This window comes from Mercenaria mercenaria, chromosome 9, assembly GCF_021730395.1.
Source record: "Mercenaria mercenaria strain notata chromosome 9, MADL_Memer_1, whole genome shotgun sequence".
Lineage (NCBI taxonomy): Eukaryota > Metazoa > Mollusca > Bivalvia > Venerida > Veneridae > Mercenaria > Mercenaria mercenaria.
The window spans coordinates 38809770-38881858 of NC_069369.1; the positions used below are offsets into that span (position 1 = coordinate 38809770).

The 72089-nt window shown below is 33.9% G+C and overlaps 2 protein-coding genes across 3 annotated transcripts; both read right to left on the reverse strand.

Annotated features, from left to right (window-relative positions):
* Positions 1-1332: 1332 nt before the first annotated feature.
* On the reverse strand, positions 1333-3959 carry LOC128559491 (alpha-2A adrenergic receptor-like). The gene is made up of 2 exons (XM_053551261.1): positions 3854-3959; positions 1333-3413 (listed from the first exon to the last, which is right to left on the reverse strand). Exon 2 carries the CDS (start codon positions 2800-2802, stop codon positions 1549-1551), a length of 1254 nt encoding a protein of 417 aa, XP_053407236.1. The 5' UTR covers positions 2803-3413; positions 3854-3959; the 3' UTR covers positions 1333-1548.
* Positions 3960-7993: 4034 nt separating this feature from the next.
* LOC123546934 (alpha-2A adrenergic receptor-like) lies at positions 7994-15324 on the reverse strand. 2 transcript variants are annotated; one of them, XM_045333601.2, is made up of 3 exons: positions 15308-15324; positions 10567-10615; positions 7994-10125 (listed from the first exon to the last, which is right to left on the reverse strand). In XM_045333601.2, the coding sequence occupies exon 3, from the start codon at positions 9515-9517 to the stop codon at positions 8264-8266; it is 1254 nt and encodes a 417-aa protein (XP_045189536.2). In that variant the 5' UTR covers positions 9518-10125; positions 10567-10615; positions 15308-15324; the 3' UTR covers positions 7994-8263. The 2 variants fall into 2 exon arrangements, with proteins under 2 accessions (XP_045189536.2, XP_045189537.2); XM_045333602.2 differs by lacking the exon at positions 15308-15324 and adding an exon at positions 11442-11459.
* Between the last annotated feature and the right edge of the window lie 56765 nt (positions 15325-72089).

Consider the following 72089-nt stretch of genomic DNA (forward strand, 5'->3'; position numbering starts at 1 on the left):
ACGGACACCTCGAGTCGTCCTCTACAATCAAAGCTCGAAAGTCGCCATCTGGCCTTAATTGTGTCGGGGCAACATACTTTCCTATCTAAATATTACCATTATTTTCTTTTTTCTTTTTGAAAAAAAAACAACTCATTGTCAACGTGTTAACAGTTTATACTGTCAGAGATTGCTTCGTAACGATGCATATGCCATTACATGTAGTTGATGTTTTCTGAAACATTTCTTAGATAATTTGTGAAATGCTGGCGTTAACCACTTTTTCATTTTTTTTCAAATGAAATAAAACAAATATTACATTGTTTTATTTTGAAACGAACATTGTCAACATTCGGAGTGATTCTGTCTCCACCTAGATTGACAGTAATTTCATGTGAACAACATGTACTGTCTCAGTAAAGCAATGCGATATTCTTATGAGACGAACCATGAGAAAACCAACATAGTGCGTTCGCGACCAGCCGATGATGGATCCAGACCAGTCTGTTCAGCCGCGCAGTCTGGTCAGGATCCATGCTGTTTGCTAACGATTTCTCTAATTGCAATAGGCTTTGAAAGCGAACAGCATGGATCCTGACCAGACTGAGCAGATGAACAAACGCACTATGTTGGTTTTCTCATGGTGCTGCTCATATAATATGTATATTCAAACAACACAATTACGATAAATGCATTACTAATAAAATTGATATTTCACATAAAGGACCTAATACATTTTCGCCCAATTGCCTTCTGTCTAAGGCTTTTAATACATTAACGTATTTTCCCTCGATAATAGAAAAAATATTAATAGATAAAGTGGTAAATACCTAAGTAGGGTTATGTAGTGGTGCTGAGCATATTATTTTAATCCACTGACATAACATTCAAGTATTTATTAACATTATGCGCCGGCTTTGGTAAATCTGACAAACACCTTACTTGACCTATTTTATTTGTCATTTTCAGGATGTTTAAAAGAACATTTAACGTACGGGTTTATATACTTAAAAAAAAAAACGTTAAAAGCATACAAGAAAATAGAACAATTTTAACATATTAAACGAGAACTGACATCCATAGTTCAGTTCGCTGCATCAGATGTTCCACACTCTTAGGAGTTTTTTCTATGAAGCTTTCCATCACCGAGTTCGAATATTTGCCAGTTTTTCCTATGTATCGACCCATGCAATTTATATAGCTGTCTAGGGTCTTCCGCCATCATTAAAGCTTCAAAGTTGACATATGCCGTACGGTGTATAAACAATTAAACAAGGTAAATCATACACAATACTGCTTGTAACACCTTTTCTTCCATGGAAAACAGTACATATGTATCATACAAAACTGAAATAGCGTAAACATTTCTTTATTTTGATATAGCACAGAATATCGTAAAACTGAAATATCATAAACCATTTTCTTTATTTTGATATAACACATAATACCGTTTTACAATAATGGAATAACGGAAACGAATGTTGCTCTTTGGGCGACAAAACTGGCGGAACTTTATAATTCAAACGTGCTGATGTAAGGTACTGTCAGCTTAATCTCTCACAAATGGTATTAATGACATATACAAACGTTACGAATTCTGTCTATCAATGTTGGTAATAATATCCTACAGGAATCTCGGAATTTCTTTACGAATACTGCGTATACTATAGGATTTATCATGTGGTTGAAGAAATAAAATCTGAAGAAAAATGAAAACCATGAGAATTCACTGGGACTCATGTAAACGATGTCCGACACTTTAAGCGCGAGGACCAGATGTGTCATGTACGTTATTATAAATACAATAGTTAGTACGAACCAAACTAATGTCTTTGTGGGAAATCTTTGGGTTCGTAACATTTGAGCTTGACTGCGCATGCTCCTTAAGCTCAGTTGTTTGGAAACTTTCTTCTTCTTGGCGTCCTTTAGATTCAACGAGCCGTTTTCAAGGGAAATTGAGCGCTTTTGGAATGCAACTTTTTCGTCTTGTTCTTCGTCGTTTTCTTCAAGTGACTGGGTGCCGTTGATTTTTGGATTTATAGCATTTGGATCATATATGTCAGAACTATACGTCACTTCGTACGTCGAATTTTTCCGTAATTGGGCAATTGCTCTAATTTGTTTTGTTGCCTCTTTCATTACAAATGCATACAATATTACATAAGTGCATGAAATACCTATTAGCAAAATTATGAACACAATTTTATATAGTTTCCTCCATATTGAATCTCTGTATTTATCCTCAGTTTCGCATAAATTTATTTCCGTTTCACCTCCGTAGATATTGGTCATAGTCGCACGTTTTATTCCACACATCATTGTTCCGGGAATGGCCAAAAAAAGTGGAAAAATAAACGCCACTAGAAATAGTAATCGGATAGCTAGTTTCGGATTTAATTGTTTCTTGAATGGCTGAACCACTTTTCGATACCTGTCCACTGAAATTACTAACAAAGCAAGACATGATGCAGTTGAAACAAAAACATTAAAGAAACATTTCACTTTACAGGAAACTTCATCCCCAAATGCAAAATACTTTCCTTGTTTTACCATTTCCGCCGGTATTAGGGTACAGCACGTGATTATATCAATCACCCCTAACGTTAGTACAAACACCTTAAAGTTATTTCGCTTGTAGTCTCGACTGAGCGTAAACACCAAAAGGATGATAAGATTACCAAAAATTCCAAAAAGCGTAAAGAAACCGAATGTAACGGTAAGAGGCAATAATGCCTCAGCATACCGGTCGTTCAGCTGCTCTAGTGTCTCTGTCCGATTGTTAATTATCGTATCAGCGTTACTACTATTCGAAGTATCATTCATCTTGGGCAATGTTTCATCTATACGTCAAGTTCATAAAAAAATATTTATTTTCGATATTGCCTTTAAGTCTTATATATCACCCTTGCTGTACTGCATCCTTTAGTGATGCTTTGTACAAATTACACAGTTTCTTATAAATCCATTTATATAATAAGACTATCGATTAGGACTTATGACTATGGTGAATCTGCTAATTGCCAGACAATCAGTATTACGATTGTTGTTCCGTTCCTTTTTATCTTGTCTAAATCTAGTCGCTGCTCTTCATTTAAAAACCTGATTAATGCGGTTAATTTTATATATTGCAGTCTCGTTGCACTGCTACCACTTATATTTTAATAACTATATCCTTTTCTAAACTTCTTCTTGAAACAATTGATAAGTCTGTAGTATGAACATCCGTTGTGATTCTCTGCAGCCGTAAATAGATAAGGATGTGAAACCAAATGTAGACTTTGTTACCTCAAACTTTTAACAGAAGCCACTCGATCCGCACTTAACGTTGTCAGCCTACTGTGCGTCGTGTTGTTATTTCTAATCGAAAGAAACTGCTGATGTACAAATATTATTGAGTTATTTGCCACTTCCTTAAGTCCACACTCCCCCATTATCTAAAAGATAAATGAAATGTTATATCTACCGCGTTAACAATCTTTAGATGTAGAAATTGCTTCACCTAAACCTACAGTGAAATGTTGCCACTATAAAAAATCTGAAAAAAAAGATTAGTAGTGAAATGTCTATAAAGGACGGAAAGCAACTAACAGAGAACATAATTTCAGAAACAGCTTTGTATCAATGAAAGCGAAAATGGCGTCTACATGAACGTCGAATCTAATTTGCTTCAGAGACAAATAGCACAACGCAAAAAAGCAACACTTAACGTACTTTTAAAAAATGAACAAACTTTAAAAGCATACAAAACATAAATATGTTTGATTTTTCATTACATTTCCGTATATCATCGTTTTAAACTACAATAGGAAGAATACAAAATAAACGTTAAACTTCACTTAAATTTCAATTCGTTACAAAAAATAAATACCCTTACCTCTTAAATCGTGAATTTCAAAATCATTTTGGTCATCATCAAACCAGTCCTGAAAAAAATAAACACAGCATTCATCCGACAAAATGTCAATTGAAATGAACTTCCGTAACTAAAAAAGGACACTTCAGTGTGAAGATGCCCTATAATGTACACTGGCGTGTGGACGATACTGATAACATATTGAAAGAAAAAGATCGCAATCATGTTAGATTTTTTTTACTTTTCTCCCCGGTGTAATTGTAAGGTTATACAAATATTTAGATGTTTGCTTTTAATAACGTTCTGACACTTACATTGATATCTGTGATCTAAATGAAGACGATCGTCTACTTGATAGTTTTAATGTTTTTGTGTGAGACACCTTTCAAAAATAAATGATTAATTTTAGGTTATGATAAAACAGAGTTTCACACAAATGTACATCAACGTAATTAGATAACTGTTATTTTTACATGGTCTTAGTTTGTGCTATGTGACCGATCTAAATTCAATTAATGTTTACTTGGCTGAGAAAAATTAAGTTTTGATGTCATTAATGTAATGAAACACTTATTTTATGGCTTGTCAGTCAACAGTCAAAACTATTGACCCTCCCCTCGTGACAGAGCTCGGGCAATAGTTTTGACTATTTACCGGCAAGTCATTCAGTAAGTGTGTAATATATATATTTGTCGCAATGACAAAGTATAATGTTTCTACAATTATCTTGGACAGAAGAGCGCCTCTAGTGAATAACTTCCTATTAAATCTTGCCTGATAGTTTTCAGATACTAAAAATTAATTAGCAGTTGTACGGGAAATATAAAAATACATGGCCTCATTATAAAACAAAACAAACCGCTGATTAAAATAGTGCACAAAAACGCCTTATATTAACTTAATAAAATGATGTTCTTACCGAGGGTAACAGAAAGGCTAGTCCCTCTACTTGAACAAAGGAATTCAAATACGTGTCATTTACGAGTGATTAAATAGTTGTCAAAGTAGTGATAAATGATCTATTAATTGAACATCCCACGAAAACTTAATCCGGATATCAACCCTTGATTGTGTGAGAGCTCCTCAATACGTTGTGTAGTAGCTTTTGTTTATACATAGATAAAGGCCAGGTCATAAAAATCTAAAAAATATTTGTTTCTAATGTATGACGAATAGTTAAACCTTAATTATATTATGCTTACAAATATATATTTGTCAGGAAAAAAAACTGAGAGCGTGTTACTTTGAATAACAAATTTGTGTAAATGAACACAGCTTAAAATTAAATTACTGCAAACTAGAGCCGCTTTTGAGAAAAGCGCATGTCTCCCACAACTGCTTAATTATCTAAATAGTAATTCAGTCTTTATATACTGTTTACTCACTACAAATATACCTTTGAAGAGTGAAAAAGCTGATTTTGGGTAATTCAAGGGCCATAATTCTGAAGTGCCTGCGGCGATTTGGCAAGTTAATGAAATTTACCGAGGAGTTATGGTTATGGCCTTGTGCGGATTTGTGACAGACAGACACACAGACTGACACACACACACACAGACTGGAAGAAATCAATATGTCTCCAACACCACTTTGTGGTAGGAGACACAATAATTAGCTTATATGACATCATAATTTTATTACTAGAGTGTTCATGTTTTTATACTGAGAATTATTTGGAGATGTCCCATTGATTATCGCGAACACTTTAGAGATATTCAAAGGCGGTATTGTTTTTAAAAGTACACTAGACCCAAAACATGAACAGATACTACATATAGTTTATGTTAACATAAACAACAAGTTTACGTGTATTGGGTTAAAAACAGTACACGCTGTCTACATTTACAGCTGAAAACAGTAAAAATGCGTACAACCACTTAAACTCACCCGCTTAGCTCAGTAGGGAGAGCGTTGGTCTACGGATCGCGAGTTCGATCCCCGGGCGGGGCATATGTTCTCCGTGACGATTTGATAAAAGACATTGTGTCTGAAATCATTCGTCCTCCACCTCTGATCATTCATGTGGGGAAGTTGGCAGTTACTTGCGGAGAACAGGTTTGTACTGGTACAGAATCTAGGAACACTGGTTAGGCTAACTGCCCGCCGTTACATTACTGACTACTGTTGAAAAAAAACGGCGTTAAACCCAAAACAAACAAACAAACAATAAACCCGGGAGCCCGCCCGTATAGCTTAATAGGGAGAGCGCAGATCTACGGATCTCGGGGTCGTGAGTTCGAGCCCTGGGCGAGGCGTATGTTCTCCGTGACGATTTAATAAAAGATATTGTGTCTCAAATCATTCGTCCTCCACCGCTGATTCTTGTGGGGAAGTTGGCAGTTACTTGCGGAGAACAGGTACAGAACTGGTTAGGTTAGGTTAGGTTAATTGCCCGCCTTTAGATAACTGAAATACTTTTGAAAAAAAAACGGCGTTAAACCAAAACCAAATAAACCCGGAAGTATTTAAACAATCGATGGTTAAACATGAATGTATCTCTTTATTATACACAATTAATGCATATGTTAGTAAAGTTGAATATATTTAATGAAAATTTTCTACATCTTAAGTAAATATGAGATATTTTAGTGAAAGTTAGCCCTTGAATATCTTTAATGAAGACACGCAAATATATGATTACTGAAATATATAAAAAATATCACAAAATATAATCTATAAAATGTAAACTGATATCAATTTAAAACTCAAATACATTTTACATTTAACGAAGTTTCTAACCAACGTTCGGGTCAATTTATTGTCTACAATGTTGAATTTTTTCTAGACTTTAGATTTTAATGAAAACTTATCGCAGCCGTAAATAAACATATGGTCTATAATATTGTGAAATAAAATGTAAAGGCCCGTTCTTGTTTTCAAAACATTCGCTAATGATGGAATTTTCTATGTTTTAGTATAATATTCAAACTTCAAAACGATAGAAAAATTGCCGTTGTTGTAAAAAAGTACTCGCCTCTATATTGCCATCAGTTCATGAAATGATTTTATTCTACCTTTTCCGGAAAAATGACGTTACGCCATCGTTTACGGTTTATCAAACGTGACTCAAACTTTTTTATTTAAGAGTAATATTTTTTATTCAGTGTAACATTTGTTTTCATAAAAGGAAAGTGTTGAGCATGTGCCTGTGTATTCGTTAACTTTTATAAAGACCAATAAACAAAACTTTACCTTTAATATATTTCCAGCAAAAAATTCAATAACATCTTTTCTCACGGTAGTATTTAGAATTTAACAAAAACAATCTTATCATTTTCAACATAGAGTTAACAAATCACCAATGTATACACAAAACAACCTTAAGCTAAGGATATTGCATTTATTATGATAATAAATTCAAACCGTTTCACGGAGTGACAATTTTATTTTGGTTAAAAATATCAAATATACTGTATTTTAATTTACTATCGATTTAAACAATCAAATTTGATACTGGAATTTATAAGCATACAAAAGTAGGTTTTATAAATTAGATACTTTAATATTTAAAGAGGGTCGTTGGATATAATTCCAGTGTGTTTTTGTTTTAAAAGCTCACGCGTTTTTTTTAGAATGAATCCAAATTAGGCAAAACAAATACAACCCACGTCATTGTTGAAATAAACCCAAATTATAAATAAAAAGCCTTTAATTTTTCACAGGATAATATTTTCTCTAAAACTAGTACTGTTCAATTATAAACTGATCAACATATTCAGATTGTAACGAAACTCGCCGCCTCTCGAACGCTTTTTCATTATACTTTTTTCTTCTAGTCGACTATTTTTTTCATTGATATGTATTTCGTATTTCCTGAACGAAACATGTATAGTTTAGTAATCATATACACAGTGTAGTTCCCCTAATATTATTGTATTAATGCATCCAAGTTTAGTAGAAGTCAAATTCATTTGTATAAACTGAACGTCACAACATGATGTAAATTGACTCGAAGAATGATTGTAAACTGTAGTCCAATTAACGTCCCATCTACCTTATACAGTATCTGATCGCAGTTTAATACAATTCACAGTGCCAAGAACTGGGCTAAGAATGGATGTATTACTGATGGCCGCAACAATTCCATCTTAGAACATATTGGACAAGATTTCGATAAGCAATACATGAAACGTAAATCATTAAAGCTTCAAAGTTGACATATGCCGTACGGTGTATAAACAATTAAACAAGTTAAATCATACACAATACTGCTTGTAACACTTTTTCTCCCATGGAAAACAGTACATATGTATCATACAAAACTGAAATAACGTAAACAATTTTCTTTATTTTGATATAACACATAATACCGTTTTACAATAATGGAATAACGGAAACGAATCTTGCTCTTTGGCCGACAAAACTGGCGGAACATTATAATTCAAACGTGCTGATGTAACGTACTGTCAGCTTAATCTCTCACAAATGGTATTAATGACATATACAAACGTTACGAATTCTGTCTATCAATGTTGGTAATAATATCCGACAGGATTCTCTGAATTTCTTTACAAATACTGCGTATACTATAGGATTTATCATGTGGTTGAAGAAATAAAATCTGAAGAAAAATGAAAACCATGAGAATTCACTGGGACTCATGTAAACGATGTCCGACACTTTAAGCGCGAGGACCAGATGTGTCATGTACGTTATTATAAATACAATAGTTAGTACGAACCAAACTAATGTCTTTGTGGGAAATCTTTGGGTTCGTAACATTTGAGCTTGACTCCGCATGCTCCTTAAGCTCAGTTGTTTGGAAACTTTCTTCTTCTTGGCGTCCTTTAGATTCAACGAGCCGTTTTCAAAGGAAATTGAGCGCTTTTGGAATGCAACTTTTTCGTCTTGTTCTTCGTCGTTTTCTTCAAATGACCGGCTGCCGTTGATTTTTGGATTTATAGCGTTTGGATCATATATGTCAGAACTATACGTCACCTCGTACGTCGAATTTTTCCGTAATTGGGCAATTGCTCTAATTTGTTTTGTTGCCTCTTTCATTACAAACGCATACAATATTACATAAGTGCATGAAATACCTATAAGCAAGATTATGAACACAATTTTATATAGTTTCCTCCATATTGAATCTCTGTATTTATCCTCAGTTTCGCATAAATTTATTTCCGTTTCACCTCCGTAGATATTGGTCATAGTCGCACGTTTTATTCCACACATCATTGTTCCAGGAATGGCCAAGAAAAGTGGAAAAATAAACGCCACTAGAAATAGTAATCGGACAGCTAGTTTCGGATTTAATTGTTTCTTGAATGGCTGAACCACTTTTCGATACCTGTCCACTGAAATTACTAACAAAGCAAGACATGATGCAGTTGAAACAAAAACATTAAAGAAACATTTTACTTTACAGGAAACTTCATCCCCAAATGCAAAATACTTTCTTTGTTTTACCATTTCCGCCGGTATTAGGGTACAGCACGTGATTATATCAATCACCCCTAACGTTAGTACAAACACCTTAAAGTTATTTCGCTTGTAGTCTCGACTGAGCGTAAACACCAAAAGGATGATAAGATTACCGAAAATTCCAAACAGCGTAAAGAAACCGAATGTAACGGTAAGTGGCAATAGTGCCTCGGCATACCGGTCGTTCAGCTGCTCTAGTGTCTCTGTCCGATTGTTAATTATCGTATCAGCGTTACTACTATTCAAAGTATCATTCATCTTTGGCAATGTCTCATCTATGTGTCAAGTCAATAAAAATTATTTATGTTCGATATTGCCTATAAGTCTTATATATCACCCTTGTTTTACTGTATCCTTTAGTGGCGCTTTGCGCAAATTACACAGTTTCTTATTAATCCGTAATAAGACTATCGATTAGGACTGATGACTATCGGTGAATCTGCTAATTGCCAGACAATCAGTATAAATGATTATGATTGTTGTTTCGTTCCTTTTTATCTTGTCTAAATTTAGTCGCTGCTCTTCATTTAAAAACCTGATTAATGCGGTTAATTTTATATATTGCAGTCTCGTTGCATTGCTACCACTTATAATTTAATAACTATATCCTTTTCTAAACTTCTTCTTGAAACAATTGATAAGTCTGTAGTATGAACATCCGTTGTGTTTCTCTGCGGCCGTAAATAGATAAGGATGTGAAACCAAATGTAGACTTTGTTACTTCTAACTTTTAACAGAAGTCACTCTGCACTTAACGTTGTCAGCCTACTGTGCGTCGTGTTGTTATTTCTAATCGAAAGATACTGCTGATGTACAAATATTATTGAGTTATTTGCCACTTCCTTAAGTCCACACTCCCCCATTATCTAAAAGATAAATGAAATGTTATATCTACCGCGTTAACAATCTTTAGATGTAGAAATTGCTTCACCTAAACCTACAGTGAAATGTTGCCACTATAAAAAATCTGAAAAAAAAAGATTAGTAGTGAAATGTCTATAAAGGACGGAAAGCAACTAACAGAGAACATAATTTCAGAAACAGCTTTGTATCAATGAAAGCGAAAATGGCGTCTACATGAACGTCGAATCTAATTTGCTTCAGAGACAAATAGCACAACGCAAAAAAGCAACACTTAACGTACTTTTAAAAAATGAACAAACTTTAAAAGCATACAAAACATGAATATGTTTGATTTTTCATTACATTTCCGTATATCATCGTTTTAAACTACAATAGGAAGAATACAAAATAAACGTTAAACTTCACTTAAATTTCAATTCGTTACAAAAAATAAATACCCTTACCTCTTAAATCGTGAATTCCAAAATCATTTTGGTCATCATCAAACCAGTCCTGAAAAAAATAAACACAGCATTCATCCGACAAAATGTCAATTGAAATGAACTTCCGTAACTAAATAAGGACACTTCAGTGTGAAGATGCCCTATAATGTACACTGGCGTGTGGACGATACTGATAACATATAGAAAGAAAAAGATCGCAATCATATTAGAATTTTTTACTTTTCTCCCCGGTGTAGGTTAAACAAATATTTAGATGTTTACTTTTAATAATGTTCTGACACTTACATTGATATCTGTGATCTAAATGAAGCCGATCGTCTACTTGACAGTTTTTATGTGAGACACCTTTCAAAAATAAATGATTTTAGGTTATGATAAAACAGAGTTTTACACAAATGTGCATCAACGTAATTAGATAACTGTTATTTTTACATGGTCTTAGTTTGTGCTATGTGACCGATCTAAATTCAACTAATGTTTACTTGGCTGAGAAAAATTAAGTTTTGATGTCATTAGTGTAATGAAACACTTATTTTATGGCTTGCCAGTCAACAGTCAAAACTACTGACCCTCATCTCGTGACAGAGCTCGGGCAATAGTTCTGACTATTTACCGACAAGTCATTCAGTAAGTGTGTAATATATATATTTGTCGCAATGACAAAGTATAATGTTTCTACAATTATCTTGGGCAGAATAGCACCTCTAGTGAATAACTTCCTATTAAATCTTGTCTGATAGTTTTCAGATACTACAAATTAATCAGCAGTTGTACGGAAAATATAAAAATACATGGTCTCATAAAAAAAAACAAATCGCTGATTAAAATAGTGCACAAAAAAGCCTTATATTAACTAAATAAAATGATGTTCTTACCGAGGGTAACAGAAAGGCTAGTCCCTCTACTTGAACAAAGGAATTCAAATACGTGTCATTTACGAGTGGTTAAATAGTTGTCAAAGTAGTGATAAATGATCTATTAATTGAACATCCCACGAAAACTTAATCCGGATATCAACCATACATTGTGTAGTAGCTTGTGTTTATATATAGATAAAGGCCGGGCCATAAAAATCTAAAAAATATTTGTTTCTAATGTATGACAAATAGTTAAACCTTAGTTATATTATGCTTACAAATATATATTTGTCAGGAAAAACCTGAGAGCGTGTTACTTTGAATAACAAATTTGTGTAAATGAACATAGATTAAAATTAAATTACTGCAAACTACAGCTGCTTTTGAGAGAAGCGCATGTCTCCCACAACTTCCTAATCTAAATAGTAATTCAGTCTTTATATACTGTTTACTCACTACAAATATTCCTTTGAAGAGTGAAAAAGCTGATTTTGGGTAATTCAAGGGCCATAATTCTGAAGTGCATGGGGCGATTCGGCTAGTTAATGAAATTTACCGAGGAGTTATGGTCAAACACATTTTGTTCAAATTTGGTGAAGATCGGATGAGAAATGTTCGACTTATGCGGATTTGTGACAGACACACAAAGACAGGAAGAAATCAACATGTCTCCAACACCACTGTGTGGTAGGAGACACAATTGTCTCCAACACCACTTTGTGGTAGGAGACACAATGATTAGCTTATATGACATCATAATTTTATTACTACAGTGTTCATGTTTTTATACTGAGAATTATTTGGAGATGTCCTGTTGATTATCGCGGAAACTTTAGTGATATTCAAAGGCGGTATAGTTCTTTTTGAAAAGTACACTAGACCCAAATCATGAACAGATGCTACATATAGTTTATGTTAACACAGACAACAAGTTTACGTGTATAAGGTTAAAAACAGTACACGCTGTTTACATTTACAGCTGAAAACAGTATAAATGCGTACAACCACTTAAACCCGCCCGCTTAGCTCAGTAGGGAGAGTGTTGGTCTACGGACCGCGGGGTCGCGAGTTCGATCCTCGGGCGGGGCATATGTTCTCCGTGACGATTTGATAAAAGACATTGTGTCTGAAATCATTCGTCCTCCACCTCTGATAATTCATGTGGGGAAGTTGGCAGTTACTTGCGGAGAACAGGTTTGTACTGGTACAGAATCCAGGTACACTGGTTAGGATAACTGCCCGCCGTTACACAACTGAAATACTGTTGAAAAAAACGGCGTTAAACCCAAAACAAACAAACAAACGATAAACCCAGGAGCCCGCCCGCATAGCTTAATAGGGAGAGCGCAGATCTACGGATCACGGGGTCGTGAGTTCGAGCCCTGGGCGAGGCGTATGTTCTCCGTGACAATTTAATAAAAGACATTGTGTCTCGTCCTCCACCTCTGATTCATGTGGGGGAAGTTGGCAGTTACTTGTGGAGAACAGGTTTATACTGGTACAGAACTGGTTAGGTTAGGTTAATTGCCCGCCTTTAAATAACTGAAATACTTTTGAAACAAGAAATATCTTTAAAAATGATGGTCGGCGAATTGTAATAAGGAAAGAAGTTTATGAGTTTTTCATCTAACATTCATCTTTCATCTAACATTTTTCAAATTGCTAAACTAAACACCGCACTTTTAACAATTTAAATGGTTCTCTTTTAATTTTTCGCAAAGGTTTCGTAGGGTTGCAATTTTGTTTCGTTTATCCTTAGACGAATAATAACAGCAGTAGTTTGATGAAGATTCATGAAGCGGTTCATGAAAAGAAGTCATTAAACGTGTTTATATTTTTAGCTAAATTGGTCCCTATCCCCATTTGTAACAAAATAGCAGGAGACTTTACGATATTGTTACACATCGAGTTTGATAAAAAGTACATTACATTTTAGTGGTTAATGCGAAGAAAGGCATATCTACTTTTAGCTATAGCGGTCCCTAATAGGGCCCAAGTTCCTATATAAATAAATTTGGAAGAAGACCTTATAATGATGCTCCAGACCAAGTTTGAAAAAGATCTACCAAGCTGTTCATGAGACGCCGTATAAAGGCATTTCTACTTTTAGCTCTAGCAGCCCCTAAAAGGGGTTAAATGTCCCAGCTGAACAAAGTTGGCTGCGGGCCTAATAAAGATGCTTCGAATCAAGTTTGATTAGAATACATGAGAAAAAATCAATTAAAGGATTTTTTTTATTATTTTTATTTCTAAAATAGGCCAACTGATCCCGCTTTAACAAATGCATATTCGCTATTCATGAATCTTTGGACAATGACGTCACACCTATAAAAAAGTGAATGTCAAGCAAAACATACAATTGTAATTATTTCAATATTTCTGTTTCATAAGCAAAGTTTGACCGTAGTCATATCACATAGATAAACTGTATGCAGCGTACCTTCATTTCAGTGTAATGAGATTCAGTCAATATATAGCATATATATAATAAAACAGATTTCAACTGAGTTCAATATTTGCATACCATACTAAAGAAAAATATTCATAGTTGATAAATCAGTTAAATAATTTATAACAAATATATCAAAGCAAACAAGTACTCATTTTAATATGCAATCTGAATAAGTCACAAAAGCAAGAAACCTTTTCATATACAGACGACAATTGTAACAAGGAAAATCTTTTAAAAAGCACTTCTCTACATGGAAGACTCTTATAACACCCTTATTCATGTGATACGCAGACAGTATTCAGCTCTTTTTTTAATTTGATATATGTTGGTATTTGAACAGGTTTTTATCATATTTATTAAACTTACTTATCATTTTGAGATATATCAATATTCTTGCTAAATATACTGAGCCAAAGTTAGCTTTAAAACTGTGAACAGCGTCGTTTAGGATAAACGTTTTGTCTACATTTCACTCAGCGTAGCACAATCAACAGAGTGAAAGAAATTGACACTCTCGTCCAATCAGGCAGTGTGTTGCACAAATCTCCCATTTTGATAAATCTTCTATAATGCGTTATCAAGTAGTTTGATTTGCAAACTGAAGTCACGTGGCATAGGTAACGAAAACGAATTTAGACGGCATCGCCGAAAAATACGGCGTTAAACCAAAACCAAATAAACCCGGAAGTATTTAAACAATCGATGGTTAAACATGAATGTATCTCTTTATACACAATTAATTCATATGTTAGTAAAGTTGAATATATTTCATGAAGATTTTCTACATCTTAAGTAAATATGAGATATTTTAGTGAAAGTTAGCCCTTGAATATCTTTAATGAAGACACGCAAATATATGATTACTGGAATATATAAAAATATCACAAAATATAATCTATAAAATGTAAACTGATATCAATTTAAAACTCAAACACATTAATTTTTACATTTAACGAAGTTTCTAAACAACGTTCGGGTTAATTTATTTTCTACTATGTTGAATTTTTTCTAGACTGTAGATTTTAATGAAAACATATCGCAGCCGTTAATAAACATATGGTCTATAATATGGTGAAATAAAATTTAAAGGCCCGTTCTTGTTTTCCAAACATTCGCCAATGATGGAATTTTCTATTTTTTAGTATAATATTCAAACTTCAAAATGATAGAAAAGTTGCCGTTGTTGTAAAAAAGTACTTGCCTATTGCAATCAGTTCATGAAATGATTTCTTGCCGCACTTTATTCTACCTTTTCCGGAAAAATGACTTTACGCCATCGCTTAGTTTACGGCTTATCAAACGTGCCCCTAACATTTTCATTTAAGAGTAATATTTTTTATTCAGTGTAACATTTGTTTTCATAAAAAAAAAGTGTTGAGCATGTGCCTGTGTTTTCGTTAACTTTTATAAAGACCAATAAACAAAACTTTACCTTTAATATATTTCCAGCAAAAACTCAATAACATCTTTTCAACATATAGTTAACAAACCACCAATGTAACACAAAACAACCTTAAGCTAAGGATATTGTATTTATTATGATAATAAATTCAAAACGTTTCACGGAGTGACAAATTTATTTTGGTTATAAATATCAAATATACTGTATATTAATTAACTATCGATTTAAACAGCCAGATTTGATACTGGGATTTATAAGCATACAAGGGTAGGTTTTATAAATTAGATACTTTAATATTTAAAGAGGATCGTTGAATATAATTCCAGTGTATTTTTGTTTTAAAATCTCCCACGTCTTTTTAGAATGAATCCAAATTAGGCAAAACAAATACAACCCGCGTCATTTCTTTAAATCAATCCAAATTATACATAAAAGGCCTTTAATTTTTCACAGGATAAAATTTTCTTTAAAACTAGTACTGTTCAATTATAAACTGATCGACACATTCAGTTTGTAACGAAACACAAAGAACTTACCGCCTCTCGAACGCTTTTTCATTATGCTACATTTTTTTTTCTAGTCGACTATTTTTTTCATTGATATGTATTTCGTATTTCCTTAACGATACATGTAATAGTATATTTTAGTAATCATATACACAGTGTAGTTCCTCTAATATTATTGTATTAATGCATCCAAGTTTAGTAGAAGTTAAATACATTTGTATAAACTGAATGTCTCGTCAATTGACTACTCCAAGTCATGATGGAAATTGTCTCGAAGAATGATTGTAAACTGTAGTCCAATTAACGTCCCATCTATCTTTTATACAGTATCTGATCGCAGTTTAATACAGTTCACAGTGCCAAGAACTGGGCTAAGAACGGGCATATTATTGATGGCCACAACAATTCCATCTTAGACATATTGGACAAGATTTCGATAAGCAATATATGAAACGTATTACAAGGAATAATTTTCAAGAGTGACCTAGTTTGCTTAATTAGCTGATGCAGTGCCGTCGATTTGGTAACTTTAATGTGTTGGCTTACACATTTCTGTACACATAGTAAAAACTCATATATTTGTACTTTAAACAGTAGGTAGTTCTTCAATCAGAGATGTTATATTTCGATCTCTTCAGATCGTTCATCACGACGTTTATGTTGTGTTAGTGTATTGTTTAATTTTTCAGCTTGAACATTTCGGCCTGTGTGGTTCCAATACTCCCGCTTTAAAAGCGTTGGGTATTGTTTAATCACCCCATGGATATAGTGCCTGCTTTTTAATTTTGTCTTATGGCAGTTTCTGTGATATGCAGGCTCCACAGCCATAGACCCCTCTCAAAATTTGAGTTTGTTTAGTTCTGCCCGTTGTTTTCTCGTTTAGGGCACATCCATTATTTTATCTGGGGACCATACGCCGCTTTTAATGGAATTGCACTCTGTGCATCATTGAAGGTTCCATGTGCACCGCCGTATGAAAACATCTGCCGATGTCTCTAAATTACATTCTGGTACTTATAACATGTGTAAATGTTGAGTTCTGCTCAAGCCGGGGTTTGAGGGCGTGGACGGTAGCTTGCACTCCCACTACCGTCCATGAACAGGCTCAATCAAACCTAGCCTGCAACATTTTCGTTTATGTCGTGTTGGGCGATGCAATGTCCATAGGAAGCTTTTATTCTTGAGAAATGATGTCAGTGTAATAAATGCATTTAATTCCATTAGCATTTCTAAGGGAGGGGTTCTTCTATACTAATATCTGATTCAATTAAAAAGACATAATAAATAAAAAGCGTTCACAAAAAGAGAAATATATCTTAGAAAAAATGTTTTAATAATTATATACATGTAAAGTGATTGATTATTTATTAAAATGAGTTAGTTGTCTTCTGTCATTTTATGGAATTAAAATTTTGTAGTAATTTTTGTCTTACTTTCATTTAATGTTATCGGAAAATATATCACAGGGAAACTTTTAGATTTAAAGGCAAAGACACAATTATCTGATAATTGAAAAAAAGTATCCTTTTACATCTTAAATACTAGTAGCAAGTGATACATCAAGTTAGCGTTGCGCATTATCAATTTTAGCTCATTCAAGCATGTCAGATATTCAAATGCCTTTAATTAGTACGAACCCAACAATCCAATATCTTGTGCTGACCCGAGCACAAATTGCTTATGGCAAGATTATATGGTCGTTGGACGAGTCCGTCGATTTTCCGTAGGTCTTTCACAACTTCTTAATAGAGTATCTCCAACTAAATCACAGAGCCAAATTTAACCAGATTGCACCGGAATTTTTTTTTGGGTTGTCTCTTTTCCAGATTCTTTAAAATCTTTGTGGTCTGTGCAGACATACTTTGCGATCGTTACCCAAAGGGAAAACTTTACAAAAATATCAAAGAAAAATATTTGAAAGCGCTGGCCATATTCTTAAATAATTTCACAGTACTTTGTTTCATGAACCTCTACCAAACTGATTCAAAACATTTTATTTCGTAATACAACATGGTCATTTTCCCAATATGCCTACGAGAAAAACTTTGAAAACCTTTTCTGAAACTGTTAACTTCAATTACAAAATAGTTAAGACACTAATGAACGTAAACATTTATAAAACCTTTTAGAAACGAAATAAAATCTTTGTAGCTCGTGACCTTATTATCATACAATATGTACTTGAATGTAAACTAGATAAAATTATTATTTATATGTTGATCGAAATTTCAAAATCGTTGAATGACGTCAAGGTGATGATATCTACATTCATTTTCAATACATCAGAAATGAAATGAAACATGTGTCCCCGAATACCAATGTAGTTGACATTTCAAATATTGATACATTTAAATATGGTAAATAAAATATATGAGTCGCGCCATGAGAAAATCAACATAGTGCGTTTGCGACAAGCATGGATCCAGACAAGCATGCGCATCCGCGCAGTCTGGTCAGGATCCATGCTGTTCGCTTTCAAAGCTTATTGCAATTAGAGAAACCATTAGCGAACAGCATGGATTTTGACCAGACTGCGCGGATGCTTGTTGCAAACGCACAATGTTGGTTTTCTCATGGCGCGGCTCATATACGGTTTGAAAGCTTTAGTAGATCCAACAACTTGGAATTTTAACGTTTTTTGAAGTAAGTCGTGTAAGAATCGAAAAATAAGTATTTAAATAATGTTTATCGTAGAATAACCCGAGTTTGGAGTTCTTACGCGTAGAAATATATCACTCAGGCCGAACCTTATTTTGATACTGTTCAGTTGTAAGTAACATATTGTATCTGTCACGTGTATAAGCAAGACTGTTATGACGTACCATTTGGGTCAAAAGTCTGAAATCGCTCGAGCGGTACCATAATACACGGTAAGCGTGTAAATTTACACGCTCACCGTGTAAATTTATACGTTAAGCGTGTTTTTTACACGGTTAGCGTATAAAATACATGATAAGCGCGTAAATTTACACGCTCAACGTGTATTTTCGTTGACCCGATTCCTAATTTAGAATTCGAGCGAATAGACCAATCAAAATTTAGTTTAGAACTGCAAAAATGACTGCATTCACAGCGGACAAGTAGCATGGTCGTCTTCTGTATCAATATGAAAAGAATGCATACAGCAGTAGTTTCTTAAACGAGTGTATATTATTAAATGGGAAATAATTTACAACTAAAACAAATGGAGAATAATTTCATAGAAGAAATTGATAATATTTATTTCCGGGTAGCCAACGACCGGCTGCGCGAAGTCCCAGTTATTTATATGATGCGTACCTGTAACTAACAAACTTACACTGAAATGGATAATAATTTATAACTACAGCGAAATGGAGAATTATTTCATTGGCGAAATGGATAATATTTATTTCTGGGTAGCCAACGACTGGCTACGCGAAGTCCCGGTTATTTATTTGATGCGTAACTGTTACTAACAAACTTAAATAAAATTGATAATAATTTATAACTACAACGAAATAGAGAATAATTTCATTGACGAAATGGATAATATTTATTTCTGGGTAGCCGACGACCGGCCGCGCGAACATCCTGTAATATTTATCATGCGTACCTGTAACTAACAAAGTTATTACTGAAATGAATAATAATTTATAACTAAAACGAAATAGAGAATAACTTCATTCATGAAATGGATCATATTTATTTCTGGGTAGCCGGCAACCGGCCGCGCGACGCCTAGAAAATGTATATTATGCGTTTAGTTTTGTTTTTGTTTTTTTCCCCCCGAGTTAAATCATATTTTATTGCTTATTACTTTTTACATTTATACTAACAAACATCAAAAATGTACATGTACAGCCAAGAAAATAAACAAATAGGTCGGGCCACAAGTACATGTAACTAACAAACTTATTACTAAAATGGATAATAAATACAACGAAATGGAGAATATTATTTCATAGCCGAAATGGCTAAAATTACCTAAATGGAAAATAATTATATATGGAACATTTAAAGATCAATTATTTATACCAAAGTATTTGTCTTATTTCCTTGCTCGACCTCGCAGAACTTACAACCTGCCGCAATAAGCTTGCATGATACTTGTAATATAATTAAAAGGTTGAAAACGAAATATTCAGTTAAGTCCAGCCTTTCATATTGTATCCACTTATACTAAAGTGAGGATGAATTCATTCCGTATTCAAAAATAGTAATCATCTTAAAATTGTTATCATTTCTATTGATTCTTCGAATTGAAAGTTTTTATTTGAAAATATGAAATGGCAGCGGTCAGATTTAAGAGAGAGAGAGAGAGAGAGAGAGAGAGAGAGAGAGAGAGAGAGAGAGAGAGAGAGAGAGAGAGAGAGAGAGAGAGAGAGAGAGGAGGGGGTGGGGGGCGTGTAGCAGCAGGGAAGAGTGTTCTAGACTTGAAATCTTGTTCTATTTTTTGCGAATTCAGCTTCATCATAATTATTCTATTAAATTACGGATAATGACTTTGCGCACGATACAGTTTCAATATGAAAATGATCCAGCATGTAAATTAAAAAATAGAAAATTATAGATTTATATTAGCAGGAAGGTCTAATACGTATCAGTTGTTCCAGATATTAGGTATTTCTCATCAGTAGTAGTTTAAGTCCTTGATTCATATCTAACGAATTTTCATTTTTAGTTACTACACGTTCATCGTTTTAAAAATAAATGTCCATTAAATTTCCAAATATATTCTTACAGATTTTAGAATACTAGATATCCTGTGAAATTTTTATTTTCGTTTCACAAGACAGCTCCGCCACGTGATAATATAATCCGTGTTCGTTCATATATAGTGGCATTGATGACCGAAGGCATTAAATTGTATCATATCAAAGCCATCTTATATGCTTCAGTAAATTTTATGATCCGCTCTAATTAGGGAACCTCCAAAGGATTTCCTGTTCTGATAACCTAGGTGACATATGTTTTATCATGTCATTTTGCATAAAAGTTACGTAATGATTTCCGGTAGATCACTTAAAACAGCAACTTCAGTGACATGGAGCCGCTCGATTCCCCCACCCTCCCCAATTATGTACATGTCATTAAAGTCGGAGAAAAATAAATACTATTATTATTTATATATATATTATTTGAAGTTGTAGAAAAATAGATATATGATAACAAATGACATTTTAAAAAGTAAAGTACAAGTTTTATATGTGTATGATGTTTGGAATTAGACTTGAAATGCTTGTTCTTTTCTGACGAAAATAAGAATAAAGCAGGCTTTTCAGGTAAGATATAATAAAAAATATACATGTCTTTAATCAAAGCATATATACAGTAGAATAAATTACTTGACTGAAATCATCTTTACAGTTGCAAAACATTTCGTAATATAATGAAAATATTATGTATGTTTCCTTAAAAGTAATAATTCAATCATAAGCTTTATAAATATCTTCCTTTGTAACATGTATTTTGATTGGCTAATTTATTTAAAAGTGTAACTCAAGCGAGTGATACGCGCTAAGCGTATTCATAACTTTATCATGACATCACAGTACATTAGGGGTTCTAATTGACCAATCAGACAGCTGCATTTTCGAGTACCTGCCAGTTTCCACTTGGGTATAACAAAGTATATTTACAATGAACATATAGTGACTTTAGAAATAAATATCACACTATTTTAGAAATCAAATTAAGATTTCTCACTGCACATGCCCCAGATGATGCTACAAACAACAAAACTTTGAAGTTTCATTGAAATATTATATCAATTTAATACTTTTATTTTAGTTGAAAGTTTGGGATTTTACACAGGGAGTCTATGATAAAGTCCGAGTAAAATGTAATCATTACCCAAGTGAAATTAGTATCATTCCGCAATGTTTTGGACATGTTAAAATTATGAATAAATTTGTACGCTAAGCGTATATTTTACCCGGTAAACGCGTAAAAATACACGGTGAGCGTGTACTTTTATAGATCCACCGATTGAAATACACGGTAAGCGTGTAAATTTACACGGTAAGCGTGTAAATTTACACGGTAAGCGTGTAAATTTACACGCTAACCGTGTATTATGGTATCGCTCGAGCGATTTCAGACTTTTGACCCAAACGGTACGTCATAGACTGTAATGCGTCTGATTGTTGCATATTACATTAACAGGTTCCTGATGAACAGAGTCTGCTAATATTTTGCTTGGTTGCGTTCTATGCTTCCAGAGGGAGTGTATATCAAAATCCCCTTGATCAAAATCCCCTCCACTGAAAAATGACTGGGTGTTACAAAATCCCCTTCATACTTTTGCATGGGGTATCATAATCCCCTCTGTGATTTTCATTATAGATATATAGATATCAGTGCTCCAAATTAAATTATGTTTGCTAAAGGCATTGTATTTATGTGCTTTATGCAATAGACTTTTAAATTGTGTATAATTGTATTTGAACTTGATGAAATAAGTAAAAATCACAGAGGGGATTATGATAGCCCCTGCAAAAATATGAAGGGGATTTTGTAACACCCTGTCATTTTTCAGTCTAGGGGATTTTGATCAAGGGGATTTTGATTGTCTCCCTTTCAGAGGATCTCCTTAGAGATTCATTAACTATCACAACATCAGTTTATGAGTGCAATGTCACAGCTGTAAAAAGACTCCCCGTTCTTTGACTCAGTGTTGTTATATGTTCTGGTCAGTACATTTAATTTTACTTCGTCAGAGTTCCGCTTAAGTCCGTGCTAGGGGGCTAGAGGTATGTTGCACGTACAGTTACCTTTCACGAAAAGACTCAGTTAAACAAAATCTCTGCTGTTACAGTGCTTGGTAGCGTTATATACTTCCCAAGGATATTCTAATAGATTTTATATTCAGTTTCTAAACAATATAAATGATATCTATCTAAAACTGAAGCACTCCTCCAAAACCTATTATTTATTTATTTATTGGATTGGCATATGCATATTTAATACGATCTCCTGAAAAATATTTGATTGTTACATGCGATAACCATCATGGCTTTATTTAACCGTGAAGTATTGGAAGGCTTGGTTTTCGGAGCGCGACATCTAAACTCTGCTTCTCTGTGCATTCATTGCTAGGATTTTTCTGGACTATACTGAAGGAAACGTTGGATGATAATATTAGGTATGACAATATTGCAACATTTCTAAAATGGTTTTACTTATTAATACTTCTTTTTAATCGTATTTACGTTCATAAACTATTTTCGAGAGTAAGTGAAGTAGTATATTTTATGTCTTTTTACTTGTATATCAAAATCATTTTTCGTATATTCTTAGTCTATTATTTTTATATAAAAAATAAATAATTACTCTAAAATAATAAAATTATAAAATATAATATATAAACAATAATACAATAATAGATAAATAACTATTACATAAAATTAATAATAAATAGTGCAATGTATAAGCTTAATTTTAAATTGGCGAAACATCTTCAGTATTTTTAACATTCAGCATTTCAAAGAGGCGGACAAATAAAATGACTTTTCATTGGCTTGTTGTAAACGCTCTATTAATCATTATATGTTATCACAGAGCTTTAGAATTGAAAAGAGGCTCTTAAATTTCCAGATTAAATCACATTTTTGGCGACAATTTATGTTTGAATTAATTTTATATAATATACATCAGTCGCGAACAATGTGTGTAGGAGCACGGGATTATAGTGCAATGCAGTAATTTCCTGGCCGATAGAAAACCCGTATGGTTATCTTCTTTCCAAAGAGAGGATGTATCAGATAGTATGAAGACATAAAAGTCAGTTAATTTTGTAATCACAAGGGTACTGAGTGTTTCCACATCTGCAGGAACAACAAACAAGAAGTAGCTAAATTTGTGATACATTTTTGCTATTTTTACGCCTTAAGTAAACATTTAATGTAAAGTTTCCATTGACCAAGAGGGACTTATTTTTTAAAACTACATTTCGAGCAAAATTAATATGTAATAATTATTAAGAATATCACCAGATCAGGTGCTATTCATTTCCAAAACATCGTACGAACCAGTGCTCCAGTGGTTTGATTAAGCGATTTAGAAAGCGCTTAGAAGGCTATTTTTTATAACAAGCTGAGTGTTATTTAGTTCCAGACCAGAACCATGTACATTATATCCATTTTATCAACACGCGTTCAGTTGAGTTACTAAGACGCTTATAAATGTTTTTTTTTAAACAAAGAGCGAAACCAAACACGCAAAGGTCCTTCATATTATACTCAAAGACGTTTCTATGGAAGATTCATAATGATATTATTCGCATGCTGGATATCTCCGAGCATGATTTTCGTTATGATAATAAAACTGACACATGCTTGCTCGGGTGATATAGTATAATTTCAACCAAAGAAATGTGAAAACCCTACTGGCCTATTTAGATAATAGTAAGGGATCATTTTTTATGGGCTACTGTAGTCTTAAATATCTTTTAAGGTAGCTGTGTTTGAGGACAAATAAAATACGTAGAAAAGATGAGCACGATTAAAGAATATAAGAATGTCTTTTCTTGTTGATATATTTCCTGTATAGCTACCATTAATATCCATGATATGTAGTAATAAGGAATTCATATAAAGCACCAGATTACAATACACACGGGAATTGTTTAATGTAAACGTATGAGTTTCTGCAGCTAAACTCCAGCATTTCCATTTACGCAAACTATCACTTGGTGTGATAAATATAAGTGAGCTGAATGTTCCGTTGAAACTGCTAATAAAACGCGGTGTTTACTGGCGGAAATGAGGCTATAAATATACTATACATAATATTCAATCATGCCAGGGTAATTTAACATGGAACATGGTGCATGTATTTCATATTTATCGTTATGCTATGGCAATATTATGGTAATGATGTTCCCAGTGTGATGCTAATTGTTTCTTCTTCATATATTTATCGGCATGCGTCAATACTGGTTCACAAAAACAAACAACAAGGTACATTGTATAGAGACGTACCCTAAAACCTCTTTAAAAAGTCAAGAGAAACAATATGTTAGTAGAGTAATAGAGTCAACCCTTGTCCTGTCCATGTTATATCAGTTCATTGGAAATGTAATCAATCTACTAGTATGTTACCTGCTATACAGAATTACGCAGTCATGTGTCTGACAGTCCTGAAATTGTTTTCTTTTCTAGATATTTTCCCATACTTTTACGCATACATTTAGGTACTATTAAAAAACGTCTTTTTGCTGACAAACTTCGCTACAGATATATCAGACTTTCCTCGGTACTTTTCTTTATTTGATCTTTACATATTTTCATACCCAGAGATAAAAAGGTGCATAGTTTACAAGAGATATTAGATACCAAGTCATCTATGCCTACAGCCAAATTTTAGCAATGTTGTCTCCATTTTTGCAAATATTTTACCCAGGATCATTTTTATTTTCGGCCCAGAAAATGATACTTAGATTATTCAGAGTGTGTACTTTGATGGAAATAATATATCTAAAATAGGTAATGCCTACTAGAAGTGAATTTTCAGTTCCATTGCATACAATGTACCGTTATGATATTACCTGCTAGTACATTCATTAAAATGAGACCTTCAGATATTATACTTTACCAGATTGATATGGAGTGAGAAATACTATTATAGCATTTCATTTGTGTTTACTTCCCTTTAAAGCTCGTAATGTGGACAACGAAGTGTTGTTTTTCCCATAACAAATTATGCGTACACGCTTATTTATCTCCTGTAATACTGATACTGATCTAAAATCATATTCAAATTAGCTTCAAGTTTTACAATATTTTCCATACATTTGTAATGCTGCCACAGGCCCGTGCTTATCACGCATTTTACAACTGTTCGCAGTATTTATGCATATGTTGCAGCACTGATCTTGTTTGATATTGTCTAGCTTAATCTGGCCTTTATTTAGGGGCCGCTGAACGAAAGCGACTTTTGCTGCTTTTAAGATTGCATTTTATGTCTGTTTTTATTTGTGACTATTTTAGCTAAATATATTATGTCAAGGAAGCTAATACTCTGTATGCATACACCCTGACATTATTACTGTTATCCGGCCTAACAAAACCTAATCCCCATATTCTAGATACTATAAGGAAGAAAGGTCTCCTCTCTACAATGTAAACAAGTAACAATGGATAACAAACCTTTTCGTATAATTTTGAATCACGCACTTGCGGAAGACTCACACAGCAGGTCCGTATTATATACCTTCGCTTTCATCCCTTTTTCGGTAGGAATACATAATATAATGTAGATCAGTAATGAGGTATCCTGATCTTCGCTCTGCCTATTAGTCTAGCTTGATTCGAACTCGATATGTAAAAAATGCAAACCTTTATGAAGAACCTAAATTTGAGTGAACATTTTACATCTTATCCTTCAAAGCTATCTAAAATTGCAAAGTTTAATTCCGTTAGCAGCTACTTAAATCGACGTGCTAATGCAACTTCAGTTCCGTTAGCACGTCCTTTAATTGACGTAGTTGTCATTTTAGGGATTTTAAAAATAAAATACTCTTTTATCGTTAATGGTCTGATAGTGTGCTATATTTATATTTCGCAATATGATTCATACTGACAATTACAAGTACGAATGACATCTCTATCTGTTTCCTGAGATACTAAACAATATTCCTCAGGGCGTTGATTTTTCTGTTTTTCACTTCATGCAGTTGTAATGTCGCACTATCGATTTACTAATAAAACAAATTATCCTTAATCAATTTCAATCAATATCTGCAAAATCAGATATGTTTGACTGAACTGTTATGGAGTATAAAATAAATATACACTGGCTTAAAAAATGAAAGAAAGTGTTCTACAAATGTAAGTAATTTATCAAAATAAGATATTATACGACATTTTATTCTATACCTATTTTATCTATCCAATCGCGAACGTTCATTTGCAACACGTGACCGTACAATATATTACTGTATTTGGATGCACGTGCGTACAAAAATCCTGTATTTTCTGTATTTGGACGCACGCGCGTACAAAAAATCATGTATTTTCTGTATTAGGACGGTTCAACAGTCCCATGTTAAACATACGATAAAGCCCGAAACGCGTGAAAATGTTCCGAATGTAATCGGATGAAGTATGCGCTCTATGTGCGTCTTGAAATCTGGATTTACTTTGAGTTTTTTTGTTTGTTTACAACACAAAAAAAAACGATTCAAGGGATAACAGTGGTATTTGATTTAGATATTAAAACGTTCGTTAATAATTAAAAACTTAAAAATACTGTAAAAAGGATCATCAGATGTTGGAATACTTGAAAAGTCGCTAAAAGAAGCCGTTCCGGACGAAACCCAGAAATTGGTTTCAGCCCTGACTGTCTGAATAGCTACCTCAGCAGTTTTTATTTAATGGTTAAGAAACAAAATGGAGAAGATTATGAATGGCAGCGGACGGGCGGTCAGCATCCAAAACATGTCTGCTCTATAATTCAGTTTTCGTCGGATCTTCACCAAACTTGCTGACAATGTTTGTGGGCATTACATCTCGGCCATTTCGATAACCAGCCAAATTGTGCCAGGCACTCTTTGATTATAGTGCGCGTCCCAAAATAACAAGGTTAAAAAATAATGACAATATGTTTAATTTTCTGTCCAGACCATAGAACACTATTAGTGTAAGACGTGTCTTGCCCCATGTGGGTTCTGGGACGATCTATGTATGAAAAGAATTGGAACCACTGCCTTACCATTGCATGATCGTAAGAGGCGACTAATAGGGTCCTAACACGTGGTTTTGCAGTAACACTGTGATTCCAGCAGGTATACAAATTTTGATTCCATACCTCATGTTTTGATTTCGATGTAATTGAGATGTGGAACCAAAATTTGTAGTCCTGTTTGGCACCATATAACCTAATTATACTGTGTTGGTGCGCCGTAAAACCCAAATAAATAAATAAATAAAGACGTGTCTTCTTTACCCTCAGATGCCATCTGCTTCTTACGTTTTACAGCCGCGGGATAAACTGTAAGTAAAATTACTAACAAAATATTCCCTAATTCATAAGTCTTATGCAGTGGCGTCTGCAGTATGAGGAAAACATAAACTTTTAATTCTTAATATTCCATACTTACAGGTAGCTTTAGCATTCAGGAAAATAATAAGAAACATTGTCGTTTAGAAAGAAATTAGGAGGAATGCCCTTGATACCTCCTTAGATTTTGTCTATATATTGATTTAATTCTCTTTTCCTAGATACATTCCTATCTTACATATCATCTGATATACCCAAGCAATTTGAGAAGGAATTAAGAAATTAAGGTCTTAATGATCTCCGAGCATATTGTAAATAGGCATTTGGGATATATAATTCACTGGACCGGCGAAAAACACTTCTTTTGAGTGGTAAATGTAAGTAAACGTGGCTCATATTCAACAGACAACATGAACTGTTAAAGCCTTTGCGCTACAAACGTATTAATTCAGTTTCATACAATAGTTCAAACAATTGTCATATGGAGAACTGAAAGTGCCTTGATAGAATAAACAGATATACTCATGTGATACATTATTTGTTCTAGTTAAACACATTTCTATTTTTATTTACAATCTTTACACCCCTTAATATGATATGAAATTATGAAATATATCTCTTGATGTTTTCCCACATTTAATTGTTCCTTTGTATTCTTATAGGAATTGTTTTTGTAATTTTAGTGTGCAATCAGTTTCAAAAATATTAACAAGATAATAGGGTTTCTTTGTCGATATTCCAATTGATATTTACCTAGCTTACAAATAGTGTAATTCTTCTAAATCCGTTGCGTGATGCTTGTCTCAGTCGAAAGGTTGGCATGTCAATATTTAATATGATCTGTTGACAGCTGTAACCGCCGCAGATTGCTTCGTATGATTGCAATAGATTTAGTATTGCACTATAAGAAAGTTTTCCCGATACGCGGCAACTAGCCACATTGCATAGGCAATGTAACCCTGCTTCTGTAATTTGTGTGATAAACCTCAGCTGAGATTATTATAACTTGCAGAAAAATGAGTATTTTATTTAGATTTGGATTATGAATCAAGGTATACATTTTTTGACATTTCATTTACAGTATGCTACTTTCAAAAGTATCAAATATTCTTAGATAAAGCCACGGTATGAAATTATTATATCATTATTCAAATTATTGAATATATTGATTTAGCTGTCATGCGATAAATTTATTTACTTCAGACGCACATTTTCTCTATTTCTTAATTGAAAGATATTTCTTAGGGCTTTGTTTTATATTGTCACGTTGTTGATTTTTTTTTAACTGTAATTAATATACAGTTTTAGAGAATAGACACCTTTAAATAAAAATTAAAATGTAATTTAAAAGAAGTTTAATATGAATTTTAAGCCGCTGAAGCTCTCTCCAATATTTCTTCTTATGTTTATGAGATGTTATATTTTACCAGCCGTTATTCACTATGGGACTGTGTTGTTAATGTCGCTGACTTCGAATCACTTGCTACTCGTTGTATTCTAAATGTGAGGAAGCCATCCAGCTGGCTTACGGAAGGTCTGTGGCTCTATCCAGGTGCCTGCTCGTGATGAAATAATGCACGGTGGGACACCTTGGGTCTTCCTCCACCACGAAAAACTGGAAAGTCGCCATCTGACCTGTAACTACATGTGTCAGCGTGACTTTAAACCCAACAAAAACAAAACAAAACAAAACAAAACAAAAATTTATTCACTATAATTAAACTACTCACTATCTCATGTTATTAACTTTAACACATCCAGTTGCCCTGTCGTCATATTAAAATGTTGTTTCATTGCTTATCCCTGTTTGTCACAACATAACCTTTTCCACGCCTGGCATATGTATGTTTTTAGCTTATAAATAAGTTACAGGACGCGGAAGCGTAACGAACTTTTTCTCATGAGAATAATCTATATAAAGTGTAAATAGCTGCGAGAGAAATATTTACATATCTTTTCCCTAACACAGAATGTCACGTTATAATTATAGTTTTGTAAGAAGACATTTTGTACGTCATCTATAAAGAACTTGTTTTTCAATTTGATGGAATGAATTCATATGTTTAAATTCATGCATGATACAACAGAATAAAGATTTGTGAGAAGAAAGCAATCATTGATCAAAGTAAATTAAAGGATCTGTTACAAGTTATCTTAGTTTTAAATCCGTAGGGACATGTCAAGGATCAACAAGTATAAACCCCATATGACACTGTCAGTAATTAGAGGCTCTACGTTTTAAACAGGTAGTAAAAAGGCAATATACGTGGAAAACATGTAAGATACGATTATACACGTAACGGTGATTTTTCCGGACGTGTTTGTCTTGAACTGTTAAAGGAACGTAGAGTTACGAAATATGAAGCATATACCTACTATTATCCAAAGGTAAATGTATTAAAACATACTTAGAACGTACGATGGTATCACTTCATATTTAGTATGTATTACTGTGAGTAGTTCTATTACGTCTTTGGTTATTGACTCTACCTGGTAATTCCTGGTAAAGGCGTTTTGAATCGTAGTAAAACTTATCAAATCATGGAATCGTTGAAGACACCTAGCAAAATGTAGCATTGACACTGAGTCTCTTTGTTAAACGGTCACAGTTGCATGTCAGATTAGCGGAAACTTACCAGAAAACTATGTTAAATTATTCACGTTTTTCATCGTCTGCTAACTATTTTTGTCTCCAGTTCCCGGTAGTTATTTTACCGCGTTTTCTGCTTGCAATTCACGATTTTCTCATGTTTTCAGTGCACTATATAAGTGATTGTTAACTGATATTCTTCACTCGAGGTTGAATATTTGACAGCATAACAAGTATTTTGATTTTTTGTTTATTCTCGTAAGAAAACTTGACAAACCCTTCTGAGACGAATATTCAGTTTTTGGACATCATTTGCATCTGGAAATGAACACTCAACGTATTACTCAGTGAAAAAGGTAGCAATTTCGGAAAGGTAAAGATTTATTACTTTTTTCTATGTTCCGTAGTGTTTTGTCAAAATGAATATTTTTAGTTTGAAATTTTGACACGTGTAACGGGAATGTCCTAGAATTTCTCAACATACTGTTTCCACAAAATGAGACATTTCATATTGCTTAAAGTTTTGATTTTGGCTAGAATATCTTTTACAAAGATTATTGACATGTAAGGTTCATCAACGCTAAGGGATATATGCTAATCACAGGCACTTGGTTGCACTGATAGTATTTTTCTTATATTGGCCTGTACCTACTGTTTGTTGGTTTTAATACGTGCACCAGTGCTCCCTGTATTCAAAAACATTATTTACTGTAAGTGAATCCCTTTTATTAAAAAAGTTAAAATTTTAGGTTTTGGTATATTATTACATATAAGGTATATATCTGACGAGGCAACGGAAGTGTATGACCGGTGTATGACGGGTAATGAAAAGGTTTTGAACCACTAAATTATTTCCGGCTTTTGAGAGTTGATCAAGACTGTTGTCTTTTTTTTTAAACTATGTAATAAAAATGTTACACAAGGTCAAAAACAAGCTCACAACATTAAATTATAGAAAAAGAACTTATTCACAATGCACATGTCAGATATTTAATTTATAAAAATTGAAAATGTATTTCTGTATGAAAGGTAGGTATATACTTCATAAGTGGCTGCAGGCAGGTATTAAAAATCTCTCTCTCTCTCTCTCCCCCTCCCTCCCTCCCTCTCTCTCTCTCTCTCTCTCTCTCATAATGTCAAGTCATCTCTCGACTGATAGAGACATGGGATACACGTCGACTTGCTAGTTATGTTGAAAAAGAGTTCTAAAAGACTGTTGGGTCCGACATCAGCTAAAATGAAAAGGCTAAAGGAATGTTAGCATGGTAAGTGTGATTAAAAAAGAATAAGCATTAAAAGATAAAAAACCCATAGCACTCTGGTCTAGTACATATACTTTATGGTTGCTACAACCACTTTGAAAGCTGCAAGGTCAGGGTGGTCAAGATTATTCCACAGTACATCTGAAACTTTGTGGTCAGGTTATTCTACAAGGTCAAGGTTATTCCATAGTATTACTTAGGGACAAGATGGTATATGCATATTCTAGCTGTGGACGGACAAGTATTTGTATGCTTATGTTTTGACATTTTCGTTTGTTGTTGCGATGGTTATGAAATTAAGCGTTTATTAGCATTTAAAGATATTTAAGTGATATTTTACATCTGTCACTCTATTTTGCACTGACAATTAACTATAAAATATAGCCATGGAGTAAATATTTGGTTTTGATGACAGCTTTGATTTTTGTGACATGTAGTGCCTAATTTAGAAGGATTAAACTCCATGTCCCACTTATTTTCCCATTGTTCTAGCTTGTTAAGATTTTCCTGGAGGATTTTGTTTCCATCCACAGAATTGATATCATAATAAGGTATATGTATACTACATTATCGTCGGCAAAATGTCGGATTTGAGACTTGATTGAAAATGGGAGATCGCTAATATAAAATAGAAAATACTGAGGTGTAAGGATGGAACCTTGTGGAAACCCAGATGCCATTGGTACTTCTTTGGAATTTCGCCCTCAAAAACTACAAATTGACTTTCTATCAAGTAGAAATGCATAATACCGCTTGATGACTCGTGGACAGACACCATGATCTTAACAAAAGTCTTACTGAAGTCGAGTAAAATTAAGTCAATTTGTTTACGACTAGAAGTGCTGTTAATCAGCTCACCTATTAACTCAGTTGGTTGAGTTTTACAATATCTCCTTCAGAAACGCCATGTTGGAGGTCATAAAGAATGTTACGTTTAGAAAGATGGACAGAGACATCGGATGCATAGATGTGTTCTAGTGTTTTACACAGTGAATGATATAACAGATAATTTGCCAAGTCATGTGGGTCCCCCTTCTTGAATAGAGGACAAACAAAATCTTATCTCTATTTTGTGGGAACAGTGCCTGAGAAGAAAAAATGTGGAAGATTACCAGTAGAACATCAACAATTTCATCATTAAGTTCCTGGGGGCAACTGGACAAAAATGGTCTGGTCCTGCAGCTTTGTCTGGTTTTAGGTTAGCTAGCAATTTGAGAATATCCATTTTATCGATGGAAATTTCAGATATTATGGAGGCAATGTTCAGAAGGCTATAGAATTTTAAGTTTTTGAAGTCAGTTTTTTTTAAGATAAAGTGCTGATTTGTTTAAATACGGATTTATAATTTTAAATTTGAAAATGAAATAGATTATTATAGTGTTTGTGGTCTTAAACCAGTGAAATGTCAAAAAGGTTATTCCATAACCCTACATATTGCTGGTAAGTAAATATTTACACAGACTATCATCATAACTGAGGAGTTACATTTACATGCTCTTCACCAGTGTGGATTATAAGTCCTGCTTTGGTGTAGAAATCTTTCGCTTGAAAAATTTATCCTGGTACATGGAAGGTTGGTGGTTCTACCCAGGTGTCTAATGAAGTTATACCTGCAGGCACACCTTATGTATTCCTCCAACAACATCAGAGGTTTGAAAAATACCATGTCAAGAGACAGGAAAAAATAACTGTACAGCAATAGACCAAATCAGTTATTACCATTCATAATTTTATCATGTCCAAAACATTGCGCAATGATAATTATTTCCACTTTGGTGATTATTACATTTCACTCGGACTTTATCGTAGACCCCTTTGTAAAATCTCAAACTTTAAACTAAAATAAAGGTATTAAATCCATATAATATTTGAACAAAATTTCAAAGTTTTGTTGTTTGTAGCATCGTCTGAAGCATGTGCATTGAAAAATCTTAATTTGATATCTAAAATAGTGTGATATTTATTTCTAGTCACTTTATTTTCATTGTAAATATACTTCGTTATACCCAAGTAGAAACTGGCATGTAGTCGAAAATGCAGCTCTCTGATTGGTCAGTTAGAATCCCTAACGTACGGTGATGTCATGTTAAAATTATAAATTTCTGGAGGTCCATCATGAATTCTGTGAAAAATTGTAATGATAATTCTTGTACAATCTTTGTCGACGTGTCTGTGTTATGGTTCTGGCTCTGTAGGCAAAAATCGACATGTACTCCAGTTCGTTTTACAGTCTTTTCCATTGATCTGTTTTAGTAATACAGAGTTAATATGTAATATTAACGCATGAAATAAGTTAGGTAGTTCTAGTTACCACGCCACGATAAATTAGTGGCTTACTACCGTTTGCAAAACCAGTCAACCGTAGTTCCGTTGCCGATAATGGCCGATAATGGCGGAGTGCAATACCTTATCTTTATATCTATCCTGAGACCAAATTTTTAAGATTCTTTAAAAAGCGAATTTTCAACATACCATCAGTGCAACCAAGTGCCTGTGATGCTAATACGGATTTACAAAATATCTTGTTTTAATTTCGGCCTGCTGTGTACTTGAATTAGTGGTAATGTTGGCTGTAGAAATTTGAAACAGTTTATCTGTAAACATTGTGAATATTTTAAGCGGCGGATATGTTACTTATATAGCAAAATTGTAAGTGACGAACTTCATAATCCTTTGTGAATCGGTTTTTATAACCGCAGAGAATGTTTTGGTAGTGTCGGGTCACGAAGTTTTCGTGCAAATGGTGCAACAAATTACTCCGTCTGGTCAGGATGTTCAAATAAAGAAAACGTGCCTATTAAAATCTGTTATCTGTTTTGTATATTTTCAGTTAGTTTTATGGTACATGTGCACAAGGTTTGTATAACACATATTGATGCGTTTATTTGTTTTTTCTCTGTGACTTTGCAGATGTTTTCTTGCTTAATGTGTTAATTTATTGTCAATGTTATTTTATATAAATTCATGATGAAAAAACCTGCTATTGAAGGAAAGTAAATATTACATGTATATACTTCTGGGACGAGTTTTGTGAACTAGTAAATAAAAGGTGTGCATATTGTATCAGTCAGTAGAAGCGAAGCATACGTTTTCGTACTTTAATTTATCGGGCGTAAATGATTCAGTGGTTACAGCTCGGTCGTATTTAAAGCGTTTACAATTCGATTTAATATAAGATATGTTAATTATTCTTTTTTCAGATGATGCTATTAGCTTTTAGCATACTCAGAAAAAACAACAATAAAAGATGCTGATTGATTTTGAATCGTGTGATGTTGTGATTAGCACAGAAGCTTTGACTTGCTTAATGTAGACCATGTTGCGGATATGTTTTAAAGAATGAAATTGCATTGAAAAGATAAGTATATGTTTAGATAAATTTGGTTTTTAAAGCTACTTGCCCATAGTTTAGATGAAAATTTTCAATGTTAATCTCCGCCATGTTTGGCATAGAATGTATATATGACACTGAAAAAATGATGAAGTCGGTGAAAATAAAGTTAGATATTGGAAAAAATGCAAGAATAATGTAAATTGGCTGAATTACTTCAAAGCGTTGAAACGGTTTGTTCCTTCTGCACAATTCTTCGAATAGTCGAGCGCGCTGTCATCAGACAGCTCTTGTTATATTTCGAGTCCGTGATGCGAAACCATTAGCCGTTTCATTTTTGCTAAACTTCGAAATGTTGTCTGTAATTTATTTTTGCCGAGTTCTTTCCAAATGAAATGTTTAATATGTGAATTAATATTTTTGGATGGTGTGCAAGTTGTAGCTTAATGTAGATAGTAAGATGGATATGAAAGTCATATAAAACTTGGTGAGAACTGCAATGAAAGATAAGTATACTTTTCGAGTATCGTGCTTGTGTCTATTTTACTTCAGCTGTGCTGTGAAAGCGGTGGGTGTTTGGAAAAAATGAACGTTTTACTTTGGTAGTGCTGTTAAAGTGTACGCTGAATCGAAAAAGTGACCCTATTTGGTCGTGCTGTGAAAGCGTTTGCTGTAAAGTGATATTTTGCTTTGGCTGTGCTGAGAAAGCATGGGCTGTTAATTTTAGTCGTGCATTATTGCGTTGACTGTCTTTTGAATGCGTTGTCTATGTTACATTAATATTAGGCTGTGCTGCGTTTACTTTGGCTAACGTTCTGAAAACTTTGGATATTTCTAAAAGAATTTTTTGAATTTATTACACTACAATTACCTTCTTTGTTTAGCTCGGTTGGAATGCTGTCAAATACTAAGACCTGTATCTTATATTTCGTTTGTTGTTTTTGTAGTTAGGAACATGAAATTAGTGAATAATTGATTTACTCACGACAAAGAGTGAGTAAATTAAATTATTCACGTTTTTCATCGTCTGCTAACTATTTTTGTCTCCAGTTCCCGGTAGTTATTTTACCGCGTTTTCTGCTTGCAATTCACGATTTTCTCATGTTTTCAGTGCACTATATAAGTGATTGTTAACTGATATTCTTCACTCGAGGTTGAATATTTGACAGCATAACAAGTATTTTGATTTTTTGTTTATTCCCTCCCACCCACCCTTACAGACATTTAAAGTTTCTTAATAGTTATTGCTGATGGCTTGTAGCAGTATTCGAATATTAAAAGCAGATTTGACTTTTTGATTGTGATTTAAACAAGAGTATTCATTTAGTTCTAGAGAGATTCCTCAGGCCAGACATTACATCTCCTTTATGTTCTGATGGAAAATAGGGTTCACAGTTACGTACCTTATATTTCAAGGGTCTTTAGACATGAACATTCCTTGATAATTACTGTTGAGTATTCATGTATTATTAGAACTTTAAAGGCAGATATACATTTAACATTATATGAGAACATTTGAATTTTTCATGCCAGACTCGGTATCTACATTTAGAAAAGTGGCATTCACAAGTAGGCATTTAATTCTATATCAATATATTTTATGCTGTTTTTCCCCATGCAATGTTATTCTTTCGTTATCAAATGTAAATTGCCGTTATCCTCTTTTGAGCTAGCTTTCATTTTATTTTGATTTTACCTTGAAAGAATGTTATGTTTTACACACTGTACATTTTTTCTTATTTTGTGGTTGTTCAACGAAGCTGAGAGAGACCAGAATGGCCATCTTATATGCTGTTTAACTATTCCAGATTAGATGAGTTCAAGTTATTACATTTGGTTCATTCGGGACCTAATAGAAAACACATTTTACAGTTTAGATTTTCATGTACATCTGATTATATGTTTGCCTTAAATGTTGATAGTATGTTTTCAGGTTGAGTGGTGTACAAAGATAAAGATAATCACATTTACCCCACTTCTACTGGTCGATCATCACCACATCGCACAACATCGTACCATCTGACATTTGCAAGACAAATATATTCGTATTTTTTGTACATTGGAATGCTGTCAAATACTAAGACCTGTATCCTATATTTCGTTTGTTGTTTTTGTAGTTAGGAACATGAAATTAGTGAATAATTGATTTACTCACGACAAAGAGTGAGTAAGTTAAATCTATTGTCCCAAAACATGGCACACTTTTGCAGTTCATAGAGGTGGGAAAGTAAAAATACTTGGTAATGTGACTGGGGCTTAAACAACCAAAGATTCATTCAATTTGAAGCGAAACCAAGTTTGACATTTGACACAATAAATGAGTTTTAACTACAACGAGTATATTAGTAGCTGAGGCAAGTCCCTATAACAACCTCACTCTACTTTTGCTAACCTAAATGATGTTTTATATGCATATATATTTGTCCATATTATGTACGCAAGATTATTTTAGGCTTCCTTTATTATTTGAGAAAAAGATTTTTGTCTTAGAAAAATGTTAAAGAGTTGCTCTTTTATACCGTGTTCACACTAGCCGAACGGTTTTATTTTTATTAGGCACTAATTGGCTATAATTGGTATTTGACATTCAAAACCCATCAAAATATAATCCAGTTTGCGTCCACACTAGGCAAAGAAATGTGGTTTAAATATATACATGCAATGTTGGAAGTTAACAGATATCTTGCAATAAGCAAAAAAGGTTACAAAGAATTGAAGCTAACAGAAACAAGAAGGGGTCATCAATATTAAACTTCTGTGTTCATCTAAGAATTTCTGTTCATTCCATCTATTGTCCATTTTGAGCGTCAGCATGACTCCATATCGCAATTTAATGTTTTTGTTTCAACAACAGTCCAATTAATTTTGCCAGCCACAGCATCAATTGTTTGATACAAAAGAGAAACACATGGTATTCTTCCTCCGAAAGGTAAGATCTGTGGATTTGGGATTGTAAAACCAGTTATAACCCACATTTGCGTTCACATTTGTAAAATAATGTAGCATTACTTTTTAATGTAGTATTAAAACCACCTCCTGAGGTAGTTTTAATGCTACATTACAGAAACCACTTGACCTTTACAAAATTCACGTTTTACACCACATATAGTGTGGACGCAAACTAGTAGTTTAAAAAATAAACCCAAGTTAATGTAGGATTAAAAACGTAGTCTGAACACGGTATTAGAGCGAAACATTGAATCATAAAGAAGAACTAAGTTTTTGATAATCCAATAAAAGGTTACAAAACAAAAGTCAGTTATTCGATTGAAACTGTAGTGTACATATACTTACGTTTGATAATTGCACAATTTAAAAGTTTTTATGCCCCCGAAGGTGGGCATATTAAAATCGCACTCCGTCCGTCCGTGCGTCTGTGCGTGCGTCCAGTAAATTCTTGTCCGGGCTGTAACTCTTCCATCCATAAAGGGATTTTGAAATAACTTGGCATAAATTTTCACCATAATGAGACAAAGTGCCTTGCACAAGACCCAGGCCCATAGCTCAAAGGTTAAGGTCACACTTAGAGGTCAAAAGTTAACATGGTCTGTTTCGTGTCCGGTCCATAACTCTGCCATCCATGAAGGGATTTTGAAAGAACTTGGCATAATTGTTCACCATAATGAGACGACGTGTCATGAGCAAGACCAAGACCCCTAGCTCCAAGGTCAAGGTCACACTTAGAGGTCAAAGGTTAACATGGTCTGTTTCTTGTCCGATTCATAACTCTGTCATTGATGAAGGGATTTTGAAATTACTTGGCATAAATGTTCCCTATAATGAGATGAGGTGCCATGTGCAAGACCCAGACCCCTAGCTCCAAGGTCAAGGTTACACTTAGAAATCAAATGTGTTTTTTGTCTGGTCCATAACTCTGCCATTTATTAAGGGGTTTGAAAATAATTTGACACAAATGTTAACCATATTGAGAAGATGTGTCACACTTATGACCGAGGCCTTTTAGGTCAAGGTCACAAAATGATGTGATTTTTTGCGAATACAACTGTGGCATTCTTGGGCCTACTTCGGGGGCATTTGTCAGCAATAGTGACAGCTCTTGTTATATTTATTTTGAAACATATTAAAACATCACTGTTCAAATACGTGGTCAATAAATTCTACATAATGGCCCGTTTGTCCTGAAACATGGTCCTGACCGTCGATATTTGATCAGGATTGCGAAGTGTGTCGTTCTTTTGTCCCAAGTTGTCCTTGCTTATGATTTCGAAGGGACCGTTTATTGATATATGAAAGATTTAATAAAATATCAAGCAACTTCTTTTGTATTGTGCTAATAGTGCATGATAAAACACACTTGTAAAGAACCATAATAATCGCTGTAATTCAATGGATTGAATTTGTCATTATCTTAACTTTCTGCGACAACCAACCAAGCCTCACATTGCACATTAGATATGACATAACAGTTATCTTCCATTGACTGAAATTGCCTCATAAAGTGTTATTTAAGTGTTCAGACGGGAAAAGCTTGAAAACATTGAGTACTAGAGTTAAGCCGTTATTAATTCAAACGATCTGATCACATATTATCTTCTCTGCTGCATCTTTGTCCTGGTATTTTGCTTTATTGCTTGGCCATTGTTAAAGCTGTATTCACCGAATTGATTTGAAATTCGTATTCCAGCCATTACGTTCTCGGATTAAAGTGGAATAAACAGTCCATAAAAAAGCAGGAATTCTATGGTTTTCGTACCATTTTTGTCTTAATATCCAGGGTAGACTACCTTTTTCTAGCGATCTTCATAACAAATCATTCTCATGATACTACTTAGTTACAGAAGTATCACGAGATGAAAAGTGTACAATTCAACAATTTAAAGACATTCCTTAGTTACGTGATCTTATCAATTAAGAGAAAATTACTTTTATTTCTCGGGAAAATAGTGGCATATATAGTTCAAAAAGTGCAAAAGTTTCATTTGTTCACAAAAATTCTAATATGCCTGTCTCTGTTAAAACACACTTACGCCAGAATGACGTCACGTTAACGTGCGGTGACGTCAAAGTTTTTGTTGCGACCAAGAAAGAGCGCTACTGTATTTTATCTACTGTTTTAGATTAAGGGCAAATTAGAATTGAAATAATTCATAGCAAAAACGTGTTTTAACACTATTTATACACTCGGGCGGTAATACGTCGTACAAATAATTTCATTCGGGCTGCGCCCTCGTGAAATTATTACGCCCGACGTATTACCGCCCATCGTGCATAAATAGTGTTAAAACACTCTTTTGCTATAAATTATTTCTTAAATAAATTAAAAGTGTTAAGGTAGTGGACCAGTAATGACAATCGACAATTTCCGTTTACATATTCTCAGTATGCAATGTCGGTATTTTGTACCGCCGAAGAATGCCGAAGCAGGATACGGAGAATACGTTTGCATACGGGATTTGCCGAGCATCATTACCGGCCCTCTACATTAAGAGCTGCATTTAACATCGTTTAGAAATGAACGTTAGACAAACTAAATACATCTGCTCTTTTTTAATTTCTTCTTTTTTCAGAACATCTATATATTTGAAAGAAGACAGTAATAATGAAACATTTTTCTTTGTGAATGATCAGTTCTTGCTGGGCAATATTTACATTCTGATATCTTAAAGAATTCAAAGCTATCGCGAAATGTAATAATTTGATTCAGTCAGCATTTTTTTAGAATTCAGTAAATTGTCTTCGACAGATCTTAAGAATGATTAACGAGAGAAAAACGTCGTTCTTTGCATTAAAAAGACATTTAGTTCGAAAGCACTACAGAAATTGAAACATTATATCAGAAAATGTATCTTTATACAATTAAGGCAATTGATATCCGATTTCAATGTATTGGTTAACCACTTTTCCGAGTGCGTACTGAGCACTGATTTTTGTCTGGATAAATAGACTCACATGTATTCAAACTATTTAATCTTTCAAGTGAAAGCTAAAACTATCCACTTTTTGGTTTTTGGTTCATGACCACCTAATAAAACGTGCTAAATGCTGACACAGTCAGAATGTAATTGACATTGCTGTTGCCTGATAATTGACATCCACAAGAGATATTAATATGAATTAGACAAAAACCAATAAATATTGATCAGATTTTATCTGAAGTTAAAGTTACTCATAGTTATTCTTTATGTTCGTAATCTTGCGTACCATTTGGATATGCCCAAAAGACACATATTTCTTACATGAACCATTAATTGAATTAACACCAGATTTAAATCTCCAGATATAGAAGATATTACATGGGTGCGTTTTCATATTGAATTTATTTAACGAGTTGAATAAAATGATAAAATGCGAGGCTCTGCCGAGCAATTTTATCAGTTTTATTCAACAAGTTTAATTAATTCAATCTGGAAAGTCACAGATGTAATATTCTTTTTATCACATGTTATCGTTTCCTGTCGAAACATCATCAAATCTACTTTCTTTTACTATATAAACAAGCCGATTTGACCAACGTCTCCTATACTGTAAATGACGTCGACGTCAAAACATTATTACACTAGTGTATTATCATTTTATTTAATGGCTTTATTACACTCCCGCGACGTCAAACATGTGATAAAATGATGTTATTGTTCAAATTTCTGTAATATTTTTCAAACACCTAGCATTTGCCAAATACCTACATGTATGCATCTAAATTATATATCAATTTACATATCCACTCCTTAATAAAACCAACAAACGCTATAGTTTTAAATCTTCTAAATGGTGTGCAACTGAAACAGACAAAACTCAATTAAAAATTACAGCTGCTTATTTAATACCATACAGAAAACATACTGTTTCAAAAGACTGATGTGTGGCATTTAAAAAAGTAAGATCGGTTGGAAAGATACGTTAAGTTAGTGCCAGAATATTAGATGACAGCTACAGCTAGGCATGAGGAATGTTTCCTCAAGTATAAAGCTTCTGTGAAAGTCAGTATATTTGAATGAAAAGTATTTAACATATACCTGAGGCATTTGGTATCTTGTTATCATTTGTTTTGCATGTATAATATTATACAAGAGAGTTTATCTATCGTAATTGTTTTTATAAATTTGATTAGATATCTTTTTGCAATCTTCAAAATTTGTTTACTGGTTTGAATGAATTGATAAACGTCTATTTTCAGGACTTATTTAAAACTGTTATTTTTTTCTTGGACAAATCTATAAAAATCCTTTGATATAAGCTGTGCTTATGTTGGAGATGTATTTTGTTTGACTTGCTAGGACATTGATAATATAAAAACACATTTCCATTTTACTGGCCTAGAACTAACAGTTGTTTAGTCATTAAAGATAGTAGCCTGGAGCTTTAGACAACGGGTTAACACTTTACATAGAGCACAGCTACTGCCTTATTTGTTAGAATCTGTCATTTTCCAACCAAATAAAACGATATATTTCTGTTCTTATATATTAGCCTTTGTTCTCGTAAAATAACTTGATGTCTTTTTCCAGACTTTATGCGTTCAACAATACTGCATAAATTTTTGTCTGAATGTGTCGGGAAAGACATAATTGTTCTGATGAATAAAAAAGAAATTGTTATATAAATTCTGATTGAATTCGCGTAGCATTTTCTACGTAACGTGTATCTGTACATTAAAAACATCATTTTGACCAGCTCACGAACAAAAAGCTAAATTCGATGTTTACTAATGCGCGTTGTAGCTGATAGTTTCACTAAAACAACACGTATCAACGTACGCATCACAGTAAAAATACAGATTCGTGTTCTCTTAATCCTGCCTAGTTCACATAGATTTAGTCACAGACTAAAGTACTTTCGAATTGTCAAAATAAGAAGAACATGCGCCTTTAGGGAACAGAAAAGCCTTTTGATATGATATAATTAAAGGTTATTGACATTTCTAATCGGATCAGTACTGCTGTTTTTTTTTAATGCATTAAGGTAAGGTATCTTGAGATCTTTCTCATTACATTTTTAAATTGTGACGTCATAATAAACGAAAAAGTGTTGCATGATGACACCAGTGTTCCCATACCACGTGACTTTAACGTCATTTTATGGCTAAGACGGCAAGCCAAATTCCGTCGATTCGATTCTTCAAAGTGGCGTAAGTTCTTTATTTCTTGATCAAATATGACCAAATCAAGCGCAGGCTAAGGAAAAAATTGAGTACTTCACTCACAAGTAAACGGTTTTATCAACAGATGAACAGTTTTGGCCTGAAAACGGGAAAACTGTTTTGTTTAGAGAAAATGAGCATGGTAAGACGGCAAGCAAGGGCCCTTTTTGGCAGAAAAACGGATGATTGTACACATCAGAGGTGTCGCACGTATTACCGATTCACAGGAATTTAATGCCGGCTCTGTTGGAGGCCTTAATTGACAAAAATGTAGCCGAATTATTTAAAAACTTTTTAAAAATCCAAAATATGCTAAGACGGCAAGTCCGCTAAGACGGTAAGTCATTTTTTATAGTAATATCGTCTATAGAATCGCACTTCTCTATAAGCGGTCACTGGATGTTTACCAATAGTAGATCATTCTACTTCTTGTCAAAACTATAGGTAAACATCAAAGAACCGTTATATAAGTGAAGCCATATGATGTTTTGAACTACCTTATATGCCTTTTTTTTTTTTCTTTTTTTTTTTTGTACAGTTGCTAAATTGTGAGGCTTAATAGATAAATGAAACGAGAATTATGATTTGCTCTAGCAGGACTGGCATATAAGTGAGAACTATTCTAGAAAGGTTAAGAATTCAAAAGCTACACATGTATACCATCTTGGATGTACCTCTGCGTGTCGGTATTTAAGATTAAAGTATGTTAAAGCGGTTCGAAAACTAAAGAACAAATATACAGTATGCAGCAGGCAACAACAAATAATACACATTTTTGACCTAATCAATACTACTTTATATGTTCAATAGTCTGTTGTACATATGTTTGAGTGAATGTTTTCTTGACAAATCGTTACGTATTAAAAATAAGGCTACTTATTAAGAACAGCCATTCTGTCGACTTCCACAAATCAAAAACACAATTTTCAGATATATAGAATAATGTTTTGACAAATAAGAATCTTATGCTTAACTCAGTCTATAAGCTAGAAGACATGCTTTAAAAAGTATTTCTATGTAGCTGTGTTCAAAGTATTGAGTAGAATAGAAAAATCTTATTTTTTCCCCAAAATTTAACACGATATCACATATTAAAATAGAAATGGAAACTCCACAGGTCGCTCAACACAACAAAAACGAAAATGTTGCAGGCTAGGTTTGATTGAGCCTGTTCGTGGATGGTAGTGGAAATGCATGCTACCGTCCAAGTCCTCTAGCCCCGGCTTGACCAGAGCTCAACATTTACACATGCTCAAAGTACAAAAAGCAATTTAGAGATATCCGCAGATGTATTCAAACGATGATGAACATGGAACCTTCACGTGATACACGTGTTGAGGCGTGTAATTCATGAAGAATGGCGTTTGGTCCCCAGATAAAATAAAGGGTTTGCACCAAACGAGAAAACAATGGGCAGAACTAAACATACTGGAATTTAGGAAGGGGATCTGAGGTTATGGAGCCTGCGTATCACAGGAACAGTCAAAAGACAAAATTAAAAAGCAGGCATCATATCCAAGGGGTGATTAAACAAAAATATAATGAGTCGTCAGCTCGGTTCGAACTCGCAATATATAGCGTACAAGGCGAGCATTGCATCCACTACACCATGATGTAAAAGCTATTTATAGATCGCGAAATAAAGATATATAACATGATTAACAATTTAAAGGGCGGCTTTCAATGATGAAAAAAAAGTTGATGGATCTGTTATAGCTTTTAATTCTACTTTTAGAGAACGGTATAAGACTTATAACATACAAGAATCTTTATTTTATGCAATAAAATAACATGTGTACAGGCTTGATGATACACCGAACTTTTCAAACTTGATTAATGGACGCCTCGACAAATCAAACAGGTTTAAAGGTCCGGTTATCGGACACGTAGCCACGATACGCAGTGTCGTATTTTTCCGTGGTTTAGCGGAAGCTCCCGAGCACGAAGCGCCCTCTGGTGCGAGAACGTGACATGCTACATTGCATGCTGCGTTATGCTATGTTGTATTCGGCTTAGTGACATGTGAAGTGCAAAGGTAGAAAAAATCGCAATACGTAAGCGCATCCGCCAAAGTTAAAATGTTTCATCCGCACAATGCAGGAACCAATTTATTTCTTATCGTTTGCAAATATACAACACAAATGCATGCATAATGCACGATGTAAGTTTACCACCTGCCAATGCATCGAATGCTGCATGTCACATTACATCATGTCCAAAAACAAGATAAATATTGTAGACTTATGCAGAAGGTCACATGTAACTATACTAGTATGATATAGAGATATGGGCATATAAGAATGCAAGATGCATTTTCAAATGTCAAAATGTTGATGCCACTGTGTAAAATAATGGCTTACATGAGTACGAAAGCAACATACAATTTTTGCCTTAATATTGTTCCATAAGAAAACATTCACTCAAACATTATATGTACAACAGACTTGTGAACATATAAAGTAGTACTGATTAGGTCAAAAATGTGTATTATTTGTTGTTGCCTGCTGCCAACTGTATATTTGTTCTTTAGTTTTCGAAACGCTATAACATACTTTAATCCAAAGACCGACACGCAGAGGTACATCCAAGATGGTATACATGTGTAGCTTTTGAATTCTTAACCTTTCTAGAACAGTTCTCACTTATATGCCAATCCTGCTAGAACAAATCGTAATTCTCGTTTAATTTATCTATTAAGCTTCACAATTGAGCAACTGTACCAAAAAAGCATATAACGTAGTTTAAAACATCATATGACTTCACTTATATAACGGTTCTTTGATGTTTTCCTATAGTTTTGACAAGAAGTAGAATGATCTACTATTGGTTAACATCCAATGGCCGCTTGTAGAGAAGTGCGACTCCATAGACGATATTACTATAAAAAAATGACTTGCCGTCTTAGCGGACTTGCCGTCTTAGCATATTTTGGATTTTTAAAAAGTTTTTAAATAATTCTGCTACATTTTTGTCAATTAAGGCCTCCCACAGAGCCGGCATTAAATTCCTGAGAATCGGTAATACGTGCGACACCTCTGATGTGTACAATCATCCGTTTTTCTGTCAAAAAGGGCCATTGCTTGCCGCCTTACCACGCTCATTTTCTCTAAACAAAACAGTTTTCCAGTTTTCAGGCCAAAACTGTTCATCTGTTGATAAAACCGTTTACTTGTGAGTGAAGTACTCACTTTTTTCCTTAGCCTGCGCTTTATTTGGTCATATTTGATCAAGAAATAAAGAACTTACGCTACTTTGAAGAATTGAATCGACGGAATTCGGCTTGCCGTCTTAGCTATAAAATGACGTCAAAGTCACGTGGTATGGGCACACTGGACACCGTATATTGAGAAATTAGTTTCCATACGATGACATAATTTTATCGCTGATCTGAAACTCTCCAAACAGTGTGTATTTCGCAATTCAGTGTTAGAAATTTCGCAATTCAGTGTTAGAAAGTTGCATGTTAAACGTTTTTTTACATATGCTTTCACATTTGCTTGTCACATTTTATTGGGCTCGTAACTGTAGGGCATTAATGTCAAAACAACAAGTTATAAATAACATACGTATCCTGGATTAAAATTTGTAGCATGCAGCACAGACGTTTAACTTTATTTGTACAAATGTGTTTCTGAATTTATAAATCATAATAAGATATTGACAGTTCTTGATATTATATAGTCTGCTGTCTTTATTTGGACATTGCCTGTTATAGATATTTAAACAGAATAATTGTTTATGTTTACAATGCAGATGCAAACCTGGAATCAAGGCCTTCGAGTAGTTTGTCGCCTGATTTATCATGTTTGAGAGTTTAGATGCGCAGGAATTGAAGCAAGAGTGTGTTAGCCCGAGTGGTTAAATATCTAAGCATCTGAATGACAAACCTTGATAAATTAGATGATAAACCACGAGGAGAAGGCATTGGTTGTTTTCTTTTTATAAATAAAATATTTTATTAATGCATGAAGTAAAAGACTAAACGTCCCGCGGCAGTTTTACGTCGTAACTGACGTCATATTGTTCTCGTACCAGTCTGCCCGTCAACCGCTGTTTATCACATAATATAAAGAGTGTGTCTTTCATCTTTGTCTATCTGGTAATCAAAGCGAGTCATTGTGCATTTAATTCAATGTGTGAAACGTTGGAACGATCACTCTTTAATTACTTACCTTACATATTTTCTTTGAGCTATGTAGTTTTACTTCAACAAATATATAATCATGTCTTACAAGTTAAGTTTTCATTGCACATTTCCCTTGATACTAAAACAGTATGTTTATCGATGAGTTCAGGTCAGGCAGACATAATTTGCTATTTCCCCAAAGAATAAATTAATTGCCAGTGTATATAGTACGCTGTGTTGTGTGACAACTAGACTAAATATTTATGTCTTGTATCTCAGGTGATTTGATTAATAATTCTTAACGTCACGACAGGAGAATTTTGTCGAAAAATGTATAAGGGTTTTCACCAAAGTACATAATAGGTAGGTATAAAGTGTATTCAATTCTGAACATTATCAGATGTAGTAAATTGTAGAGCGCCCTTGATTTTCAGCAATCTATCATAACATGTCTGCTTTACCTGCCTTTGTAGCAGAATACTCGCGATATGCAAGTTCCCAAATACTGGGCATTTCATTGGTAACAGCTGAAATTATCGAAGCTGTTTGTAAGGTGGGTACCCAATCTTTTGTCCAAAGAGCAAAAAGCCAAAATGGTGCACTGTTACGAAAACCTTCAATAATTTATAAAAATGCATATGAAAGGAGGTTTTAACGAATTTCTGATAGGGGATTGGACATGTGCATATCTTTTCGAACCTCAGATGTGGATAAAAGACGAACAATTGCTTAGGAAAGGACAAAAACGACCAATTGTCGCAAAAGATCTAAAATTTGCAAACGGATATTTACACAATTTTCTTTCAGAATTCCGAATGCCCTGTCTGCAAATGCCCAATGCATCTGTTCCTGGGACGTTTTAAAGGGACAAGGTTCAAAGACTAATTAGAAAACATAACGTGAAACGTCTTCCACAAACTAGTTTAAAGAGCACTTGTCATTTAAATAACAATAAATCTGCACAAAAGAACAATAATATTGTACAGCAGTGTTTACAGTAGCAACAGTTCTAGCAATTGCCACACCGTCCATTTTCGCTTGACCTAAGTCCCTGTGTTGTTTCTCTTAAAGTTTGCTTTGCTGAAAAAAAAGGGACTTTGCTTAGCTACATTTCGAGGCGGGAGGAGCGCACTTGGTATCGAAGTGAAGTGTATCAAAGGCAGACTATACTGCGCGTTTCAGGTCGTGGATACTTCATATTTGTCAAAAGCTGCAAATGAAAAAAAAATTCAATTACTTCATTTTATTTAAGAGGGTTTCAACTGTGTAATATTTCCAGAGTTTAGACCGAGTGTATCATATCTCGCTGCAGAAAGTTGTTTATGATAATTGCGATGACAGCGGAATTATAAATTATATAATATTATTATCAGGAAATTGCCTCGCCATAGTTTCTTCTTCTCCTTCTTCCCGTTAAGAGCTGGGATCTTTGCAGACCGTTATTAGCTCTGCGAGACTGAGTATGCGTAATGGCTTTCAGTCTCCAAAAGTTTAAAAGTGTCATTTAAAATTCTTTAAAATTATCTACAATGTTGTCAATTCAGTGGTGTGATGGCAGGTCACTCCATCAGGAGGGACCTGAAGGCTTCCAAGGTTGGGGCTGTAACAACAGTGGTGGGGAGGTTGTTCCACTCTCTAGCCGTCCTAGGGAAGAAGGAGTTGGCATATCTGTTGTCACTGATGCGGCATCGAGTGCGTGCATCACTGCGTTGTAGGTACCTGTCTGAGGGGATGTCAACAAGATTGTTCTCTATCCTGAACATCATTGCTAGCCTGATCTGTCTGCGCCGACTTTCCAGTGACTCCCAGCCTAGGTCCGATAGCATATTCGTGACGCATCCTGGGGTCTTTGTGTGGTAATCATTGCAGACATAACGGGCAGCTCTCCTCTGTACATTCTCAAGTGTTTGGATACTGGATCTTGTGTAGGGGTCCCAGACGGTTGACGCGTATTCCAGTGTCGGTCGTACCATGGCCTTGTATGAGGCGTCCCTAACCGGTCGTGCGCGGTCCCTTAGGTTCCTTCTGAGGAAGCCAATAGTACGGTTAGCCTTGTTTGCCGTGTAGTTTATGTGGGTCTCCCAGGAAAGTGTGTTTGTTATTGTCACTCCCAAGTACTTGCAGGCGTCGACTACTTCGAGTTGGTGGCCGTGGAGGTAGTATGCTGTGGGGATGATCGTCTTCCGTCAGTGTGGGGCAATGCCTATGACAGTGCATTTGGCTGGGTGAAAAACTCATCTGCCAAGTTTCTTCCCATTTTTCCAGGGCTGTTAAGTCCTCCTGGAGTTGCTGTCTGTCACTATCGTTACTAATGGCCTTGAACAGCATACTATCATCAGCAAATAATTTGGTGGATGATGTCTTGATAGATTCTCGGAGGTCATTAATATATGCCAGAAACAACAAAGGGCTGAGGACTGTGCCTTGTGGAACCCCGGATAGAACATCTGCTGTTTCTGACTTGGCGCCGTCCAGGACTACTTGTTGAGTGCGATGACTCAGAAATGACTTGATCCACATCTTGGTGTTACCTCTGACCCCGTAGTGGTCAAGCTTCTGCAGCAGGCGTTGATGTGGGACCTTGTCAAAGGCCTTGGCGAAATCAAGAAGGACGATATCGACCTGTTTCCCTTTTGCAGCGGTGAAGGCTATCTCTTGTATTGTTGTAAGGAGTTGACTTTCACAGGAGCGTCGTTTCCTAAAGCCATGCGGGTTGTCGCATAGGACATCGTGCTTGTCGAAGTGGGTCATCACACTGCTATGGACTATGTGCTCAGGTAGCTTGCACGTTATTGATGTGAGGGACACTGGCCTGTAGTTTGCTGCCTGGTGTCTGTCGCCTTTCTTGAATAGTGGCACTACTGATGCTTCTCTCCAGTCGGCGGGTACTTCTCCGGTGTTAAGTGAATGTTGAAATAATTTTGCAAGGGCTGGTGCTAATTCATTTGCTGCTGTTTTGAGGATGTGTGATGGAATTTCATCTGGCCCACATGCCTTGTGTGTGTTGAGATTTAATAATAGTTTGTGTACCCCTTTCCAGTCAACTTTTATTTCGTCCATGGTTTGAGTGAGGCTTGGACCTTTATCTGGCATGTTAGTCTCATCTTTTCTGGTAAATACTGAAACAAACTGGTCATTGAGGATGTTGGCTTTTGCTTTGCTGTTGCTCTGTAGGAAGCCATCTGTGTTCTTTAGTAGGGCTACTCCGGAGGATTCCTGGCCTTTGCTCTTAATGTAAGAGTAGAACTTCTTGGAATCTTCTCTGAAGTTGCCACTCAGATCCTTTGCCAGATATGTCTTGTCTGCTTTTCTTGTTAAGTATTGGACCTCCTTCTGGAGACGTTTGTATCTGTCTAGATCTTTCTTAAGGTTGGTTTTCCTTGCTTTATGGTAGGCTCGCTTGTTTTCGCCGGATTGCTCGTCTGATATCTGTGTTCATCCAGGGATTTGTGTACCTTGAAGACGAAAGTTTGATGCAATAAAGTATGGTCGTCTTGAGCCTACCCCAGGAGTTGTTGATATCAGGGTCTGAGGTATCAACTGTCTCTGCTAGGTTGGCCAGGTCTTCCTTTATGCCCTGGATGTCCGCTTTCTTCCAGAGTTTGATTTCTCTTCTAGGAGGTTTATCAAATTATCCGTTACATAATACAAATCATAGAAACAATTAACTTACAATTAATGATATAGCACACCTGCAGTTCCAAACTGAAATGAGATAGCAACTTTTCGCTGGTATTTATTTCTTGTGCTGAAATTGTTTTACTGTAAAGCTACATGATACTTTGAATACAATTGCTGTTCAAGTTTGACAGTTCTCAAGGGGGAAGTAAAATCCATATGTTATCAGTCTATGACAAGACAACTATCGTATTAGTAGTCATGACAAGAATATACATCTATGGGTTTAATTGTTCGATATCGGCTGCATAATTTTTCAAGATTTAATGGAACAGAGGGAATTCCATATTCCCAATGTTTGCGACATCTAAAATTTAATTATTCCTCTCATATGGTTAGTCGGTGATAAAAAGTGTTATTTAGTAAATTTCAAAATTGAGTGTCACATACAAAGTAGGATACTTTAAAGGAAAAGTTACGAGATTCAAGTTGTCTAGTGCATTACATTTCTCGAATCAACAGTTACTAGACATTCCTCGGCTTAAAGCCATTTAATATGTAATTGTGTTTGGTTTCATAAACTAAAATATTTAAAAAAAAAAAAAAAAAAAAGACTACTTACGTAGAGTCTGAATAACAAGAACCCATTCATTTAAGAAAGACTGCCTGCCGAACATGACCGTTTGCTATGTAACTCAGTTTTCATGATCAGCTCATTGTCATAGTCAGTACACCTAGCGACTACATGGTTGTAGATTTGAAACCTAGCGACTACGTGATTGTAGCTTTGAACGTACCTAGCGACTACGTGATTGTAGACTTGAACGATACATTTTGCGTATCATTTACCGATTTCTTCTTTTCTTTTTGCGATTAATATTGTTCCTGTACAGTTTTCTTATTTGATATTGATTAGTTGTATATTAAGTTTTTCACAAGTTTATTTTGGGTAGTCATATGTCGTATTTTGTATGCTAAACAGTGGTTTATTTCTAAGGCATCTGAAGTTTGAACTGTGTTTTTTGTTGCAATCGCAGTGCTTTTTTTCAAATGTAAGAAATATTTTACAATAACATTGTCTACTGCCGCCCTTCAACGTTTAATGGTCACTACTTGTATCTTAAAGAGTACTTTAATGTAGTCAAAGCTGCCTGATATTGCAATAGTGTTATTCCATTAGCTAACCCTCCAAATCTCAAAGTTGTTGATAATAGGATTCAAGATGTTACATCCAGGCTATTGAATCCATTAAAACTAAAATATGTTCTCTTGGTAAAGGACTTTACAGTGCTTCGAGTAAACAAATTTAAAATTTCTTTATCAACAATGCATTGGCTGACGTAATAGCAATTGATACAGTGCATGTGCAACACAAACAAAAATATCTGTTGGTGTAAAAAAGCGGCGTGGTCTTGGTTAATGATACAATTAAGTGGCAATCGTAACAACGAATTAGGTATTCTGGCAAATGAAGATCACAAAAATGATCATATTAATGACTGAGCTTATTGAAATCCGAAATGAAACCATTTTTTTCCCTTTTACAAGATCGTATGCAACTGACAAATCGTAATTTTTTACGGAAAATACAATGTGTATATCTGTATGTCTTTCCGTCCGCATTGTTTCTATTTTCATCTTTTATAATATTATGACCGATTCTGTGAGAAATCATCAAACACAAACTGTGGTTAAATGGCCATGTGTTTATATTTAAATAATGTAACAGAAAAACATACCGCATATGTATATTTATGACAGAAATAAGTTTTTGAAAGGCGCGATGAAGGGAATAAAATGTAACCCACATTTTATGAAAGAAATAATTTTCTGAAATTCTTATGAAAGTATTTAAAACGAATAAAATATGGAGATTATTGCAACTTAGTCTTTAATTATATTTAAGCAAGTGTGGACTTGGGGAAGGTTGTGGGTAAAAACTGAAATTTTCTTTGTTTCTTTCAACACGTGCGCAAGATAACTGTAATGAACTCACAGATTCAAGCAGAAATTACATATATAGGATTCTGTAATCAGTATCAGATTGTATAAATTCCGTCAACTACCCGTGATATCTTCCGCTGAGATAGCATTTATGACATGAAGTTTTATTCTTTCATCTAGTTGTATCACTAATAAAGGAGTACTGTAGCATATGTCAACTTTTTTCTGCTGCATCTCACGGACTGTTAAAATTTATTCTTTTAATTTCTATTCATACTCCTTCACATAAGATAATTGGTAAGGGTAGATTTCTCGGAAGCACAGAGCACCACAAACACAGCCAAAGAGCCAGGCGTTTGCAAAGTAGGCCAACAACCTTGCAAAATCCACGAGAGCCGAATACAAAATTCCAGATCTAGCTACTGTTATGATGATTCTTTTATTATATAGTTCTATCTTTTTGTTTGTTGTTTTGTTATTGGACGAAATCTTCAGTGTTTATCGATAAGTGAAGTTTTTATGTGTGCTATTTTCGTGTTTCATTCCATGCATATTAATGAAAGTAGTCCGGTAGCATATAATACAAAAGGTACACTACGGAATTTTGTTCTGCTTATTCATATTTAATTGAGAAATGAAAGCCTATTTTTACAGAATTTATATATATGGTAAATAATAAAACTACATATTCTTTTCTTCTCATCTATTCAATGCAGATTGTGACAATTCTCAAGAGTGGACTTAACCTAAATATGTAATTTGAATATGACATTAAGATACTTTTATATAATTCGCAAGAGTGAAGTTGAACCTAACAATTTATTGTTAAGATGACATGCACATGACATATTCGCAGTTGCGTAACCAGGATATAGGACGCTGTGTTTAATACTGTGAGGACTTAATCGAACAGAGGATTCCCAAAGTCCCAGAAGCCAATGTCAGTTAAAATGTAGTTACATTGTATTCCTCCCAGATGATTAACCGGACCGGCAATAACCGAATCAATATAACAATACAATAGTATGTGAACAGTTACAAAAAGTCAGTTACGAAAAAGCGTGCCATGGAATGTGTGCGAATAAGGATATGTATCTGTAAATAGGAATTGTGTTATTTTGTTGTTTTTAGTAGCAATATGTTTGAATCCAATATTTATTACTTGCATTTTCCCTTGCCTACATCTTTATGCATTCACGTCTCAATAAAGACTTAAACGTTAGTATTATTATGTTGATCAGATGTTAACATGAAGATCCTCGTGGTAAATACGGCTAAAAGGCTGTTTACGATTAACCAAGACGCTTAAATTCGTGCAACATGCCGCATGAATGACCCTTATAGGAACTTTTATTGCCATTATGCAATGTTACTGTGTGCAGTTAAGGAATGAATTGTAGTAACGTAATTACAATATGGATATGACTTAAAGTGTTTTGGCAACCCTGTGTTTTTATATAAGAAGGTACAGTAGTGAAGAATGTGACTGTTAACTTCAGCAAATAAGGAAATGTAATCGCATTGCACTAAAACCACTATTTATTCCAGATATTGACGGTTTTGTATCTTTTAACATTTATCTAACTTAAAGTTTATTTTTTATTTTAAAAGATCTCATAAAAGAAAATATTTAATAAAGGCGACTGTCGGAAAAGTGATAAAATTCCGGTTGTACGTTTTTCATATGGCGACAGGACGTATCATGTTTCTTGCATGCCGGATAGAATTTTCCTGTGCTTTTCAAGTACTAGAAAAACTCATCTTACACCCAGGGGTGTAAAATGACTCACGTGCTATAAATTATGAATGAATGTGTACATTCATACGCTTCAAAAACCAAATAACGCCTTAAACAAAAACCTTTCGTTTTCCTTTATATTTTCTACAAATTGAAGAATAAGGCATGCAAGATAAAGAATCAATCACTGGCAAAGGGTAAAGATGAGAATATCCGACACTCGGGTAACTGCACATGTTTAGGCGGTAGCTCGGCAGGAGCCTCGTAACCGCCTAAACAGTTACCCTCGTACCGGATATTCCCATTTTTATCCGCAACCAGTGAAAGATACTTATAAAGTAGAATGTTTCGACTTTGGAATTAGCAGTATATAGCTTTTTCTAGGCACATGATTGACTACACTGAATCGTTTTTTGATTGTAAATTTTATTTCGATTTTAAGTTTTTCTTCATGCATATACGTAAACTTTTCAAAGGATGTGCGTCTCTAAAAGAAACAGATAAACAACAAACAAACATAGATTTACAAATCCCTTGTTGAACAACATACGAGTCATTAAATGTATTAACTGAAACAGATCTAATCATATGATAGGAATTTCAACAGTTTTATCGTAAAATATTTGAAAAATGTTTTTCTGATGCATGACAGCTAAACCCAGTGGGCAAGCAGTATTGCCCTGCTCCATTTGCTTCTGTGATATTACCGAGAGCCAAACGTAATTATCACTTTTATTTTATTTCAGTCTGATATTTATTTACTAACCTGCAAAGAAGATAACTAGTGTCGCAGAGTCGCAGAGCTGTTCCTAAGCAAACTTTTGGAAAAGATATAAAATAAACATATGGATATCGAAAGGTATAATTATTGTCCTTTTCTGCAAATCGTTTAAAAATGCTCTTTGATGACATGAACCTCTAGTAATACTTATTATTATTCAACTTTACAATATTACACACTGTATTAGACCAGTTGCGAACATCATATGAAACAGATAGAGCTAATACAAAACATAACTGAGCCAATATGAGAAGAAACAGGGCCAATACGAGAAACACAGGGCCAATATGGAATTCAAGCATTCTGATTGGTTCAAAAGAGAGGGCCAATACGGAGAAGTCACTTCCGTTAGATTTTTAAATGATGCCATTTTGTTTTACATCAGAGTTACAGATGGCTATGCTTGCTGTATCTATACTTCTGAATATGTCAAATACGTATAACAGAACATGACCTTTTTTTCAACAGAACCTAATTGCATGATGCAAATCTTTAAGCCCTGTAAATCCAGCATTTTTAACGTTTCTTTTTCAGTCTTGAATTATGCTCTAATACGAAAAATATACGAAACAAGGAATCTGAAAGGAGCAATACATTGCAAAGAAATCGGGACGATTGCATAATACATTTCTGAATTACTGAAGAAAACAACAGTTTTAGATGACCTATCATAAAAGTGAACTAGATTGTTATTTAGCAATAATTTTAATAACTTGATAATGCATAGTACGCCATAAATAGACATTGTTTTAAGATTTCCAGACTGAATATTTCATTCTTAGAATCCACAGATGACAAACTCATCAATTTCAGAAAGTGCTAATGGAACTGTACTATTGCGCTTTCATATCAATTTAAATAATCGCTAATGGAATCAAACTTTGCATTTGCAGGTTGCTTTGAATAATTCAACACTTTTAAAATCGTTTGAAGGATGGCATGTTGTTACAAAATGTTGTATTTAAATCTTGGTAAAATATGAAAGTTTTCTTTATAACCAACAAGCGTCATGAAGGTCAAAATCACTATAACGTCTTTGAACTTTTCATTGATTTTGTCCCTGCCCACAATCAACGATCCAAGTCTAAGATTTATGAAAACGTCGAATATTCAACACACCATGGCATTGTTACTGTTACATCTTTGTTCATAAAAATTATACAAGGCTTATTGCATTTTGCAAAGACTCAATTTAAATAATTCTATTTAAGGTTTTCCGGACATGACAAGAAGTGTTAAAAAGATAATAAAAACATTAGCAAAGACAGTAGATCTATGCCTGTACAAACAGAAGTGTCTTTTATCATAACGCCAACTATATATAGTAGATTAATAGATTTGAATACAGCTAAACTGTTAGGCAATACCTAAAAATATGGAAACCATTGCTGCTCTGCAATATAATTCATTCATATTATGCTTATTATAACATATCCCCAGTGTATGTCTGTATTGATACCAGTTTGTAGCCCAGATTCCTGTGATATCTAGAAAAGTAATTTCAGCCTAATTAGGCCGGATATATAGTAAAGTTCGTCGACATTGAATCACTTGCCACTCATCGGTGTGGCTTAAAATCTCGCTTGGCTGTGTAACATTTATCAGACCGGTCACTCTGTATCCTTCTATGCTTTCTGTTTCAAATAACTACATATGAGCCGTGCCATGGGAAAACCAACATAGTGGGTTTGCGACCAGCATGGATCCAGACCAGCCTGCGCATCCGCGCAGTCTGGTCAGGCTCCATGCTGTTCGCTAACAGTTTCTCCATTTCCAATAGGCTTTAAAAGCGAACAGCATGGAGCCTGACCAGACTGCGCGGATGCGCAGGCTGGTCTGGATCCATGCTGGTCGCATACCCACTATGTTGGTTTTCCCATGGCACGGCTCATATGTATGTGATATATTAATACATTGCTGGAGTCCTGGGGCCTGTTGTTCGAAACTTTAACCGGCTGTTAAACTAACCGCTGGTTAAATCTTGATTCAAAATACTAGTCTTGCTGGGAAACACTAGACTAAGTATGATGTTTTGATTTTATTGTAAGGAATTTTCAAATTTCATATATTCTTATCTTCTAAAATGTCTAAAACTAACCCTAAAAGTTAATCAACTGTAAGTTTAATCCCCTGTTGAAGTTTCGAACAACAGGGCCCTGACGTATAAAAAAAAACCATTTCGATTCAATAGTCTTATAACGCCATGTCTGACTAGTTAAATAAGCTGAAAGCTCACCTTGGTATTGGTGTAAGTATAAAGAATTGTGTATCTATTAAGATATAGTATCTGCTAAACAAGCCAAACAACAAAAGCAGGTAACTAAAAGGAATAGACACGTCCCAAAACCCCACCCCTTAAAGCGCAATTCTCAAGCAGTGTCAAGGGATATGTGTACAACATAAGATATAAAGACAAGGCAAGCAAATAGACAATGGCGACAAAACAAAGTGAGACACTGCCTCGAAATGGAGGATTACTAAAACAAAAGAAAAGAACTGTAAAATTAGAATTTAAGTATTTTCCGAAATTTGTTGGTATTATCGCGATGGCAAAAAGGTTTATGTGCGGACAATCAAAACAATTAATTAATTAATTAAAATTCTTGAGACTGAATAATCGATTTTTGTTGTCAATGTGAAAGTTGTGTCTTAAAAGTACCTTAAATTTCAAAATATGCAAGTACATGTATACTTCCAGTAATTTCAAAGATAAAAAGAATGATATCAATATGATATCTGCTACCCACATACTGAATCATGTTTTCTTTATTATTTATACAGATTCTAATATTTTTACAGTAAATCATTGTCATTTCCCTTATGCAGGTTTAATATATTATTTTATTTCTCACAGTTAAAATAGAAATAACATCCGTAGACTTTTCTTCGTGTTCACAGTATAAGAGACAAATACCCTCTGTCTGAACCAGATAGATATAAATTTTATTAATCACTGACGTCGTACCTCTCTTAAAATATTGATATAAAATTATACAGATTCAAACTGCTGAATATTTGTCATGTCTCAGAGAAAAACTATGAAATAATACAAAAATGTAACGATGTGATGAGATATATCAATTAGGAAATTGCGGTATCGGATACTGCAGTTGGCGCTCGAACTCCGGAAATATCATTATGAAATATTGCCTGTATTTCATACTCATTACATCTGCGCAGTGACACAGGAAGCCATAGGTACACGCATAAAGTTAATGTGTTACGGTCCCTTGTGTACTTTTGAGACGAGGCTTTTGTAATCGTGCCATGCTGGCACTTTTAAAAATATTTTGCTTTAAGTGATACTGCATTGACAGGTTCAGTGTATTGAATGTCATTTGTATATGTGAAAGAACTGAAAAATAGTTCACGATAGGCCAATATTGCGTATCGTATTCTATAAAATTTAACGCAGCATATTTCTTTCTAATTTTGTTTAGAAAAAAAATCATTTAAAAGCACACTATGCATTGCTTTCGGCGTAAGTCTTCTTTAGAAATACTAGTGGCGTTTAAAATGAAACACATTTGTTTTAACAATAGTGCCAAAGTAAACGGAAAAATATTCGTGCTTCATTATACATTATATTTCACGCGAAACATAAACAGAAGTTTAAAGCAAATAAAAAAAATAAAGATTATATGAATCACTGTAACTAATGCAATTCCTAATACAAAAAATAAATAAAAACCTTATTTTAGGTATGCTGATTCATAATAGGGAGCAAAGTATTGATCATTGCAGATGTACCCAATAGTGGTGGTTGGATATCTAAATGTTAAACTCGCGCTGTAGTATTTCAAAATACCAAAATATTTTTAAAAAAGAGAAACTATCAAATTATGTATTCTTTATCCATTGTTGTTATAACCAGGATAAAACGTAAAACTAAGTGTATAGAGACTTGTGAAAAATACTACATTCCCGTTAGGAAATCTTAAGGATGTGCTCATGATTTTAGAATACAGACGAACCGTTATGATTCTAATGTGATGTAATGTATGCTGATGATGTTATTTTTTTTTGTCAGGCAACAGGGTATACAACGGTTTTCTTCAAGCCAAATAAAACACGTTGTTAATTCCAAGATCTGAGAACTTTTGCTTTGTCTTTTTGCTCTGTTCAATGGGTAAAACAAATGATTCTCGTAAATGATGAAAGGAAGAGAGGGAGGGACAGAGAGAGAGAGAGAGAGAGAGAGAGAGAGAGAGAGAGAGCTTTGTAAATTCTGAAATGATTTGCTATGAAATATATATTACATGTCTCCAAAATGGTTCTGTCGCATTATTCTTCGTTTGCGTTATTGGGCTGAAGAATACAATATTATGTCTTTATTTATGTTTTTTTTATGAAATTGTTACCAGTAAAGATATTGCAAAAAGAATGTAACATCAATTAATACCTCAGATTTTTTAATACATAGAAGCGTATATAATATCCATAACGCGGAGTTGTTTTCTCAAATGTTCTATATATTAGGTATTCAAGATTTAAGTAGCTGTTTAAAAAGAAATTAAATAACCAAGGCTGACTACTATAAATTGATCAAATATCTGTTATGTTCTGTTCATGTGTTGAGATATTCTTCGACAAAAAACGGCAAATTCATTTGTTTAAGTAGTTGCTATAATACAATATTATACTTTTATCCATAAGCTGAACTACAAGTAATCCCCAGGACATCAAATTGGTTAATAGCAGAGCTACCGGCGCCGCGAAGCGGCGCCGACAGCGTCGCATTACGGTTAGATATATGAAAAAGAAAACGAATAGAGAGATCTAACTGTGTATACTATCGAGTTGAAAATTCGTGGTACTTTTTGGAATCGGTGTTGTTCGGATTTTTTCGAGTACACTATGCACATAGTAATTAATCAGTAAAGACGTCTGTAGACGCTTACTGTTTAAGGTTGACAAAAGCGTCTCGCTTACTGTTTTGAATATTGAATAAAAATGCAAATGAGCGTTTAATAATAAGAAATAAGTGCTAAATACATTTTCTACGAAGTAAAAAGAAATAAAATACAATATTTTTAATTTTGAAACGACTTTCGTCACGCTGCCATTACTGAACCTTATTATATATACTTATGTTTGTCCTTGTGACGTCATAACTCCGCAATGGCGCAGTTGTTAACGAGTTCGCATTGTATCAAAGGTCGTGAGTTCGAACCTCACCTGGACCAGTTTTTTTTTTTAATTTTAATTTTTTTATTTCATTTTTTTTTTGTATTATTATGAGTTTTGAAAATATTGTGTAACTAAAGTCAATCATGTGAAATTTAACATGTGTTTAGTTTTGATGTCAGGTTCCACTGTAGTGCCTGTGAAGCAGTCAGTAGACATAACTTTAAAAAGTTTTAATAAGAATAGCAGAAAATATTCAAATACGTTTTTTTTTCTTTATCTTGGTGCAGATGTTATCTATACTGAACTTTATTTTGATTATATACAGAATATTTGTGGAGTTTTCACATGTCGAGAATTAATCTTGATGCAGTCTAAAACATGCATTCAGAAGTCATGAATTATCATTAATACTTATAATTTTAATACATATAATAGAACATACACTTCCTAAACGAATCCATAATTCCAGATAATTCCAGCACCACTCCTTTAATTTTTAACGGGCACTGGTGATTTTTCATGGGAGCTCTGCCTTTTAGGTAGCACCTAATTTCATATTATTATTGTTCTCTTTTATATATATTCCAAGTAACTTTGTTTTTATTTTTACTGACACTTTATTTATTTTAGTGAATTCACTTCGTAATGTCTGTAGGGAATATGTGTTTAATTTGACGCAACAATTACAGAAGGGCTAATTGAAATGCCTAGTGCATTTAATTATATTACGGAACAATGTTAATATGACGCATACTGCAAGATAATTTCTTTATTACAAAATGCACGCGACTTTGCAGTTGCTTTAACAAAACAGAATGAAAAGATGTTTTGTTACTTGTACGCTCTGCATGCCGGATATAAACACCATGTGACTCGAGTTTCGAAACACAGAGATAGTGATTTCCGGGATTCATGCTCTTCATAAATGGAGGAATAAAAGTTATTTATTTATTGACGTGACTGTTCATAGTCTGAAACCGTTTGTTAGTTCCTGTTAACTTTTCTCATTTGTTTAAATGGTTATTCTATGATACATGTATAAATGGTACTAACTGAGAAAAATATGTTGCATTATTATTTATGAGAGTACATTTGATCCCAGTACAAAGGTACATATAGGTCTGTAAGTTTATTAATTTAACGACATTTATTGTCTTGACAAAAGCATCTAATTAGTAGCCGTGAAACAGTTTTTAAAAATCCTCTTCAGTAATTGATTTGCGCTATAGATGATAACAGAAAGACATACCTTTTCAGTTTTACTACTAATGAATATATTTTTCCTTGGTTAAATTCATGATTACCTTCAAAGAAGAAAATCTTCCAGCAAACCAACCTTAATGTCTAACTCTATATAACGAGAAACGTTGCTGCCAAGTTCAAGTTGCAATCGGATACTTTTGCACAAAACAAATGCATCAGGTTAAAGCTGCATTCTACTTCTAATTACCATTGGCCAGGACAATTTGAATTCTTCCTAAATCCAAATATTCAAACGAAATATGTGCCGAACTGTATTTTTACGACGAAAGTTGACAATATCTGTTTGACTGAGTTTACAGAAATCGTGTAGACTTTGGTTAAATCATTTGATTTGAATACGTACAAACTATTTCTGATGCGTTTGTTACTGCAACTTGCCACTTTGCGAAATAAAAACACTTTTTTCAGTAGATATATAAAAAAAATTTCATTCTGTAGTCAAATAATTCTACTCTCTAAAAATTGAAAGGCAGAATGCGCAGTAAAATAGCTCGTACTAATTCGTGTTTTCATGACATTTCTAAGAAAAGGAAAGATGAAAAGCTTACACCAACATAAAATTATGTTTATAATTTATTTGTCAGACCAACACAAGAAGGTACATGTATTTGTTATGCATATCGTCCGCTGAATTGTAAATTTCTTTGCTATTATCAGATGTTTTTGGTACAGTGTAACAGTATATAGGCTGATTCAACAACTCTGTAAAACAAGATTTCTGCACGAATATAGTTTAGAAAAGAAACCTTACGAGTTTATGAGCAGAACATGACATGAAGCCTATAAAACGAAACAACTTGTAAACATGCTGCTACAAGCTACATTCTACCATTCCAAGAAATTAACAATTAAAATATAGAAGATAAACAAAAGCTTTGACATATTTTCCGACTTCGGACCCTTAACATACATATAAGCAAACTTTCTTGAAATAAGTCGTGCTCACTTATCTGTACTTTCCTGTAGCGCGGTTATGATTTTCTAGGAAAAAAGGTCAGTTTGGTTTCCAGATATTTAACTGTATTTGAAACAGAATACATAGTCCTTATAAACATAACAGCAATAAATTAAATTTAGTACACTGATAATTGAATTCGAAGAGCGAATAGTACGATATATTGGACATTCATTTTGAAATTCAATCTACAGATGTATAATAATTATATTAAATCAACAGATAGACTGTATGACTGTATGTCTGTGCACATTAAGCTGCAACGATTGCTCCCAGCGGTGTAATATCAAATTCAAAGTCATTTAAACAGAAATGTTAAGTGAATGGTGCGAGTTAATGGTTCGCTTCAGGCTATTAGTTTTAAATTAAAAGCCAGCGGTGTCCTCTGCAAAGTCACAGGACACTGACATCCAAAATGGAGAGAATTTTTATTATTTCGCTGAAGTGTAAAAAGGATTGGTAGAAATACATAGGATGGTCAAGTGTAGTTAGTTCCCTAGTGACAAATCATATCAGAATTGTTATGGTTGCTTTATAAAAAAAAAAACTATAAACAACTTGTAAACAATTATATAAGCCGTGTACTTCTATTTGCCTGTTTATTTCTCTTATAATTTCAAGGCATCTTTTTTCATCTGGTGTCATACTGTAAAACATAATGTAAATGGACTACAGTTTTTGCGTTTTTTCTGTTTAAAAGTTATACCATTTTTTATTATCAAAAGTTAAAAAGTAAGATCCTCTCCTTGAGTTAGATGGTAGTATTTGAATATTGTTCCAAACATGCTTATTTTTTACTTTTAAATTAGGACAAACACTAAATGACGAAAGATGTCGCTTCATTTCTCTCTTATTTAGCAACTTTCAGACTAATAATTTACGGTACACTTTATTTATTATAACAAGAAATAATTTATTGCAAAAGAGTGTTTTAACACTATTTATGCACGATGGGCGATTATACGTCGGGCTCAATAATTTCACGAGGGCGCAGCCCGAGTGAAATTATTTGTACGACGTATTACCGCCCGAGTGTATAAATAGTGTTAAAACACAGTTTTGCTATAAATTATTTCGATTCTATTATGCCTTTAATCTAAAACAGTAGATAAAATATAGTAGTGCCCTTTCTTTGTCGCAACAGAAACATTGACGTCACCGCACGTTAACGTGACGTCATTCTAGCGTAAGAGTGTTTTAACAGAGAAAAGTATATTAGAATATATATTTATTTCGGTTTAAATGATACTTTAATGGGATAAATTCAACCCTACTTCGCTACCGACAGGAATTTAAATGCAAACATTTTAAAATTTCATAAAGTTTCGGAAGAAGGAACTTTTTATGACACGAAGTATTCAGGGTTTTATAAAAAAAAAATAGCTCGGAAAATCATTCATTTGCCTTTTACAATTTGGAACAAGCGGTCCGTTTTTGATTTTACCATGAAGCCACTTCATATATTCATGAAGTATCAAAGTGTTACTTATGATATTTGTCTGTTGATTTTTGCCGTGATTGTTTATAGCATTATAAACATTCAATCAACAGTAATATTTCATCTAAAATATTCATGAAAAGTAATAAATACTGGAGTTAAATAGCAATATAATATCCATCATCGCAACGTGCGTTGTTGTTTATATATTCAAACACGTAATAAAATTGGAAATGAAATAATCTGATATCATATGAATAAATTAACAAATACTTTATTAGCTAGATCGATTGTTAGAGATTACCGTTTCAATTTACTCAGTTTATCCTTTAACTGATTTCGTGTTCTTAAAATTTGCATACAATTTCGATGTTCGATCTTTTTATATTTTAATTTGTTTCCCATAGTTAATGTCTATACTACTGAAATACCGAAATATTATATTGCTATGAATATTCTATTTGGTATTTCGTTTGATTTAGGACTTAGTGTAATCATTATATAAAGCATAACTTAACAGGAGTTCATTTTAAATTTATTCATGATCAAGAACACTTAAATCACACAAAAAACAGTTAAATGAGGCACATCGAATAAACACTTTAAGCGCTAAAATGAAGTTTACATTAAAGCATCGGTAAGTTTTCTGTACTTTTTTCAATTGTACAGTATATATAGTTTCATGTTCCATTAATAATGAAATCAAATACATAGGAAGGTCCATTAGAAGCACAGAATGCGCAACCAAGCTAAATAATAGCACACTCGGTTTATGATAGTCATGGAAACTGAATACTTCTCGCATCCCCTTAGTATTCAAGTAGAACTTTACTTTATTCTGTAATACACATATTAATTTGAATGGGCTCTGCTATGCCAAGGACGGAGTGTCTGTATATTCAACAAAATAATATGGCTAGTTTGATATGAACAACGGCGGGTTATTACATTTCGATACAATATTACATTTCATTTGATATAATTCTGACCAGATGTATCTGACGTTTCATTACATTTTTCAGAGCTTTTAAATCAAATATTTAGTGAATTGCTCATTTTTTTCTGGGTAGTTTTCGATTAAAGTTTCACGTATGTTAAATCATTTATGAAAGACACCACTAACAATGTACTTGCCACACATAATTGATGCCTCGTGTCCGTTCGGGTTGATAGTTTACAAAATGACGTAATTTTAAGACTGGTTTGCATATTGTTTTGAACACTACGGAACACAGCGTTTTGTGACCCATTATGAAAATTCGGAAATTGACATCAGGGTTATGAGACGTCATACTCACTCAGTTTTATAACCTCAGGCCATAGCTTGCTAATTCTGGGAACACTTCTGACTTGTTTTGGAGTATTACCTAACTACATTTACTTTCTGTTCTGTAACTTTGGAACATGGTAGGTATAAAGAGTGAGAGTTTACGCGCATGTAGCCGGTTTAGACTGTTGTTGTTGGGTTTGTTTGTTTTTTTTGCCACTCAGACGGTGTCCAACTACAACTACGTTCCTTATGTTTTATGTGTAGATGTCTTCCATTTACACATACACACATTTTGTTTTTGGAAGATCTTCGTGTCTTTGTTTCCCATGATTTTAATGTATTATTCTCATCAAAATAAGTTTAATTGGTAAGAACGCAACATGAAAACACAATACGGAACAAGAATACAAATTCTGACTAAGTAAAGACAGAAACAATTGCTACAAGACTTTTATTATGCTCTGAAATAAACATTTTCAGTGTTTCAATGACCTCCATTTTAGAACAACCTGAAAATCTATTGCCTTATCCGAAGAACAAAATTTATTTAGTACACTATGTTTGCAAAATACAGCAGAGAAATCAACACGTTCTCAGCTCAGGTCTTGCAACTGCATCCATATTTCATAAATTTATCCTTTTACTACGGAAGCATGGAGGGGACATCGGACCCTTTTAATTTAATTTATCTCGTGGCCACGAGTTATAACTTAAGAAAAACAAAAAGCAAAAAATGTTATCTCGTGGCCACGAGATATAACTAGAAATAAAACAAGGAACGATTTTTTGCCACGAAATATAACTAAGAAAAAAAAGCGATGTTTTGCTTATTTGTGGCCACTAAATATAACTAAGAAAAATAGCAATGAATTAGCTAAAACCTTTTTTTTCCCTTTTCTTAGTTATATTTCCACGAGATATAACTAAGTAAAAAACCAAAAACAATTTCATGATTCGATTTTTGTCAATTCGTGGCCAAGAATTATAACAAAAAGGAATCTTTGCTCATTCGTGGCCACGAAATATAACCAAGAAAAAAAAGCGATGTTTTGTTAATTCGTGACCACGAAATATAAGTAAGAGAAAAAACGAAAACGATGTTTGTCAATTCGTGGCCAAGAAATATAACAATGAAAAATAGCAAAAATCATTTTCCTTTTTTTCTTTTTGTTTTTTTTTTCTTACTTATATTTCGTGGCCACGAATTAGCAAAAATTGTTTCTCGTTTTCTTTTTTTTTATTTACATTTCGTGGCCACGAATTAGCAAAAATATTTCTTTTTTTCTTAGTTATATTTCGTGGCCACGAATTAACAAAAATCGTTTTTATGTTGTTTTTTCTTACTTATATTTCGTGGCCATGAATAAGCAAAAATCCTTGATTTTTTTTGTTGTTGTTGTTGTTGTTTTTTTTTTGGGGTGGGGGGGGGTATTTTTTTCTTACTTAAATTTCGTGGCCACGAATTAGCAAAAATGTTGTTGATTTTTTTTCTTAGTTATAATTCGTGGCCACGAATTAGGAAATTATTTTTCGTTGTTTTCTTAGTTATCTCTCTTGGCCATGATATAAATTAAATTAAAAAATCCGATGTCCCCTCCATACTTCCGTTTTTTTCCGTGTCTAAACTATTGCTTTGTGTGTTGACTATCGAAACCAATACTAACGAAGCCAATACCTTAAAAATGACGCAAGTCTTTTTATTGAAGTTTCGAGCAGGTTGATGCATGTTTTAGAATACAGTAGACGGCTGTTAACTTGTATAATAAAACTATATTCATTCGCTTCTACGGTCATATACATGTATAGACATTACCAATAAAACCTAAGGAATAGATTTCTTCAATGCTTTCGTTCAGTTCTCCACGATGACAAATACATTCTGCTAAGATTTAAACACGCGCTGTCATTATTTTGATGAATTCCTGTCGCATGGGCTGTAGGGAATATGTTCTTTTGTGATGCAATAATTTAGCTCTGCTTTAATTACGAAAATATCAAGAGCATTTCATTAACATTATGGAAGCTCCATTATATATTCGCAGCGTATCAAATATAAACATTTTGATATCACATTACGCATGCTGTGTGGCAATATTTTGATTATATAGAGCACAAAAGATTGCAAGTCTTTCATTAGTTAGAATGAAAATCACTTTCACCTGCAGGCTCAAAATACTTGATACTAAAACCGTGGAAACATTTGAATCATGTTAGGAAATACCGAGAATATTATTGAAGTTTAATAAATGATCTTTCTTTCATAATCCGATTTCCTTTCCGCAGCCTTAACGTACTAAAACGTATTCTTGCATAAAACCTTTGTTTTTTGCCGATTTTGGGCATGCACAAACAGGGAAAAAACGTGTACAAACAAGGAGATTCTCGTGAGCACGCGCTGTTGGTGAACGTTTTGAATATGCTGTTGTGGGTCCAACGTAAGCAAATTATGGATCCCGAATCAATTTTGGCCGAAGTCGAAAGGTCCGAGATTTATGAAATCTTTTCATCTGCATATTTATTAAAAATATCATTTTTCAACCTAACTTTACTTTAAGGATGACTACCCGTAATAGGCCTCAATTTCACCAAAAGCGTACATGCAACTTGATAATGTAAGCTTTGAAAATATCAAACGATAGAAATAAGGTGCATATTGACAAGTTATATAGTGACAGAAGTTCACAAAAATTTCCTTTAGATTACCTCCCCTGATAATTTTGGTTTTTCGTGAGTTATCTCCCCTGAAAACTAGAAAAAAATGATTTTCTCCTTTTCCCTACGGTGAATTTTAGATTTCTTTTTGATATTTGTATCAGAATCATAAAATGCAGCTTTCTACCGCAAAATTTTCACGAAACTCAAGCTCAGATTTTCATAATCAAAGAAATTATATATTTCCCATAGGCATCAATGTTAATTTCAATACCGATTATCTCCCCTAAAAATGGTAAAATTGGGAAAATCTCTCGGTGAAACGTTTTTGATTTTGAATGTCTTTAAAGTGACCAAAAACCATTTAAATATTACCATCCAGTTACAAGATATGAAATATGGTTATTACACCATGTTATCCTTAACTTGTAATAAGCGCTACCTCTCTTGATACGCGACTGAATTGACGTTCCTTATTATTGTATTATTACGCGTATTAGACTCAAAGTAAGTTTACACGCCGCGATTTAATCCCTGAAAATGATAGGCAAACAACAATTTACATAAATACAATTTCGTTTTCCAAATTAATTTGAGTCTTACACTAAAACTTTTAAAAAATGTTTGTGTCTACTTTACACATCTATGCAGTCTACTGATACAGTGATGGTGTGTAATGTAAAGCATAAACATGACGAAGCGTAAAGTTTGAAGGATTTTTCCACAGTTAATGAACATTTGATGAACAGAAGGTATTTATTATATATTTTTCAATTTATTTGTAGATCTCACCAACCATGTTTGAGTTTATAAATCCAATCTAAGTTGATTATATCGATGTTGGAAAAATTCAAATTTTTGTGTTTATCAAACTTTGATCGCGATTGGGTGGGGTGCAAAGCAAAATTTTCTAGTTATAGGCCTAGAGATTTCATTCTTAACGACATGAAGAATATAGGTATTGATACCAGTTTCTATTAAACGATAATATTTACATTTAAAAAGCGTAAGGGGCAGACTATTAATTTAAACCAAGCAGAATTGTGTTCTGTCGGCACCTCACCTGCAAATTGTGTAAAGACAGGATGCCGTGTAGGGTTATGCCCTTTTCTCATAATTCCGAGCTTCTAAAGCTAAAGTTCCTACCGATATATCGGAAAAAGGGGAAGTCATGCTTATTTTACATATATTTAATATTAAAGAAATTACCACAACAAGAATGTCCGTTCGACATGTATAAAATACGCACTGTTTCTGTATGCCCTGGAAATGCATAAATAAAACATGTGTCCATAACAACCTGAAACGGCCGGCTTCGATCGGCTAATGTCAGCTGGATAGTCTTGTTTTTTCGATATTTCCAGCACTTAAGTTGTGTTTTATGCAAGAATAGCGATAACGCACGTTTGTTTCGTGAAACAACATCTGCAGAATCCCTCGGGCTATGTTGGTGCACTCGCCCTACGGGCTCGTGCACCAACCAATCCCTTGGGATTCTGCAGATGTTGTTACACAAAAAAACGTGCGTTAACCCTACATTAGCGTCTGATGGCCCTTTCACGCTTCCGTAGAAACAACATTTATTACACGAAACTTATTTTGAAAATATTTCTGAAATGTCTAGGTCTGCAGCTCTCAAATACGGTGACTGTGTCTTGAAAACTGGGAAGATATATTCCAAAGGTAACATGAGAAATTCAGCTTTTAGTCCGTTAGATAGGAATATTGTACCATGCGTGATTTAATTTGATACTTTAAAAAGATTATACCGGTACTGATTACATGAACATAACAAATGTCCAAATTTTAATATTAGTACGGCATTTGCGTTCACATTTTTTTATATTTGACAATTACATGAGCTGTCTGCACAACAGAAGACCGCGTTCTTTGCGTCTAGCTTATGATAAAGTGAGTGCTTCCCAATACTTTACTAAATGAATCTATACCAGGTCCTATCAAATTCAACACACTGTGTTAAAGATGCATTTGCCAAGTCACCGTAACATTAAAATTTGATGGGGTATTTTTGTTTTCCTCTGACTTGTTGAGAATATGGTTAGTGCCAGGTTGGCATGCCCTAAACGCGTTTAAAACCCCAATATCCTTTAAGTAGGTTACTGACCGTTCCAAGGCGATGCCCCTATTTTCAACTTGTTTTCTGTCTGTCTTGTATTTTGTGTTGAGTATGTAAACTTGTTTGTTGTTAGCGTTGTTTTCCTCTTTTTCCTCACTATCCTTATCGCCTCCATCCCTTCCCTTGCAATTGCACTCGCTTGCTTTGGCATCCACTCCCCTTTTACTATGAGTAAGTTATTGTGCCCGCATTAATTTTGACTACCTAGACATTTAGTTTGCAATGACGGCAAATGAATAATACTCCAATATACACCGTAATATAGTATTCTAGCTTCGATTCATAGTCAGATAAAGCAAATCGATTTATCTCCAACCATTCTTTTTGGAACAATGATTACATTCGGATTGCAGTGAACTTACCATATACAGTATAATTGTAGTATGACAATTATAAACTGTTTATAATCAATACGGAGCTGATATCATAAAAATTTATTACAAAGTTTAACCCAAAACACGCATTATATCCTTAATATCATTTTACTGACAGTTTCTTATAACTAATAATCTTTAACGATTCTCTTTTTTTGACCAGGATTGGGCCGAATGGACTAGGATATATACACAACAAGGGTGTGTAGGTATAGGAGCGGGCCACAATTTTAGACCAATATCGTTTAACTCGGGTAGATATCAGTGCAGGCCGCGAAATATTGACTTGGTACAGTTTAAAATTAGTTGGTTTATATTATTTGGTAATGTCTGGAATGTTTTCTAGTTGAAATAATCCGGATATATACACCAATTATCGGTCTGTATGTACAGCTATCTGGGATTAAAGTACATGGAGATACTAACGAATGGTATTCATTTCATTCCACAATATGAAGCCACTACGTTATGTTTTGACCATTGTTCTGGTCCAAACGCGCTCGGTTCTACACGCGTCAAAATGCAAAGGTAAGTGTACACCATAACAGTTTTTGCCGAAGAGTAAATATAACGCATTCCAAGAACACTGGTTGTCACGTAAGGTATCTAACCTGCATGCTTCTATATAGATAGAACGCGTAGTGGTGCAAATGTATCGGAGTGTCGGACACTGCTATCGAAGACGCAGTTTCACAACTCGGTAGAACGTGCTTCAAAGCTGCTAAGACAATCCTTCGCTAATGCGTTATTACTGATCAGTATTCGAAAGTAGATGCTTTTAGTTATAAAAACATTTTCTGTATGTATGCAAAATAAAAATTTAAATTGTATATGGTAGAGTGTTGAGCTTGACTACACTTGCTCTCTCAATAATCTGCAACAATATCTCCACTAGCCAATTTAGGCCTTTTATCCTCGTTGCAACCTCTAGGCAACCTTGTGACAACGTACCGTATAAATATCATTATTATAGCCGTGGTATTCGATGTAACACAATAAGTAAAACTTTAAGACACTAATTATTATACACATTTTTCTTTTTTTATTTAGAATAAAATATTACTCCAACTTATTAAACAAATATGTTATCAAAAGTATGTATGTTTAAAACATTAGAAATACTTATAATTAGAAATCTTATACTACCAGATTAAATATATTATTCAATTATGAGAAAAACTATTTTCTAGATTTTAGTTAATGCATATTAAAAGACTGAATAAATATGTTGAATATAGAATATTATATATGACGGGCTTCTATTAACTTTAGCTGATTCTGACATGTATATTTTAACCATGACATTTATTTTTTGAGAATTACATAATTTGACTTGTTTTCATGTCCAATGGCAAATAGTTTGATATACTCTTAGAAGCTTTAAAACTTACAGATAAGAATGTTTTCATTGGCATTTGTAACAAGTTTGAAATGCTAATGACAGTGTGGTCATTTTGAATTTATTCATGAATATTAAACACATCTTTCTTGTCGACTAGTGGCATACCAAAAGACAATGAAATGAATGGCATAAAATAGCGATAAACAAAACGATGATTGTACTTCGTCTTCTTTGAAACCAAGTATTGAGTGTTTGTTTATTGTGTGAATAATATTCTTGGAAAAGATTTTTCTAAG

Excerpts from the sequence above, each read along its gene's own strand:
- LOC123546934 (XM_045333601.2), bottom strand. The coding sequence starts at position 9,517 with ATGAATGATACTTTGAATAGTAGTAACGCTGATACGATAATTAACAAT.
- LOC128559491 (XM_053551261.1), bottom strand. The coding sequence starts at position 2,802 with ATGAATGATACTTCGAATAGTAGTAACGCTGATACGATAATTAACAAT.